The following is a 72,089-nucleotide window of genomic DNA, read 5'->3' as shown; positions in this document are numbered from 1 at the left end:
CTAGTTTATATATAAAGCAGCAAACAGAGGTGTTGTAGTACCCAAGGATTTCCAATGGAGGTCAGTATTGCCCGCTATGGAGCACAGCAGCTCCTGAAAAATGCTTCAATGCACAAGTCTCATCAGGATCCATAATCAGCTGCTTTTTTTTCTATCTTGGACGTCATGTGTGACTAAGGCTGTGTGCCCACGTAGCGTTTTTCAAGCGTTTATGCTGCGGAATTTCCGCAGCATAAACGCTTGTTAAACGCTAGGTAATCCGCACCCCATGGTCCCCAAGGGGATTCCGCATGTTCTATGCACATGCTGCGGATTTTTCCGCAGCGTTTATGCTACGTACAAAAATCCGCAGCATGTCATTTAATTTTGCGGAAGTGCAGCGGAACTCCCGCCATTGACTTGCATTGAGACGCATAGAAACCGCGACTGTACATTTTTACAAGCGGCTTCTATGCGTCTCTATGTGCGGATGGTACCCAGTTCTGGAGGAGAGGAGACTCTCATCCAGACCTGGGTACCATTATACCTGTAAAAAAAGAATAAAATAACAAAGTTTATACTCACCTGTCCGGCGTCTTCTCTTTGAATGCCGGCATCGCTTGAGGACCTGCGGTGACGTCACAGTCACGTGACCGCAGGCCCTTCACCGCTCTGTCTCGCGATATGCCGGCAGCCGGGAACCAGCCAGGAAGCAGCGCTGCAGCCACGCCGGGGCCTCGGGGGTGAGTATAGCTTTATTTGTTTTAATTTTTACGGTCACACTATATAAATCCATGCTGTTTGCATGGATTTATATAGTGTGACCTAGTTGTCAAGCACTTTCCAAGTGATGCTATCGCCTGGAAAGTGCTTGTCAATCTGCATGTGGAAACGCATGTGAACCCGCATGTGGATCCGCATGTATTCTGCAGGAAAAACGCATGCACAATCTGCATGTACAATCTGCATGCGTTTTTTTCTGCCAGGGAGATGCAGAAATGCTGCAGAAATTTTCTGCTTCATTTCTGCATCGTGGGCACATAGCCTAACTGTAAAACTGATGCAAACTGCTGGCAATTCTGATTTTAGTCCGATTTGTAAACATCTTAGACCAGTTAGAGAACAAAAAAAATTCTAAAAATGTGTGGTCCTAGGAAGAAGTAAGAGGAGAGATGGACCCCAATATGTCTGCAGGATCAGACTGCACAAGGTTTGTTTGTTTAACCCTCTATAGGGTTATTCCCAGCATTAAAATGTATCAGCTATCATTAAAAGTTAAATTGCTGATCATTAGGAGTCCTACCATTATGTTTTTTTTTCTGTGGGATAACCCCCTAAATGACTGGAGCGCCTGATATTTAGTTCATTAAAGGGTTATTTCCAATATTAATCCTAAGGATAGGTGATACCTTGTGAATGCATAGGAGTCAGACCACTGGGACCCCCGCTCACCTTTGAACTTACACCAACTTTACAATATCCTTTTTAAGATGTGGAGCCCAAAACTGGATCCCATATTTGTGATGTGACCTTATAAGTGAAGTGATTTATAGAAGGGTAACAATACATTGGGCTCAAGGGATTTTCTCTCTCCTTTTATAACCCCTAAAATCTTGTTTGATTTGCGGCTGGTGCCTGACATTGAGTACTGCTGCTCAGTAGTGATGAGCGAACGTGCTCGCCACTGCTCCGTACTCGCCCGAGCATCACTGTGCTCGACAAACTCGGCGCTCTGCAAGTATTTCCGGGTTGCTTGGACGGGAACTCGGGTCCCCTCCCTGCATGTTTGGCGTTCTTTAGAGAGCCAATGAACATGCAGGGATTGTCTGCCACGCACTGGAATACCGTATCCATGTTGGTTGAGGGCATTACAGTGACTGGCTGGCAGCACAGCGTCATCAGGTGTATATAAGACCGGGCGCCGCCATGCTCGTCACAGTCTACCCCGGAATCAGGCAGTGTAGGGGAGGTGCTGCTGGGTCAGGGAGAGATTTGCTTGTTTATAGTTAGTATAGGTATTCCACAACATATATATATATATATATATATATATATATATCCAACTGAACTAACAGTCCTTTTGAGGACTAATCCACCTGTATATATTCAGTTTTGATAGCAGGAGTTAGGCAGGCAGGGCATGTGGCAGACTGCAGTGCATGATACAGCACAAGAGGGTCCATTGAACGTCCTGTCAGTTTAGGTATTCCACAACATATATACAGTACAGACCAAAAGTTTGGACACACCTTCTCATTTAAAGATTTTTCTGTATCTTCATGACTATGAAAATTGTACATTCACACTGAAGGCATCAAAACTATGAATTAACACATGTGGAATTATATACTTAACAAAAAAGTGTGAAACAACTGAAAATATGTCTTATATTCTAGGTTCTTCAAAGTAGCCTCCTTTTGCTTTGATGACTGCTTTGCACACTCTTAGCATTATCTTGATGAGCTTCAAGAGGGAGTCACCAGAAATGGTCTTCCAACAATCTTGAAGGAGTTCCCAGAGATGCTTAGCACTTGTTGGCCCTTTTGCCTTCACTCTTCGGTCCAGCTCACCCCAAACCATCTTGATTGGCTTCAGGTCTGGTGACTGTGGAGGCCAGGTCATCCGGCGTAGCACCCCATCACTCTCCTGCTTGGTCAAATAACCCTTACACAGCCTGGAGGTGTGTTTGGGGTCATTGTCCTGTTGAAAAATAAATGATGGTCCAACTAAACGCAAACCTGATGGAATATCAAGGCGCTGCAAGATGCTGTGGTAGCCATGCTGGTTCAATTTTAAATAAATCCCCAACAGAATCACCAGCAAAGCACCCCCACACCATCACACCTCCTCCCCAATGCTTCACGGTGGGAACCAGGCATGTAGAGTCCATCCGTTCACCTTTTCTGCGTCGCACAAAGACACAGTGGTTGGAACCAAAGATCTCAAATTTGGACTCATCAGACCAAAGCACAGATTTCCACTGGTCTAATGTCCATTCCTTGTGTTCTTTAGCCCAAACAAGTCTCTTCTGCTTGTTGCCTGTACTTAGCAGTGGTTTCCTAGCAGCTATTTTACCATGAAGGCCTGCTGCACAAAGTCTCCTCTTAACAGTTGTTGTAGAGATGTGTCTGCTGCTAGAACTCTGTGTGGTATTGACCTGGTCTCTAATCTGAGCTGCTGTTAACCTGCGATTTCTGAGGCTGGTGACTCGGATAAACTTATCCTCAGAAGCAGTGGTGACTCTTGGTCTTCCTTTCCTGGGTCGGTCCTCATGTGAGCCAGTTTCTTTGTAGCGCTTGATGGTTTTTGCAACTGCACTTGGGGACACTTTCAAAGTTTGCCCAATTTTTCAGACTGACTGACCTTCATTTCTTAAAGTAATGATGGCGACTCGTTTTTCTTTACTTAGCTGCTTTTTTCTTGCCATAATACAAATTCTAACAGTCTATTCAGTAGGACGATCAGCTGTGTATCCACCAGACTAATGCACAACACAACTGATGGTCCCAACCCCATTTATAAGGCAAGAAATCCCACTTATTAAACCTGACAGGGCACACCTGTAAAGTGAAAACCATTTCCGGTGACTACCTCTTGAAGCTCATCAAGAGAATTCCAAGAGTGTGCAAAGCAGTCATCAAAGCAAAAGGTGGCTACTTTGAAGAACCTAGAATATAAGACATATTTTCAGTTGTTTCACACTTTTTTGTTAAGTATATAATTCCACATGTGTTAATTCATAGTTTTGATGCCTTCAGTGTGAATGTACAATTTTCATAGTGATGAAAATACAGAAAAATCTTTAAATGAGAAGGTGTGTCCAAACTTTTGGTCTGAACTAACAGTCCTTCTGAGGGCTAATCCAGCTGCATATAATCAGTGCTAGGCAGGCAGGCAGTGTATGTGGCAGACTGCAGTGCATAGAGCGCAAGAGGGTCCATTTGATGTCCTGTCTGCTGCTGCTGTAATAATTACAGATATTTGTAGACATATCCCCAGATATCAGGGCCAGGGCAATTTTTTTTTATCTTAATCCTGGTTATTTACTTAAAAAGCAATCCAGAGTACACTATTTTTCTGCTCCATTTGCTTGTTAGCACTGTAGAGTAAAGCCAGATCTGTTCCATATTTGAGCGATAAAAATCCAGAAATTTGAACTGAACATGGAAAATATTGGCCTCCTTTTCCATTCTGTTGCAGTGTGTCGGTCAAGCTATTCACACTAGGTGTCTGTGAAGAATAGTATTAGTAAATTACAGGCCTGCTTTTTAAAACCGTGGTTCTCTGTCAGACATATCACCTATAAGAGTGTTCCAAAATCAGCCATTTCTTCCATTTCCATTCTGTTGCAGTGTGTCGGTCAAGCTATTCACACTAGGTGTCTGTGAAGAATAGTATTAGTAAATTACAGGCCGGCTATTTAAAACCATGGTTTTTCTGTCAGACATATCACCTACAACACTGTTCCAAAAGCAGCCATTTCTTCTATTTCCATTCTGTTGCAGTGTGTCTGTCAAGCTATTCACACTAGGTCTCTGTGTAGAATAATATTAGTAAATTACAGGCCTGCTATTTAAAACTGTGGTTCTCTGGCAGACATATCACCTGTAACAGTGTTCCAAAATCAGCCATTTCTTCCATTTTCATTTCGTTGCAGTGTGTTGATCAAGCTATTCACACTAGGTGTCTGTGAAGAATAGTATTAGTAAATTACAGGCCTGCTATTTAAAATCGTGGTTCTCTGTCAGACGTATCACATATAACTCAGTTCCAAAATCAGCCATTTTTTCGTGAACGTGGAAAATATTGTCCTCCATTTAAAATGGGCTAGGTGCGTGGCAAGGGACGGGGAAGTGGACATGATGGTGATGGTGCATGCAGAGGTCGAGGCTGAGGACGTGGCCATGGGCAAGCTGAAATTGTGCCACAACAAACACCCACATCTTGACGCTCGACCTTCCTGTCCCAATTACTAGGGGACCACAGTACACCACTATTGAACCCAGAGCAGTGTCAAAAAGTTGTTGGTTGGATAGCAGATAATGCTTCCAGTCACTTTGCCACCACCACCACCACCCTGCCTTCCACACGGTCAAGTCTCAGCAGCCGTGAGTCTGGACCGCATATTCCTCACCCTGATCCTCCTTCCTCCCACCATGCCAAGTGCCCAGAGACAACTGATCCCATACTTGGACACTCAGAAGAGCTGTTCACTTTTTTATTTGTAGATTCGGGCCTCTCGCCTGGCCAGCTTCAAGCGAGTCAAGAGGAGAACGTGTGTGGCGATGCCCAAATATTGGAGCAGACACGGTCACACGAAGGCAACGGTGAGAAAGTGCAATTATTGTCGCAAGAGGTGGATGATGATGATGAGACACAATTGCCAGAAAGTCAGGAGAAGGACCATGGTGCGGAAGTGGAAGACGAGGTGGTGGATGATAAAGTAACTGACCCAACCTGGCAGTCGGACATACAGAGCGAGGACAGCAGCACACAGGGGGAGGGAGGTGTATCACCACAACAGGCAGGAAGAAGCAGTGTGGTGGCCGCAGACACAAGGCGGGAAAGCGTTCCTCGTAACGCCAAAACGACGGAAGTTGCCAGTACAACTGTTAGGTCTTCCTGAGTGTGGTTATTTTTTAAAGACTCTGCAGATAACCCCAAAAAGGCCATTTGCACCACCTGCCAGGCCAGCATCAGCAGGGGTAGCAAAATTAGCAGCCTGACCACCACCAGCATGATCAGGCACATGGCAGCAAAGCACCCGACTAAGTGGGCCGAACCCCAGGGTCCAGCAACAGTGATTGCGGGTGACACCACTGCTTCTTCCGCTGTTGTGCGTGCACGCCAATCCCTTGTACATGGCGCATGCTAATATGCCTCCCTCCCTGCACCTGTCGTTGAACACTCTCAACTAGCACCATCAGCAAGCACGTCCACGTCCTTGTCCCAGCGCTGCGTTCAGTTGTCCCTACCCCAGTCCTTGGAGCGCAAGCGCAAATATGCAGCCAACGCTCCACAAGCCACACTACTAAATTCACACATTTCGCGAATGCTTGGGCTCGAAATGTTGCCTTTTAGGCTCATGGAGACGGAAGCTTTCCTGAATCTAATGGCTGCGGCCGTTCCTCGGTACTTTGTTCACAGCCGCCACTATTTCTCCCGGTGTGTCGTCCCCGCATTACACGAGCATGTGTCCCACAACATTAGCAGTGCCCTCAACAATGCAGTTACTGGGAAAGTCCACCTAACCACGGACACGTGGACAAGTGCTTGTGGGCAGGGACGGTACATCTCCCGGACAGCACACTGAGTTAATATAGTGGAAGCCAGGACCCAGTTGGACTTTGGGACGGAACACGTCCACACGATGCTGAGGATTGCGGGCCCTGGGTCAATCAGGGTTGCCCTCAAATTCTACAGCTCCTGCACCTCCTCCTCCTCCTCCTCTTCAGTCTCCATCTCCAAAATTGCCACATCAGTCGCAAGCTGGAAGCACTGCAGCACGGCCTCGGCCAAGTGGCAACAGGCTGAGCTGAAGCTAATATGCTTAGGTGACAAACCGCACAATGCTGAAGAGTTGTGGACAGCAGGCAGATCTGTGACTGACACCGCTGACCCTACAGCCAGGCATGGTCGTATGTGACAATGGCCGGAACCTGGTGGTGGTTCTGAGGTGAGGTGAGCTCACACACGTACCATGCCTGGCCCATGTGCTTAACCTCGTGGTTCAGCGGTTTCTCAAAACCTACCCGGATCTGTCGGATCTGCTTGTCAAAGTACGCCGCCTGTGTGCCCATTTGGAAAGTCAGCTACTGCTTTTGCCGCCCTTGCAGTGCTTCAGCAGCGTTTGCAGCTTCCAGCTCACCAACTGATCTGCGATGTCCCCACGTGTTGGAACTCTACATTGCAGATGTTGGGAAGGATTTGTGAGCAGAAGAGGGCAGTTGTTGACTACCAGCATCAACAAGGCCATCGGTATTCAGTTCAGACGCCACACAAGACCTCAGGAGTGGACATGACTATCAGACATATGTGCCATCCACCAAAACTTTGAGGACTCCATCAAGATGGTGAGCGGTGATGACGCCATTATTAGCATCACCATCACCAGCAAGGAACCATACAGGTTGATTCCACACAGCCAAGCCTCATCTCATCCCAACGTGGATTAGGTGACAAAGAGGAGGAGGAAGAAAAGGAGCTAGTTTCCTGCACTATAGACGGTACTACCTGCACAACTGTCATACCGTCTGTTCAGCGTGGATGGCTTGAGGACAGGGAGGAGGAGGATGTGGATGGAGAGCATGGTCAGTCATCCTCTTGGTGAGGACATGGAAGTCTTGCCTCTTTGCAGTCTGGCCCACATGGCTGAGTTTATGATACGCTGCCTTTCCCGTGACCCTCGCTTTCTCCAAATTTTGGGTGACAGTCATTATTGATTGGTGACACTTCTAGACCCATGCTACAAGGAGAACTTTCTGTCTCTTATTCCTGCGCAGGACAGGTCTACTAAAATGAGGCAGTTCAAGAAGGCCCTTGTTGCGCAATTTTTTTTAAAAATCCCATCTGAAAATCCTGGCGGAAGAGGTCACAGTTCATTGGACAACTAAGGACTACAGGCGAGAGAGACACAAATGCTATCCAGCAGAGGCAGGGGAACACTGTCAAAGTTCTGGGACAGTTTTCTCAGACCCTCCCATCGCACAAGCCCTGATGCGCGGGGTACTCTTACAAGGAGGGAAAAGTTTCAGAAGATGCTGATGGAGTACCTCCTGTCAACTGAAAATGCTGACAGGCTGACTCTTATAAAAATGAACAAGGGCTGGATTGGGCCAGACTTCTCAACACCACTGAATGATAGCAGAGTAATATAAACTCAAATACATTGTCTTATTTTTGGGAGGTCGAACTCTATTACCATACATCTCTGTCTTCACACCCAAACATGAGTACACGCTTCCTGATTTTGTTTATTTGCTTTTGTCCTCCTCCTTCTCCGCATCCTCCACCACCATATGCACCATATCAACATATTGACGTCTCTTGCAAGGGACATTGGAGTTCCTCCAAATTTTTGGCAGCCATTGCATTCACTGCATAGGCAAACGGTATAGGAGACCTACTTCCTAATAATGGGAACGTTTTTTTCAGGAGGCCCTCTGACCTCTACGTGTCTTGCAGAGGGCATTGGAGTTCCTCCAAATTTTTGGCAGCCGTTGCATTCACTGCATAGACCATAGGCAAACAGTATGGGAGACACACTTCCAAATAATAGGTACATTGTTTTCAGGAGGCCCTCTGGCCTCCACGTCTCTTGCAAGGGGCATTGGAGTTCCTCCAAATTTTTGGCAGCCGTTGCATTCACTGCATATGCAAACAGTATGGTAGACCCACTTCCTAATAATGGGAACTTTTTTTCAGGAGGCTCTCTGAACTCTTCGTGTCTTGCAGGGGGCATTGGAGTTCCTCCAAATTTTTTGCAGCCATTGGAACATGTCGTACCTTGTTACTGTGGCCCTGCTCTATGTGTCTTTAATTTGTTAGTAGGTGTTTTCCTAAATTTTGGCGGCTGTTGGACTCACTGCATACCCTATAACTGTACAGCAGACTCTCTCCTTTCTAATGGGAACATGTTGTTACTGTGGCCCACCTCTATGTGTCTTTAAATTGATAGTGGGGTTTTCCACAAATTTTGGCAGCCCTTGGAGTCACAGAATGGGCATTACCACAATAGGAAACCCACTTCCTTATAATTGGAACATTGTTTTCAGGAGCCCTCCGACCTCTACGTCTCTTGCAGGGGGCAGTGTAGTGATTCCAAATTTTTGACAGTCATTGCATAGGCTAACAGTATGGGAGACTCGCTCCTTTCTAATGGGAATATGTTGTTACTGAGGCCCACCTCTTTGTGTCTTTAAATTGTTAGTGGGGTTTTTCCTAAATTTTGGCAGGCGTTGGACTCACTGCATACCCTATAAATGAATACCAGACCCTCTCCTTTCTAATGGGAACATGTCATTATTTGTGGCCCAGTTCTATGTGTCTTTAATTTGTTAGTAGGTGTTTCCCTAAATTTTGGCAGCCGTTGGACTCACTGCATACCCTATAACTGTACAGCAGACTCTCTCCTTTCTAATGGGAACATGTCATTACTGTGGCCAAGCTCTATGTGTCTTTAAATTGTTAGTGGGGTTTTTCCCAAATTTTGGCAGCGCTTGCAGTTACAGAATGGGCATTACCACAATAGGAGACCCACTTCTTTATAATGGGTACTTTTTTTTTTACTAAGACCCTCCTCTATGTCTCTTCAAAGGGGTATTGGGTTGCGTCCAAATTTTTGGCAGCCCTTGCAGTCACTGCATACGCAATAACAGTATAGGAGACCCACTCGTTAATAATGGGAACTTCCCCTTTCCCTAGTGGCTGGGCTTCCTTTACCTTTCCCCCCTGTATTGCACTCACACCTGGCATGACAGCCATAATGCCACATGTTAGAACATCCTTGTCTTCTCAATTAGCAAAATTGTTAGGATTTGAACCTGTGACCCATTGCTTGTTAGTCTGTTCCTTTGCTGTGGAGCTATTTGGAACTTGTGTAACTCCTGCCTGAAACCATATGAACTTCGTCTGGGATAGAGATCATCACCTGCCCTGCTGATTGTTCCTGCCCTGATTGAGATTGATTGGACCTGCTATATATACCTGGCCCTGTGCAGCTTCCAGTTGCTGAGTATATTGTGGTGCTCAGTCTGAGTGAAGCATTATCTGAGCTCCTGATTTGGAAGGTGTTCTGCTGGCGCCTTCCAGCTTCTTGTGAAAACTCTGCTGTTCCTACCTCGAACTTCGATTGCCTAAACGAACCTGGTGCTTGTGTGTGATCCCGGCCGGCCGTTGCTCAGGCGGGCACCTGCAGTTGCCGACATAGTGAACTACCACCGCCATATACTGCATCTCCAGAAGTCTTCCCACGGTCAAGTCACCTGTACACATCTGCTCCGGCCACTGACCTCCAGTCCAGTATCGCCAGTAACGTGACAGAATACTCAGCCTCCCACAAATGGAGGCCGCTGGGGCAGAAACTATGGAGACACGTGTTAGAAAACTGCAGGGTGCAATATCCTGTCTGCCCGCCGAACAGATGAATGGAAAATCACGGGTGGACGCATTTATTGTACAAAATGATCATAATGTCCAGAATCACCAACAAGCTATCCAAGATCTGCAGAATGCGGTACAAGTGTTGATTGCTCGAATTACACAACTAGAAGGACAAGCTTCCATCTCGGCGTCTGCCATGGCCCCCAAGCTACCACCTTCTCGTTTTGGCGGTGATCGAGATAAATTTTGTGGATTTTTGAATCAATGCTACCTGTTCTTCGATACACATGCTAATCAGTTCCCGACCAATAGGTCAAAGGTGTTATGCATCATTATGCTGTTAACCCACAAACCGATCGCTTGTGCTAATCCTCTGATTGAGACTCGGGACACACGAATGGAATAATGCAGCAAAGGTAACTTTCTTTAAAAGAGGACTTTCTAGTGCAGTAAAGGAAGAACTTGCCCGTGGAGAGACTCCTTCGGATCTGGATGATTTCATCAAGCATTGCATCCGGGTTGACACCCGTCTGTCTGAACGACGACAAGAGAAGTGGACCTCCATGAATCGTTCAACTAACTCTTATAACTCCTCCCTGCCATCGGTCACTAAAGAAGTGCCTAGCCGGAATTCCCTGAGATACAGAACTAGAGCCAATGCAAGTGGATGCGATCCAGAGACGAGCGAGTGCAGAACGAAGAGAACAGAGATTTAAAGAGAATCTATGTTTGTACTGCGGGGAAGCAGGACATTTACTTATTAACTGTCCAAGTCGTCCCACAAACCGTTCAAGGAAAATGGTGGCGGCCATAATGGATCCTGATTCTTCCGACGAGGAGTCTTTCATCTCTGAGACTGATTAGGCTAAAGATGAGACCCAGTCCATATCATCCATAGCTCCACATACCAGGAAGGAGAGCCGAGAATCCCATTATTTTGTAACTATCAAACTGAAGGTTAACTCCCAGTGGATCACTGCATCAGCCATGATCGACTCTGGGGCCAGTGGGACTTTCATGGATTCTGCATTTGCTCAAAAACATGGCATAGATGTGCAGAAAAGACGTTCACCTATTGTGATGGAGACGGTAGATGGATCTCCACTGAATTCGGGGCCAGTGGATCATGAGACAGGACTTTTGGAGATCTATATTGAGCCGCAGCATCGCGAGATGTTGACATTCCTAATTATTTCTTCTCCACATTTTCCCATCATTTTAGGTCTGCCCTGTTTGCAGAGGCAAAACCCTATCATCGACTGGGAGATGAAAAAGATCAGTTTCCCCGAAAAGGAAGTTCAGGCGGAGGTTCCAAGTGAGTCCACATTAGAAGCAGCGCAGAATCTAGAGTTGCCTCAGCTACCAGTGGTGTATGAAGATTTCTTAGATGTCTGTGACAAGAGGGGAGCAGATACACTTCCTCCGCATCGACTGCCCAATAGAGCCACTCCTGGGGGCGGCTATACCGTTTGGAACTATCTACTCTCTAGCGGGTCCTGAACTGAAGGCTCTCAAAGAATTTATTGATGAAAATCTAAGCAAAAAATTCATCCGTCCATCGTCCTCGCCCGCTGGAGCCCCTATATTCTTCGTTAAAAAGAAGGATGGAGCACTACGGCCAGTATTGGACTACAGGGAGCTTAATAAAGTCACGGTCAAAAATCGTTATCCCCTACCGTTGATCCCGGAACACCTAGAAAAAGTACAAAGTGCGAAGATCTTCACTAAGTTAGATATACGTGGGGCATATAATTTAGTACGTATAAAACCTGGGGATGAATGGAAGACAGCTTTTCGTACCCGATACGGACACTTTGATAGTCTAGTGATGCCCTTCGAACTTTGCAATGCTCCAGCTACTTTCCAGCACCTGGCAAATTATATTTTCCGAGACCTGGTGGACCAGTTCATGGTCGTTTTTCCAGAGGACATCCTGATCTTTTAAAACTCGGTGGAGGAACATCAGACGCACGTAAGACAAGTGCTACAACGGTTAGGGGAGAATTCGTTATATATTAAATTAGAAAAATGTGAATTCCATCGAGAAGAGATTCAGTTCTTGGGATACGTCATTTCACCTCAAGGATTACGGATGGATGTTAAGAAAACGCAAGCTATCACCGAGTGGCCTATCCCTAAAAATGTGAAAGAAGTTCAGCGTTTTGTGGGGTTCGCCAACTTTTACAGACGTTTTATCAAGAATTTTTCAGAAATCGTGGCACCCATCACACAACTAACAAAAAAAGGAGCAAAATTCATCTGGACCCCCCAAGCGCAAGAAGCATTCTCTCGTTTAAAAATGAAATTCACGACGGCTCCTATGTTACTCCATCCTGACCCTGAATTGGCTTTTATCGTCGAGGTGGATGCTTCAGACTGTGCAGTCGGTGCTATCCTCTCTCAGAGGACAGGGGAAAAGAAGTTGCTGCATCCATGCACATTTTTCTCACAACGTATGTCTTTAGCCGAAAAGAACTATGATGTGGGAAATAAAGAATTGCTCGCCATCATATCAGCATTCAAAGAGTGAAGACATCATCTCCAAGGGGCGGCACAGCAAATTTTCGTGTTGACCGATCATCGCAATCTAGAGTTTATCAGGTCTGCAAAATGCCTCTCTCCTCGGCAGACCCGTTGGAGTCTGTTATTGAATCAATTCAATTTTGTAATTTCATACCGACCAGGCTCCCGTAACAAGAAAGCAGACGCATTATCCCGAATGTTTTCAAGTGAGGGTAACCTGGTAACAACACCCAAACCCATTGTGGCAGATACTAAGATCTTGGGAGTAATACATGATGGAGATTTGCTGGAAGATTTGAAAGCAGCATGCGAAACAGACTCGTTTCTATCACGTCCATTAGGGGACGTGCATCTGTTTTTTAAAAATCAAGTATGGACCGATGGTCGACGACTATATGTGCCAGAAGCAGCTCGGTTAAAAGTTCTACAACTAGTGCACGATTCTAAAGTTGCAGGGCACAAAAGCGTACAGAAAACGCAGGAGTTTTTGTCACGTTTCTTTTGGTGGCCGAACTTTCAAGAAGACTTGAAGAAGTACGTTAATTCTTGTGACTTCTGTGCCAGATATAAGACTCCACGTGCATCCCCTATGGGACTATTGCAGCCTCTCGCCATCCAAACACGACCATGGGGATCGATTTCAATGGACTTTATAGTAGACCTACCAGGTTCCAAGGGAAAAACATCCATTCTGGTAGTAGTGGATCGACTAACGAAAGCAGCGCATTTCATCCCGTGTTCAGGTCTGCCTTCAGCAAAAGATACAGCTGATCTGATAATCTGCAATGTTTTTCGCCTCCACGGAGTGCCGGATGAAGTCGTCTCAGATCGAGGGGTGCAATTTACATCTAAATTTTGGCGCAGTCTATGCTCAGCGCTAGACATCAAGGTACGATTGTCAACCGCTTACCATCCGCAGTCTAACGGTCAGACAGAACGTACGAATCAGACGCTGGAGCAGTATCTTCGTTGTTATATTTGCCATCTGCAAGACGACTGGGTAGATCTGCTGCCATTTGCAGAATTTTCATATAATAATTCACAGAATGCCTCTATGAAACAGATGGCATTTTTTGCAGATCTTGGATATCACCCAAACATCCTTCCCAAGAATCCTGTGGCACCATTAATACCAGCAGTCGCAGAAAGAATCTCTCTTCTACAGCAAAATCTGAATGTTCTGAAAGACACATTAAAGGAAGCTCAGGAGAAATATAAAAAACCTGCCGACAAGTATCGTAGACCCACTCCCACGTTTAGGATTGGAGATCGAGTGTGGTTATCCACTAAGAATTTGAAATTGAAGATTCCTTCTCCTAAATTAGGACAAAAGTTTGTCGGACCATACAAAATCAGTAAGATTGTGAGTCCATTGGCCGTACGTCTACAGCTACCAAAATCAATGAGGATTCATCCCGTGTTTCACGTGTCTATGTTGAAAGCTGACACAGCCAATCCATTTCCAGAACGATCCCCTCCGCCTCCTGATGCAATTGAAGTGGACGGACAGGAGCAGTTTGTGGTAGAAAAGATCTTGGATTCCCGTATACACAGAAATTGTTTACAATATTTAATCAAATGGCAGGGCTACGACACGGAAGAAAATTCATGGGAACCAGTACGCAACGTCAATGCTCCCCGTTTGATTAGACAATTTCATCAGCGGTATCCTGCAAAGCCTGGGCAACGTGCGTCCAGAGGCCGCCGTTAAGAAGGGAGTATTGTTAGGGCTTGAACCTGTGACCCATTGCTTGTTAGTCTGTTCCTTTGCTGTGGAGCTATTTGGAACTTGTGTAACTCCTGCCTGAAACCATATGAACTTCGTCTGGGATAGAGATCATCACCTGCCCTGCTGATTGTTCCTGCCCTGATTGAGATTGATTGGACCTGCTATATATACCTGGCCCTGTGCAGCTTCCAGTTGCTGAGTATATTGTGGTGCTCAGTCTAACTGAGTGAAGCATTATCTGAGCTCCTGATTTGGAAGGTGTTCTGCTGGTGCCTTCCAGCTTCTTGTGAAAACTCTGCTGTTCCTACCTCGAACTTCGATTGCCTAAACGAACCTGGTGCTTGTGTGTGATCCCGGCCGGCCCTTGCTCGGGCGGGCCCCTGCATTTGCCGACATAGTGAACTACCACCGCCATATACTTCATCTTCAGAAGTCTTCCCACGGTCAGGTCACCTGTACACATCTGCTCCGGCCACTGACCTCCAGTCCAGTATCGCCAGTAACGTGACAAAAATGTTACTGTACCCAAAATATATACATAAAGGTGTCACCATTACAAGTGAATTTATTGATGAACATATAATAAGTGCCAACCATGCAATAATAAATAGTTATAAGATAAGAGGACTAAGTCCATATAAGAAGCCTAAACAGAAAAAAAGTGAAACACGTGAAAATGGTCGACACTTGTATGTTCATCAATAAATTCACTAGTAATGGTTCTTATACCTTAATATTACTATGTGTAAAATTTTCCACCATGTCACAAAATGCATGCATACAGTTTATAGATCTTCTTCTGTATCTTTTACCTTTGTTACCCGCATGTTATTTTCATTTTGTTGCGCTGACTTTGCGAATACGTTATGGTTTCCCCAGACTAATAAACGCATTATGCTCAAATGTGGCCCACCATGGGCGGCTGACATATTGTTTTGTTTAATGATTTCCATGGTAAGATACACACACCTATGTTATTTTGCTATTCTACCTTTTGCGCAAGCGCTCTGTATTCGTCGTTTCTCTCCTGCGCAGGCGCATTAAAATATCAAGCCTCATTTTCGATCCACTGCATGACGCATGCACGGTCTTTCGCCGCAATCCCTGGAGCAGCCGCCGGTCAGGTAAACACCTGTTCATTATCCTAAGTAATATGTTGTGTACATTATATTATATATATATATATATATATATATATATATATATATATATATATATATATATATATATATATAATATAGAGAGAGATATATATATAGAGAGATATATAGATATACAGTTCAGACCAAAAGTTTGGACACACCTTCTCATTTAAAGATTTTTCTGTATTTTCATAACTATGAAAATTGTACATTCACACTGAAGGCATCAACACTATGAATTAACACATGTGGAATTATATACTTAAAAAAGTGTGAAGCAACTGAAAATATGTCTTATATTCTAGGTTCTTCAAAGTAGCCACCTTTTGCTTTGATGACTGCTTTGCACACTCTTGGCATTCTCTTGATGAGCTTTAAGAGGTAGTCACCGGAAATGGTCTTCCAACAATCTTGAAGAAGTTCCCAGAGATGCTTAGCACTTGTTGGCCCTTTTGCCTTCACTCTGCTGTCCAGCTCACCCCAAACCATCTCAATTGGGTTCAGGTCTGGTGACTGTGGAGGCCAGGTCATCTGGCGTAGCACCCCATCACTCTCCATCTTGGTCAAATAACCCTTACATAACCTGGAGGTGTGTTTGGGGTCATTGTCCTGTTGAAAAATAATTGATGGTCCAACTAAACGCAAACCGTATGGAATAGCATGCCGCTGCAAGATGCTGTGGTAGCCATGCTGGTTCAGTATGCCTTTAATTTTGTATAAATCCCCAACAGTGTCACCAGCAAAGCACCCCCACACCATCACACCTCCTCCTCCATGGTTCATGGTGGGAACCCCGAATGTAGAGTCCATCCATTCACCTTTTCTGCTTCGCACAAAGACACGGTGGTTGAAACCAAAGATATCAAATTTGGATTCATCAGACCAAAGCACAGATTTCCACTGGTCTAATGTCCATTCCTTGTGTTCTTTAGCCCAAACAAGTCTCTTCTGCTTGTTGCCTGTCCTTAGCAGTGGTTTCCTAGCAGCTATTTTACCATGAAGGCCTGCTGCACAAAGTCTCCTCTTAACAGTTGTTGTAGAGATGTGTCTGCTGCTAGAACTCCGTGTGGCATTGACCTGGTCTCTAATCTGAGCTGCTGTTAACCTGCGATTTCTGAGGCTGGTGACTCGGATAAACTTATCCTCAGAAGCAGAGGTGACTCTTGGTCTTCCTTTCCTGGGGCGGTCCTCATGTGAACCAGTTTCTGTGTAGCGCTTGATGGTTTTTGCAACTGCACTTGGGGACACTTTCAAAGTTTTCCCAGATTTTCGCACTGACTGACCTTCATTTCTTAAAGTAATGATGGCCACTCGTTTTTCTTTACTTAGAATTTGTATTATGGCAAGAAAAAAGCAGCTAACAGTCTATTCAGTAGGATTATCAGCTGTGTATCCACCAGACTTATGCACAACACAACTGATGGTCCCAACCCCATTTATAAGGAAAGAATTTCCACTTATTAAACCTGACAGGGCACACCTGTGAAGTGAAAACCATTTCCGGTGACTACCTCTTGAAGCTCATCAAGAGAATGCCAAGAGTGTGCAAAGCAGTCATCAAAGCAAAAGGTGGCTACTTTGAAGAACCTAGAATATAAGACATATTTTCAGTTGTTTCACACTTTTTTGATAAGTATATAATTCCACATGTGTTAATTCATAGTTTTGATGCCTTCAGTGTGAATGTACAATTTTCATAGTCATGAAAATACAGAAAAATCTTTAAATGAGAAGGTGTGTCCAAACTTTTGGTCTGTACTGTATATATAGATATATATAGATATACACATATACATACACAGGTCAAAAAAATAAAGGGAACACTCAAATAACACATCCTAGATCTGAATGAATGAAATATTCTCATTGAATACTTTGTTCTGTACAAAGTTGAATGTGCTGACAACAAAATCACACAAAAATCATCAATGGAAATCAAATTTATTAACCAATGGAGGCCTGGATTTGGAGTCACCCCCAAAATTAAGTGGAAAAACACACTACAGGCTGATCCAACTTTGATGTAATGTCCTTAAAACAAGTCAAAATGAGGCTCAGTATTGTGTGTGGCCTCCACGTGCCTGTATGACCTCCCTACAACGCCTGGGCATGCTCCTGATGAGGTTGCGGATGGTCTCCTGTGGGATCTCCTCCCAGACCTGGACTAAAGCATCCGCCAACTCCTGGACAGTCTGTGGTGCAACGTGACGTTGGTGGATGGAGCGAGACATGATGTCCCAGATGTGCTCAATCGCATTCAGGTCGGGGGAACGGGCGGGCCAGTCCATAACTTCAATGCCTTCATCTTGCAGGAACTGCTGACACACTCCAGCCACATGAGGTCTGACATTGTCCTGCATTAGGAGGAACCCAGGGCCAATCGCACCAGCATATGGTCTCACAAGGGGTCTGAGGATCTCATCTCGGTAGTCAGGCTACCTCTGGCGAGCATATGGAGGGCTGTGCGGCCCTCCAAAGAAATGCCACCCCACACCATTACCGACCCACTGCCAAACTGGTCATGCTGAAGGATGTTGCAGGCAGCAGGTCGCTCTCCACGGCGTCTCCAGACTCTGTCACGTCTGTCACATGTGCTCAGTGTGAACCTGCTTTCATCTGTGAAGAGCACAGGGTGCCAGTGGCGACTTTGCCAATCATGGTGTTCTGTGGCAAATGCCAAGCATCCAGCACTGTGTTGGGCTGTGAGCACAACCCCCATCTGTGGACGTCGGGCCCTTATACCACCCTCATGGAGTCGGTTTCTAACCGTTTGTGCCTACATGCACATTTGTGGCCTGCTGGAGGTCATTTTGCAGGGCTCTGGCAGTGCTCCTCCTTGCACAAAGACGGAGGTAACGGTCCTGCTGCTGGGTTGTTGCCCTCCTACGGCCCCCTCCATGTCTCCTGGTGTACTGGCCTGTCTCCTGGTAGCGCCTCCAGCCTCTGGACACTACGCTGACAGACACAACAAACCTTCTTGCCACAGCTCGCATTGATGTGCCATCCTGGATGAGCTGCACTACCTAAGCAACTTCTGTGGGTTGTAGAGTCCGTCTCATGCTACCACGAGTGTGAAAGCACAACCAACATTCAAAAGTGACCAAAACATCAGCCAGAAAGCATTGGTACTGAGATGTGGTCTGTGGTCCCCACCGGCAGAACCACTCCTTTATTGAGTGTCTTGATAATTGCCAATAATTTCCATCTATTGTCTATTCCATTTGCACAACAGCATGCGAAATTGATTGTCACAGTGCTGCTTCCTAAGTGGACAGTTTGATTTCACAGAAGTTTGATTTACTTGGAGTCATATTCTGTTGTTTAAGTGTACCCTTTATTTTTTTGAGCAGTGTATATATATCGATATAGTGCAGCCACATTACAGGCCCCTTGTGCCCATATGTATTTGTCATATGGGCACAAGTGAAGTGACATATTTGGTATCAGTCACACAATTGCCCTAGAGATTCCAGTAGAAGTTGCAAGAGGCAGTAAAATGACACATTCACATCCACAGGACACTGGACATTACTGTCACCACCCAAAGCCAAATAATCACTAGCAAAGCCTGGAGCAGCTTAAAGCTTTTTATTAAAAGGAACATCATATCTGATTTATAAGAAAATAGATATTTAAGAAACATGAAAAATACTAAAAACTTATGCATTACAATATATACACAACATAAAAACATAAAGCAGATCACAACGAGCCATTTCATATTGGTAAATAAATTATTTTATTTTTTAAATTAAATGAAAAAAATAGTCATCTGGTTCAAAAAATAGCCCAATCTAGAAGATATCAGGAATAGAGCATTGCCTAAAAAGTATACAAATAGGAGAGTCAAAGGTCATGAATTTACTCTCATAGAGAGGAAATCTATAGAGTTTTCCTAAGAAGAATCCAAGAAGTGTAGAACAGGCCAGCTGGTACACTACCCAATGATTACACGGTGCATCACCCCGAATGTACTGTGGAGGTAGGCGCCCGGTGGATCCGGTGTATGGTGACATATGTAGTGTGGAGGTAGACGCCTGGTGCATCCGGTGTATGGTGACATACAGTATAGACCAAAAGTTTGGACACGCCTTCTCATTTAAAGATTTTTCTGTATTTTCATGACTTTGAAAATTGTATATTCACACTGAAGGCATCAAAACTATGAATTAACACATGTGGAATTATATACTTAACAAAAAAGTGTGAAACAACTGAAAATATGTCTTATATTCTAGGTTCTTCAAAGTAGCCACCTTTTGCTTTGATGACTGCTTTTCACACTCTTGGCATTCTCTTGATGTGCTTCAAGAGGTAGTCACCGGAAATGGTTTTCACTTCACAGGTGTGCCCTGTCAGGTTTAATAAGTGGGATTTCATGCCTTATAAATGGGGTTGGGACCATCAGTTGTGTTGTGCAGAAGTCTGGTGGATACACAGCTGATAGTCCTACTGAATAGACTGTTAGAATTTGTATTATGGCAAGAAAAAAGTAGCTAAGTAAAGAAAAACGAGTGGCCATCATTACTTTAAGAAATGAAGGTCAGTCAGTCCGAAAAATTGGGCAAACTTTGAAAAAGTGTCCCCAAGTGCAGTTGCAAGAACCATCAAGCGCTACAAAGAAACTGGCTCACATGAGGACCGCCCCAGGAAAGGAAGACCAAGAGTCACCTCTGCTTCTGAGGATAAGTTTATCCGAGGCACCAGCCTCAGAAATCGCAGGTTAACAGCAGCTCAGATTAGAGACCAGGTCAATGCCACACAGAGTTCTAGCAGCAGACACATCTCTTCAACAACTGTTAAGAGGAGACTTTGTGCAGCAGGCCTTCATGGTAAAATAACTGCTAGGAAACCACTGCTAAGGACAGGCAACAAGCAGAAGAGACTTGTTTGGGCTAAAGAACACAAGGAATGGACATTAGACCAGTGGAAATCTGTGCTTTGGTCTGATGAGTCCAAATTTGAGATCTTTGGTTCCAACCACCGTGTCTTTGTGCGATGCAGAAAAGGTGAACGGATGGACTCTACATGCCTGGTTCCCACCGTGAAGCATAGAGGAGTAGGTGTGATGGTGTGGGGGTGCTTTGCTGGTGACACTGTTGGGGATGTATTCAAAATTGAAGGCATACTGAACAAGCATGGCTACCGCAGCATCTTGCAGCGGCATGCTATTCCATCAGGTTTGCGTTTAGTTGGACCATTATTTATTTTTCAACAGGACAATGACCCCAAACACACCTCCAGGCTGTGTAAGTGCTATTTGACCAAGAAGGAGAGTGATGGGGTGTCCGCCAGATGACCTGGCCTCCACAGTCACCAGACCTGAACCCAATCGAGATGGTTTGGAGTGAAGGCAAAAGGGCCAACAAGTGCTAAGCATCTCTGGGAACTCCTTCAAGATTGTTGGAAGACCATTTCCGTTGACTACCTCTTGAAGCTCATCAAGAGAATGCCAAGAGTGTGCAAAGCAGTCATCAAAGCAAAAGGTGGCTACTTTGAAGAACCTAGAATATAAGACATATTTTCAGTTGTTTCACACTTTTTTGTTAAGTATATAATTCCACATGTGTTAATTCATAGTTTTGATGCCTTCAGTGTGAATGTACAATTTTCATAGTCATGAAAATACAGAAAAATCTTTAAATGAGGTGTGTCCAAACTTTTGGTCTGTACTGTATGTAGTGTGGAGGTAGGCGCAGGGTGGATCCGATGTATGGGACATAAAAAGAGCAGGAACCTCAACAAAGCCTATGACCTCTCAACTGAAAAAAACAACTCACTGTTTTTCACATATGAAGAAAAATTGTGTGAAACTGGACTAATGTATTATATTCCTATAAATACCTGTTCATTACGGACTTAAATGTCAAGTGGGCGGTCCTATTCAATGATTGACAGTCATTGAAGTTAATAATGGTCAATGAGTGACTATTCGCGTAAAAAAATATTTTTGGGGGGGCATTATGTTAATCTCCTAAGACAATATAAAAACATGCATATTCTAAATATATACCTTCCCTGTATGACTGAGCATACAGATCTAGCCCTCAACCACTAAGTAGCACCGCCCACTGGACTCCTAAGCATAGAATAAGCAGGGAATTATTTGAATAAAATTGTACTGAATTGAAGAGAAACTGCAGTCTCCATGCAGAGCTGCGGGAACCTACAGTCACCATGTAGAGCTGCACTAATGATCCTCTGCAGGATAAAAATGATGACAAAACTAATAAAAAAAATCTATAAATACCCTGTTTTTTATTATGCTCCATGATACATCTTCCCAGCTCTTAGATTAGTTGTCTCCTAACTTTGTGCTGCCTAGTGAAGCCTTTAAAGCGTTTATCCAGGAATATTTTTTTTTTCACTAAGGGCCTAAAAACTAACAGGCAGGCAGTTGCTAACTACCTGTCTGTTCTACCTGGTGCCAGCAGAGAGTGGTCATTGACCGCTCCAGCAGGAGATTGAGCAGCTCTTCTGGGTTCCATTGGGGCGTGACTGCTGACGTCATGCTGATTGACAGCCGACTCCCCACATTTAGGCACCAGGAAGCTGACTGTCGGTCAGCATGATGTCGGCAGTCACGCCTCAGAGGAATCGGGCAGAGGAAAAGAAGCCGCTGCACTGTCGACATGACATCAGCGGAAGCTGGAGAATTGCCAACAGAAGCAGACTGTAACCACTCGGTGGCGGCAGAGATTGGCGCCGAGTACAACAGACAGGTAGGTAGCAACCACCTGCCTATTAGTTCTTAGGCCCGTAGTAAAAAAGAAAAAACTAAATAGTCCCAGATAACCCTTTTTAATTATAGTGAAAGAACATAAGAGGATGAAATCTGAACCATAGGAAATATGACGAGAGCTGCGGACACTATATCGTAACAATGAATGAAAGCATTAATAACGTAAAGCTAAAAATACATGTATACAATGTGATAGACAACCTCCACTCAACACCAGCCTCCATGTATGGAACAAAACGTATTAGGAGACCTTTTCAAATTAATTTCAACAAATAAAATTGTATTTCTTATATTTAATCCTGTTACGATAGATACTCAGTGCTATGGATATAGGCAGTGCTAACCCAGCAGAGGCCGCCGGGTCTGGTGCCAATGGTCTCTTCTTTACGTAAGAGCACAGTAGTGCTATAAATTACAACAGAGGGACCCCGGTAGAGGACAAAAATGTCCTTTTGGCGAATGATTGATAAGTGTATGAATAGGCATGCCATTTAGAGACACAGAAAACAAACATGATGGCCTCCATGTATTTTTTTATAATAAAGGTAAAGGGGCAGATGGATTGCCCGTGGAAGAATTTTGTTTAAGGATCCTGAAAATGAAGCTCTTAAGATGATATAAAAAATGTATCTACTTTTCTGGAAACATATTTCATGGCTTGAATAGAACTGAATTCTGAAGATAAGGTGGCACTTGGCCTCCATAAAGTTTTTCAGACAACTATTATACACTTCTAGAAACAAAAACTATTTGCACCCCAATCTTCACAAAAATCTAACCCTCCTACCTGACATTTTTCCTTAAGCTACGGTCACACATTCAGTATTTGGTCAGTATTTCACATCAGTATTTGGAAGCCAAAACTAGAAATGGGTGATAAATGCAGAAGTGGTGACGTGTTTCTATTATACTTTTCCTCTGATTGTTCCACTCCTGATTTTGGCTTACAAATACTGATGTAATATACTGAACGTGTGAACGTGGCCTTAGGGTATAAGTGGGTCATCCGAGAAAATTGAAGTCCCTTGTAAGTTTTAAAGAGAGGCTCCACTGCAGACTGTGTTTCCCCCCCCCCCCCCCCCCCACCGAGACACAAGGGTCTGGTGTCAAAGAATATGGGGCCCACCCATCATGTAAAAACATTTTTTACTCTCAGCCCACATGGCAGAACCAGTCTATTGTAGATCCATCACCTGAACAGGAATACAGCAAGTTGATAAAGTGGCGTTAATGCTTATGATCAAGTCATAAAACCATAAAGCGGCAAGCAAAAAAGAAGACAGTCCCTATTCTCCACATATCTGTACAGCACAAAGGTAAGATAAAAAGCTGTCTGGCCATTTAACCTAAATTTCATATATAATGCCTTTGTCCTATACAGACGTGCGGGAGGAAGGGATAAGATGCCTCCAATTCAGGAAAAAATGTCTAAGACCCTGTTATCTGCTGACCAAGAAGAAGAGGCCAGTGCTTCTGGAAAAGATGTCAGCAGGAGAAACAAACTGGACGGGTGGGCTTGTTCTGTGCACACCCGACATTTTCTGTTTCTTTTTTTCAAAACACTTGTTTATCCAGTTTAATTTTTAAGCTGGCTTAAAAATGATGGTCATCAACAGCACATCGTCCTGTGTAAATAGGGAATGTGCTGCCTATGACATATTGTGTGGGGGCAGAACAATTGCACTAAAGATCATGCTCTGCACATACGGTAAAGTGCTTGTCAACCTGCTTAAAAAGACTACAGATCAGCTTGTATGTAGCCAATCATCAGTAGATTAATGGCCTGGATTGAAAAAGCCATGACCAGCATTGATGTATTACACTCGCTTTTAAATCGCCATTAGTGATGAGCATGCTCGGGTGTTTTCCGAGTATATTCGGATGCTTGGGTGTTATGTTTGAGTCACTGTGTGTGCTTGATTTGCAACTGTTTGACAGTTTTAATACATGTGAGGAATGCCTGCTTGTTAGGCATTCCTCACATGTATTAAAGCTGTCTAACAGTCGCAAATCATGAGCACGGAGTGACTCAAACATAACATTCGAGCACCCGAAGATACTCGGAAAACACCCGAGCATGCTCGTACATCTCGAGTAACGAGCATGCTCGCTTATCACTAATAGCCATCATATTCCACAGCAATTTATAGACATTATCAACACTGTCCCCATTGGTGCTCACAATGTAACTTCCCTATCAGTATGTCTTTAGAGTGTGGAAGAACAAACTAACTCCTTGCAGATGTTGTCTGTAGTGGGATTTGAACCCAGGACTCCAGTGCTAACCACTGAGCCACCTATGTAATATATACAGTGCTGGCCAAAAGTATTGGCACCCCTGCAATTCTGTCAGATAATACTCAGTTTCTTCCTGAAAATGATTGCAATCACAAATTCTTTGGTATTATTATCTTCATTTAATTTGCTTGCAAGGAAAAAACACAAGAGAATGAAGCAAAAATCAAATCATTGATCATTTCACACAAAACTCCAAAAAAGGGCCGGACAAAAGTATTGGCACCCTCAGCCTAATACTTGGTTGCACAACCTTTAGCCAAAATAACTGCGAACAAAAGCTTCCAGTAACCATCAATGAGTTTCTTACAATGCTCTGCTGGAATTGTAGACCATTCTTCTTTGGCAAACTGCTCCAGGTCCCTGATATTTGAAGGGTGCCTTCTCCAAACTGCCATTTTGAGATCTCTCCACAGGTGTTCTATGGGATTCAGGTCTGGTCTCATTGCTGGCCACCTTAGAAGTCTCCAGTGCTTTCTCTCAAACCATTTTATAGTGCTTTTGGAAGTGTGTTTTGCGTCATTGACCTGCTGGAAGACCCATGACCTCTGAGGGAGACCCAGCTTTCTCACACTGGGCCCTACATTATGCTGCAAAATTTGTTGGTAGTCTTCAGACTTCATAATGCCATGCACACAGTCAAGCAGTCCAGTGCCAGAGGCAGCAAAGCAACCCCAAAACATCACGGAACCTCCGCCATGTTTGACTGTAGGGACCGTGTTCTTTTCTTTGAATGCCTCTTTTTTTTTCCTGTACACTCTATGTTGATGCTTTTTGCCAAAAAGCTCTACTTTTGTCTCATCTGACCAGAGAACATTCTTCCAAAACGTTTTAGGCTTTCTCAGGTAAGTTTTGGCAAACTCCAGCCTGGCTTTTTTATGTCTCGGGGTAAGAAGTGGGGTCTTCCTGGGTATCCTACCATACAGTCCCTTTTCATTCAGACGCCGATGGATAGTACGGGTTGACACGGTTGTACCCTCGGACTGCAGGGCAGCTTGAACTTGTTTGGATGTTAGTCAAGGTTCTTTATCCACCATCCGCACAATCTTGCGTTGAAATCTCTCGTCAATTTTTCTTTTCCGTTCACATCTAGGGAGGTTAGCCACAGTGCCATGGGCTTTAAACTTCTTGATGACACTGCGCACGGAAGACACAGGAACATTCAGGTCTTTGGAGATGGACTTGTAGCCTTGAGATTGCTCATGCTTCCTCACAATTTGGTTTCTCAAGTCCTCAGACAGTTCTTTGGTCTTCTTTCTTTTCTCCATGCTCAATGTGGTACACACAAGGACACAGGACAGAGGTTGAGTCAACTTTAATCCATGTTAACTGGATGCAAGTGTGATTTAGTTATTGCCAACACATGTTAGGTGCCACAGGTAAGTTACAGGTGCTGTTAATTACACGAATTAGAGAAGCATCACATGATTTTTCAAAGGGTGCCAATACTTTTGTACACCCCCTTTTTTTAGGTTTGGTGTGGAATTATATCCAATTTGGCTTTAGGACAATTCTTTTTGTGTTTTTTTCATTGAAGACAAATTAAATGAAGATAATAATACCAAAGAATTTGTGATTGCAATCATTTTCAGGAAGAAACTGAGTATTATCTGACAGAATTGCAGGGGTGCCAATACTTTTGGCCAGCACTGTAGCTCCCAATGTATACCTGTAGGTTCCTTTCTGACACCTACTCACATTTCTGAACTCTTTGGAACATTGTGACATAAAGTACTGCGGGGGGGGATGTGGTTTTCATACTGTGATAATCAGGGAGTTTTAAGGGTTACACATAAACATTCACTCATCTCTATCTCTTCTCACAAATTGCTTTAGTGACCTTGAATCTCAGCCTATTGTATTATCTGGATATAATTTTGACTTCCAATGTGCTATGGTTAAAAATCTCAAGGTCGGTATCTTAAGGACGTTGGTTCCCAGTCTACTATCTGTGAGAACCGTGTGGATTTTTAGCCATGTTGGGTCTTTTTTTCTTTTGTTTAATAAATGTCGAGGCCAAGTTCCGATTATCATGGAAGCCAATTAAATATATTACAGAGGCAATGATGTGTGCCTACGTAACCTGTTCTTCTATGTTATTATTGGAGACTAATATCTGAGCACGGTTGGGCGACAATGTAATATAATGTGGCTTCTATCAGGACCAATAACTCGGGGCCGTTCTCGCTCAGACTTTGTCACTCTGTGTCTCCGACTCCCGGCCGGTGATTTACGGAACCTCGATACCTTTTCTTGTATGAATTACAAGTGGTTCCATCATCTGAGAGTTCCCACGTTGAAAAAAACTCTCCATTGGGTTAATAAAATCTTATGGTTCATTGATTATTGTCTATGCCAGGAGTTCTTTCGAGCGTACAAACTAAACAAAGGTCATACACCTTATGGACACCCTGTGTACCCTACACAACTAACAGCCTTGGTCAACTTTGTCGTTCAGAAATAAACATAGTTTGCCCCTTTGATACTTGTGAAGGAAACCAAGCCGATTAATGATTCATTACTAGATATATATATAAACCTACCCCATTGAGTAAAAACATCGCACTAGGCCCCCTGTATGTATGTGACATCGCGTGTGTGTGCGGCATGTGTTTTATGTACAACTAGGCTTGTGACCCCACCAATGAGTGGGGGTCCTACACATGTCCTATGTATGTGTAGGATGTGTCCACTGTGTGAATAATTTGCTGTGCATTTTGTATGTGTGTGGCAAGTATTTGCCATGTGTCTCATGTGTGCTTGTGTCCAGTGTGTGGTTGGGGTGTGTACTGTATAATTAGAGATATATATATATATATATATATATATATATATATATATATATATATATATATATATATATATATATATATAATTAGAGGTAATTATAACCAAAATCTCTAAAAACGGTCTGTGAACACTCTATAGGCGTTCAGCAACAAAGCGCTCGTGTCCAGCCTCACGGAGAAAGAAGACATGGAACAACCTCCTTAGGGGTTACAATGACCCTATATATTTGTTTTTTTTAGATTATTTTAATGTTTCTGCTTTGTATGACCATTTAGCGATCAATTTGGGCCACCGGAATAAATTCCACAATTGGGCCCTATTCGCCCCAGTGTGATCCTGACCTAAAGTAATCGCTTTAAAAAAAATTCTAAAATCCCTCAATGGAAATGTCTGATGGACACAACTTAAAAAATATTTGTAGAAATCTGACAATTATGTGAGATAAGCAGCGCCGCAGATTGGCTGCTCGTCTCTTGCTGCAGAGTATGTGAGTCACAGATTGCATCTGTAGGACATTCATTCTCCTGTGTCATCCTCTGGCTGACTTAATGCTCCTCCTTAAAAAAAAGAAGTTCTTCAGCATCTGCGGTGTGGAATACACACTTAGATATCTCAGATGCTGCAGAACATCAGATTCCACGCATGAAATGGTGCAAACCTCTTCCAAAGGGATCGAGATCAACAGATAACAAGAATCTTCCCCGTGCTCTTCAGAAAGAGGTTCTGCAGCAGCTGTGGTGTGCATGATATGGAATAATAATCCCTTTCCGGTAAATTGTATTGATATTAGAAGTTATATTGTGACTTGTATAAATGAACTTGTCCACATGACTTGTATTATCATCATAATTTACAGAGAGAGGTGCTGACAGATGGTAAATGGCACTGCCGGAGAATTCAGAGGATTTTATTCATGATCGGTGTATGGTGGATTTTTACCAGAATATTCACATTTTCCTTGTTTGGGACCCCCCGCCCTATAGAAATAATAACATATGTCTGTGCCGGCATGTTACTGTGCAGAATGATCACAGCCGTCTATGGTCGGCCTGACTGCAAATACCAGAAAGTGAACATGTTATTATGGATATACATATATCTCAGATAAAAGTCAGTGGCATTTACATAATGGCAGGTTATATAACTGTATATTTACACAAACAGCCCAGGATTATGTACTAAAAATGCCCGCCGAGCTACATCTGCACAATTTGGTTTTATCCCAAATGAAAAATGATTTATTTTAGAGTCTAATTTTTATAGTGGTATATTAATATCTTATACAACCTATACATTTAGAGGAACTTTCCAAATCTACATTCGTCTAAGCAATCAGCCTAATGTAGACTCTTTTGCGTATACATTAGTCAATCCACGGGCCCTCATTTAGCAGAGGTCAAAAAAGTGTCCTTTTGGCCTCTGTTTGGCCGCCATGCATCTAAATATTTTTAAAAGGGTTGTACGGTCCAAATCGATAAGTCTGCAGTCAGTCTGTGTGGCTGCAGACTTATGAATGCTCCCCGCGCATGCACTATGTGCTGCGGGGATTCGCCGGTTTCTGAGCCGTGACCGGCGGGAACGCATGCATTGTACATACTCCCGGCCAGAGCCCGACTAGTCGGTACGGCATCGCTTCATACGCTTGTATTAAGCGAGGCCGCTCCCACTGGACGGCCGCACCCACTGGTTGGCCATGTCACTAGACAGGACTCAGCCTCGCTCAATACAAGTCCACGCCCACTGGATGGGTTTTGTCTGGGAGTATGTATACCACATATGTACTCGCCGGTCCTGGCTCAGAAACCGGCGAATCCTTGCAGCTCACAGTGCGTGCACTGGGGGGATTCATAACTCTGCAGTCACACAAAGTGACTGCAGACTTAACAGTTTAGACCGGACAACCCCTTTAAGACTAGGTTCAAAAACATATAGAGATCTCCTCTGAGAACCGCGTCGGAATTTCTAGAAGTTCCAGAAGAACAAGATTCCAACAGAATCCTCAACGGAGTCACTCTGGGCACCATCTTGCCTCCGTTCATCTTTTTTTTTTTTTATTAGAAAAATGTTGTTTGTTAATGTCTAAAAAAAAGACAAACACTGCCCGGAAGGAGACCAGATAGTCCAGAATGACTCCATTGGCATCATTCAAGTGAGTGGCTCCATCGGGGTTTTCATCAGAATCCTCTTTTTTTGGGGAGATTCCGACTGAAACAGCAACGTAGTGCTCAGAGGAAAGCCCTAACGCTTTAGGAAAGAACATTAAACTGTGGTTGACTATACAGAGAACCACCGCAAGAAAAATGTAAACTATATATATATATGTAAAAATAAAGGTGTCCTACAGTGCACAGATGCCATGATATCCAAAGAGTGATGGAGCTAGGAGCACTTAGTCTACTTCACTCTTCTTCTTTGAGGTGTTGTACCACTTGAGGATGGCAGTGCCAGCGGTGCTGGCGACAACACAGAGAGCCCCGCCGATTGTTAGCCAAGTCGGCGTTTGGTGAAAGAAAATAGCCTGAAAAATAAAAGCAAAGACCACATCCATGCACCTCATGACCGATACTGGCCCGGCCTTCTCAATCTGTAAAGCCTTTACCAAAAATGCCTGACCTCCCAGGCCCAGGACGCCTATAAATACCAGAAGCCATCTGTCTGCTCCGCAGTAAGGTAGCCGCCAGACGCCAAGAGCAGACACGGCAATGACAGACTCGATGAGGCCAATGATGGCGTAGTACCAGATGGACAGAAAGTAATGCACAGACTTGCCCATTTTTCTCAGCACCACGATAGTCAACGAAGCACCAATGGCACCGGCCACTGCAGCAATAGTTCCCTTCATGTGGCTGGAGTAGTCACCCTCAAAGTCGTCACTGTTCGACCCAAACAAAAAAGGAGGCCGGGCTATGAGAATAACTCCTACTAGGGTGAAGAGCATGAACAGGATGTCCCAGATTGAACACTTCTCCTTGAGGAAAATGCAAGCAAAGATGGAAGTAAAGGCCGGGCTGCTGAACATGATAACGGTGGCGTCGGCCAAGGGCATGGACTGAACAGCGTAATACAGCAGTATCATGGCAGAGGAGCCAAGAAGTCCTCTGAGGAAAAGGAAAATCCTTTGATCCTTGGGTCCTAAGAATCCAAGCCTATAAGGAATAAAGACAAAATATTATCCACAGAAACTTAGAATTTGACCGATACGTCATCATGGGCAGAGATCTAAGTAATAACAGCACCGAGGCTCTATTATGTAGGTGATATATAGCCCTAAGGTCCCATAATACTACATTAAAGGTGATGAAAATGACAGATTTGAACCAAAACAATTATTTGTCAGGCAAAAAACTTGCAAATGAACAATGGTTTTAGCCAACCGATCACTAACGGTCTTCATTTTAAAATGAAGTCGGCCATTTTTTATTTTTCCATCTAAACGTCAGCCAAAAATCTTTTGTTCAAAAAAATATATATATTATATTGAGAAAGTTTTCATCTTTTGTTAAAAGAACATTCCCAGAATGACTATTTGTTCATCGCCTGGTGTCACTGACAAGTATGGACAATATGGACTAAAATGTGTCTGGATGTGTCGATATAAAGATCTTTCAATAAATGATCGCTCAACCAGCAACGCACTATAGTCTAATGTGTATGAGGCCTCTTAGTATTCGGATTGTCTGCTGGGGAAACCTATTCATCATCATCATTATAAGGCTATGTGCACACTGGGGTTGTGCAATGGATATCACTTGGGCCCACTGCAACCCACTGACCTTTAATGGGGTCATTTGAGATCTGGCTTGGTCTCTGTAGCTGACAGCCTTCTCCCCCCAATTTCCCAAAACATATGCATGCTCACCTAGGCTGAGAATGCATATGTGTTCAGTGGCTAATGTCACATGGAAGCCATAGAATAAGATATTGTAATTAAACATGTCCCATCCTTCTCCATCTTATCTGTCAGGTAAATGTCAGAAGGTCCTCCTACACATTATATGGCCACCATGGTTCCACCATTTATCTTTGGAAGCAACTGGATAAGATTGGATTTCACTCTCTCTCTCTGATTTCGTGGAGGGTCTGACAGTCAACAAAGACACATCCAATCTCTCTTATTTCGTGGAGGGTCTGACAGTCAGTCAACAAAGACATGGCATGCTCAGAAGCTGGCCATACACATGACAGAGCTGTTCGTCCAACATCCATCTCTCCCGATTTCTCCATATACACTAAGGCTTGGATCAGCTGAGAGTTCATGTGTTTCCAATGGAGAGAAAGAAGAAAGTCGCTGCCAAACTCCTCTGGCGATGTTTGTTTGCTTCCCTGCAAACAAAAGGGGCTCGATCCTTGAATTGCGTGAATTGATTAAGGGTCATGCACCAGCACAACCGCCCTAGCGTTCATTCATGTATCATCTCCCCAAGTTATTAAATTGATATGCATACAGGATTTTAACTTTTGCAAGTTGTCAGCCAGAGGGTATGAAAATTAGACAAGCTGATATTTTTCATTACTAAAAGGGGTTTTCAACTTTCAACAAACTTTTGTCCATATCCTTGTAAAAATAACCAACCCGAGTCTGGGGCTGTGTCTCTCCTATCTCGATGGTTTGGCTGCAGTGGTAATGACGTTAAGCAGCCAATCACCAGGGTCAGCGGCACAGTATAAGCCAATGAGCTCAGTAATTCTCTGCAGTGCTGTCAACATGACATCACAACAACTTGACCAAAGGAGGGAAGTAAAGCTCAGATTGGTGGTTTTACACGTAAAAGTTTGTTGAATGGGGACAACCCCCTTTAAAGTGATTATGGTGTTTAGAGTGTTCGCTTGTATTTTTTTTCCTTTCTCTTAATATTTAGCATTTCTTCTTTTTCTGTTTATTGATTTATAACTAAGTTTCAGGTATAGTGGTGTGAAAAAGTGTTTGCCCCCTTCCTGATTTCTTATTCTTTTGTATGTTTGTCACACTTAAATGTTTCAGATCACAAAACAAATTTAAATATATTAGACAAAGATAACACAAGTAAACACAAAATGCTGTTTTTAAATTAAGGTCTTTATTATTAAGGGAAAAAGAAATTCAAACCTACAGGGTGAAAAAGCGATTGCACCCCTCCTTAAAACATAAATTAACTGTGGTTTATCACATCTTTGGGAAGCTGAGCTCAATTTCCCTAGCAACACACAGGCCTGATTACTGCCACACCTGTTCTCAATCAATAAATCACCTAAATAGGACCTGCCTGACAAAGTGAAGTACACCAAAAAATCCTCAAAAGCTATACACCATGCTGCGATCCAAAGAAATTCAGGAACAAATGAGAAACAGAGTAATGGAGATCAATCAGTCTGGAAAAGGTTATAAAGCCATTTCCAAAGCTTTGGGACTCCAGTGAACCACAGTGGGAGTCATTATCCACAAATGGTGAAAACATGTAACAGTGGTGAACCTGAAGTGTTCGAGAAGTGGCCAGCTGGCCAAAATTACCTATGGGGCGCAGCGACGACTCATCCAAGAGGTCACAAAAGAACCCACAACAACATCCAAAGAACTGCAGGCCTCACTTGCCTCAGTTAAGGTCAGTGTTCATGACTCCACCATAAGAAAAAGACTGGACAAAAATGGCATGCATGGCAGAGTTCCAAGACAAAAACTACTGCTGAGCAAAAGAACATAAAGGCTCGTCTCAGTTTTGACAGAAAACATCTTAATGATCGCCAAGACTTTAGGGAGAATACTCTGTGGACTGACGAGACAAAAGTTGAACTTTTTGGAAGGTGCATGTCCCATTACATCTGGCGTAGAAGTAACACAGCATTTCAGAAAAGGATCATCATACGAACAGTAAAATATGGTGGTGGTAGTGTGATGGTCTGAGGTTGTTTTGCTGTTTCAGACTTGCTGTGGTAAATGGAACTATGAATTCTGGTTTCTACCAAAACATCCTAAAGGAGAATGTCCAGCCATCTGTTCGTGACCTTAAGCTGAAGAAAACTTGGGTTATGCAGCAGGACAACGAACTAAAACACACCAGCAAGTCCACCTCTGAATGTCTTAAGAAAAACAAAATTAAGACTTTGGAGTGGCCTAGTTAAAGTCCTGACCTTAATCAGAATGAGATGCTGTGGCATGACCTTAAAAAGACGGTTCATGCTCAGAAACCCTCCAATGTGGCAGAATTACAACACTTTTGCAAAGATGAATGGGCCAAAATTCCTCCAGAGCATTGCAGAAGACTCAATGCCAGTTATTGCAAACGTTTGATCGCAGTTGTTGCTGCTAAGGGCCCAACCAGTTATTTGGTTTAGGGAGCAATCACTTTTTCACACAGGACCCTGTAGGTTTGGATTTTCTTTTCCCTTAATAATAAAGACCTTCATTTAAAAACTGCATTTTGTGTTTACTTGTCTGATCTTTGTCTAATATTTAAATTTGTTTTGTGATCTGAAACATTTATGTGTGAAAAACATGCAAAAGAATAAGAAATCAGACAGGGGGCAAACAGTTTTTCATATCACTGTATAGTAGACTGATCTATATCGATGCATGTTTTTGGTTGGATGTTCATTGCTTGTTCATTCTACTTTAACATTTTCTGTCAGTTAGTAACTTTGCTAAAACTTAGAGCTAGAAACGCGTCAGTGGTTACACAATATGGGCTTTTAACCTTGTGACAATAAAGGTGTTGGTTTTTGGACAATTTTAGTGTTGTATCTTCTCAGTAAACTTTGGAATATTTCCCCAGCCAACCTACGTCCTGCTGTATCGGGTCGAACGGCTTTCACCACATGTGTTTGAGTAATTCTTGGAGCATCTTTTCTTTGATCTCTGTATTGTGTCTTCCTTACCTGTTGGGTTTATGGCTCTACACCATCTATGAGCGGATGCGCTGATTCGACAGTATGAGGACATGCAGGGAAACACCTACAATTTGCAACACCCAATTTACACTTCCAGGATGAATAACAGAAGGGGGGCACAAAATTGAGTAATCATAAAAGATGCTCACGAACGGTTATATCATATGGAATACAAGTACGGTACTTACTAAAACAAATGTCAGGATTGGTAACAAGTCAATTGTAATTTATTCCCTTACATGTCATGTAAGAAAGCCTACAGAACGCAAAGAACCTGCCCTCTAAATATTTTTTATATTTAGTTTCATGACTTACTTGAAATAAATTAAACCCGGAAGCACAAGGAACATCTGGAACACACAGCGAATCGCGCTGATTTGCACAGAGTGCATATCGTCAACTAACTTAACCAACAAGGCGCTAGATGAGAAGAGAAAAGCAGACACAACTGTGTACAAGATGCCAAGACCTGGACATGTGCATTTCTTTTTCCCTGCAAAGAAAGATAAAAATAAAGTATGAGAAGAGGGATAATGGAAAAACTTCTTTAATATTCTTAACTTAATTCTCCAAAATCACACCCAGCATTCTTCCTGTCCCAAAAAAATATTTTTCTAACATTCTTACCTTACAGAACCAGCACCATTTTTGGTCAAGTGACGGCCCAGATTAATGAAGCACTCCCTTCTTTTATTTCCATAACTGCACCCACACCACTTAACTATCACACTCTGTACTACCTTTACATATAGTTCACTTCCACACAGTTTAATCTCCAGTTTTCTTTCATTCAGACACCATCTTGATTCCCATATCTTATCATACATTTTATTCCTCTATGCTTTGTTATAATTAGATTATAAGTAGTATAAAGTTTGGGAAAACTAGCTGTCACCTCCTTCATTATAACTGTATGACAGGAGCTGCCTAATCATCATCAATAATGGTGATATGAGTTTGTCTAACCCTATGGAGAAATTGTGTGCTCTTTCATCATACAGAAACTTCTGGTGACTGAGATTCACAGAACATGAAAGCATGACATTCCCATAGGGTTACCATGAGATAGCATAAACCAACTCAACCGAAAATATCCATGATATTTCCGATAGAAAGGGAAAACAACATCAGATAATACTAGGAAAATTATAGATATTGGGAAACTAGTGACAGAATGAATTAAAAAAAAAAAAAAAAAAAAAACACTGGAGTGTCCATTCTAGCGCCCCATGGAAAGTCGCTGTTCTCTTTCCAAACCCTGGTAAATAGGAAGTCATAGCTGACATCATTTGCATGTCTAGTCTGATGTGCTTTCTGAGTCATGTTTTCCCGTGAATCTGCAGTTGAATAGTAGGGGTGGGTGAGTCAGCACTAGAAATAATGAAACTTGGAGGCCGATGTTGGTCACATCGGAATAAAAAAGGAGAATGCGCAAGGAAACAAAAAGACAGCAAGGTGACATATGGGACGAACGATAGGACCAGGAAGATCTTTAAAAAAAAAAAAAAAATTACGACAGTGGAAAACCCCTTTAATATAATTTACTTATGTGATAAAAACACACAAACACAAAATATCATGTATACAAGAGATACATACAATTTTAACTCTTAATGAACCAAGAGAGTTTGACAAGTGGTGTGCGCCCTGCCACAAATCTTACTCCAGTTACAGACTAATGTATTATTTCTGAAGTAAGGAACAGTACATCTCGCCATGAATTAGTCGAGTGATGGCATCACGCTCCTGCAGTGCCCCTGTCCTGACCCAGGTCTGTCCATTTTGTCAGGGATGGGAGTAACTAGCAGCCAAATATTGCTAATTTTTTACTCAACTCTGCATTGCATAAAAAACTCTGGAGTAAAAGCTTTGATGAATCTGAGCCATAGACTTGTACCTATAAAAGAAAATAAAAAAAACACAAAAAAACACACACCTTTAGTGTTCTAATCATTGCTTTCAATGATTGCATTTTTGGATTTTGCCTATGCATTTCGAAGTAACATACTTCTTCAGGGCAAAAAAACATATAACAAATGACAGGTTACAGCCATATATATACTGTCATATTTAAAAAAAAATGTGGCGCCAAAAGAAAGTCACATCATATGAAAGAGTTAATCTTGGGCATTTCAGTATTACAAAAAAAGATTAAAGAAGAAGTATGGTATGTCCTGAAGAAGTATGGTACTTCGAAAGGCGTATACAAAATAAAAAAAACACATTATCCTAGTGTGTACCTGGATTCATTACCGTCCACCAGAAGAGCGGATTTTTCTACTTTTTCTATTCCACAAAACTCAACTTAGTCCCTAGACCCATGGACCTGTTGCAGCTGGGATTACATGCTCATCCAAATGTTGTGTGATCACAACATAATCAGGTTAGAATAAAATGTATTTGTTTTATCCATTTTAACAGGATAAGACCCTACTGCGATTTTCTCTCTTCCTTAGTATTAAATTAGGGGGCTTGGTGCACCCTTGGTGTGGCCAAGATGCTTGGTGCACCGTTTCACTGGTTTTGCACCTTTCTGCCTCCCTCACTGGTGATTCACAGCACTGGATTGCTTGGCGTGAGCACTGTCTGCACAATCACCAGTGAAGGAAGTAGCAACCTGCAAAACCAGTGGGTGGAACGGTGCATTGACCCTCTCGGCCACACCAAGGGTGTACCGAGCACCCTATTTAGCATATTCGATTACACTTCAGTTTCTAAAGGTGCAATTTTTATAGATGTTATATCCCCTTACAAAGTTTTTAGTATATACTGTTAGTTTGTGCTAATATGCAATGAGAGCGCTTCATCCTAAAATCAAACATTAATAAGTAATTGCCACACATCAAAAAAACAATATCTATTTGTGATCTCAAGTGGGCACTCACCCACCCATCACAAGAGAGCCATCAATTGGGTCTGTTATGATGTCTGACCTTTCCTCTGCATACTGACCTTTTTTCGTTTGGTATTTTTGGCTGTATCTGGAACAGACCAACAAGGCAGGCGATAATAAAGCCCTAATAGAGCTGTTTACAGTAGAAACTTGCAGCGCTCCAAGAAAGAAGAAAACCATTCTACACTGAATATACACAATAGAGTTAAAACGGAGGATCATTTTGGAATGTAGTAAAATAAGCAAATACATAACAATGTATGGTAGGTAACCTGGGGGTAAGCAATTAGTTTTCAGGAAACATAACTTTAAATACCATTGATGCAAGAACCTTTAGAATGGCATTTAAAGTGGACCTGTCACCAGGTGAAAAGTGACATTTTTTGCTCTCATTTTATTCCAACTGCTCCTCTGAGAATTCTGCTTTTTTTTTTTTTTTTTTTTTTTAAATCCGCCAAACGGCTCCAGAGTTATTAGCTTTCTTATTTGGTGTGACTTTTTATGGAGTTTACTAAGTGGGCGTGACTCATAGGGTAATAATGAGGAGCAGCTTAAGACACGCCCCAGAGGAGCCTGTGAGCCACGCCCCCTTTATAAAAAGAGATTAGCATTCTGGGGCCCACATCTACTAAATATTTATGGCATATCGTATGGATATATGATACATGTGTGACATGGGAATACCCCTTTAGGTGGTTAATAAGACGACCTATCCTACCTGCACTGTTTGGGTAATTGCAAACAGTGTGGATCTGGTGCATTGCTTTAATACATGAAGATTTTGTTGCAAAATGTATCCTATGCAAAGCAATGATTTTAAAGCTCAGCACCGCGGGTCAATTAATGCATGGAAAATGTATACGACGTGAAGACGGGCTTTTCAAATCAGTGTAGAAAATCACCCTTAGGTTCTACATGGAAATTGAAGACACAGCACTTATTTGAAAGTACAGCTGACTTCATTGGTTTGTGTCATGCCTTCTCCCATTGTCTACACATGACATAAGGGGCTTTCCTATCTTAGCCCTTTATGCATATAGACAGGATTACAGAGGAAACACCATGCACTTCAATGCTAAGGACATAACAGGCCACACCTAGCCAGAAAAAAGGCGCACCAGGAGGAATATGGAACGGTTTTCCAAAAATATCAACTCAAATTCATTATAACATCTCTTTAGCAGTCAAATATTAAATTTAAAAGGGTTGTACCATAGATGAGCATGGCACTCCAAGGTGTGTCAAGTGCTCGGATAGGGTCCCACCCCGTAACACTAGTAGAAAAGGATCCGGAACTCCCATTCTATAGGATATCTTGTTTTACTGTATACAATCCAGAAATATTCAAAAAGTGACGTTTCAATTGGTATGAAGGTCCATTTTCTGCATTTCCTCCTATTGGTTTTTCTCCTTATGCTTTATGCCCATCCCTCCGATATCTACTAGTCACCTTCGTCCCTTAGTCTCTTTCCTCGTTTGTCAGTTCATTTTTCCCTCCTTCCCATGTCCTTTCTCTTGCCCCAGGTACGACTGTTCTATCGTTTACGTTCCTAGGGAACGTTGTTACCTCACGTCCCCTCTGTGAAACGTCCTTTCCGGTTAATACGCCAACCACCCGCGTAACTTCCGGCTCAGTGACCAGAAGTGTCGTTCCGATGACCCTATTTATACTGACTGTGTTGGATACTTGTTAGCGCCATTTCTAACATAAGGAGGGTGATCACAAGGGGCTTTTCAATCTACCTTATTTCCACACTTTGCCTACTACTCAGGACCATTGGACATACGTTATACCCATGTACCTGAATTTTCATTTGCCACTCAGGCCAGATAGATTATATACTTCTCTTTATACTTCATTTTGCGCATTTCTGGTTTGTATATAATAAAACAAGCTATCCTTTAGAATTGGAGTTGCAGATTCTTTTCTACTATCCTTAGGATAGGTCATCAATGTCTGATCGGTGGGGGTGTGACACTTGGAGGCCCCCGCCGATCAGCTGTTCCCTGTTTTGTCGGCGCCAGGAACTGCTCAATTAGAGATTAGAGATCTACACAGCTCCATCAACTGTATAGTGGTCATGGCTGGGTACTGCACATTTGCCCCCTATTGATTTAAATAGGGGCGGATCTGCAGTACCCAGCTGCGGCCACTACAAAGTTGACGGATCTGTGCTGTGCAGATCCATAATTGAGCAATTCCGGTCACCGGGAACAGCTAATCGGTGGGATTTCCAGGTGTCACACCCCCACCGATCAGACATTGATGACCTATCCAGAGGATAAAAGTTAAAGTAGTGGACAATCTCTTTCATCATTATATTGCCGAATTAGTGCTAGAGCCACAGTAATCATAAGGCTAGGTTCATATGTTGTAGCTAAAGTTTGGCAACGATGTTGCCAAAACTGTGTGGAAATGCAAATCGGAATTTTAATAAAGCATTAAGCATAACACAGCGAACTCAGCTGTATCCACAGCCCCAACTAGTTGTGGCCAGAAGATAGAGACAGATATTTCCATGTTGGCCAAAAATGCCTCAAAATGGAATTCCCCTTTAATTTTCTTTGCAGATGTCAGACGTCACAAGGCCACATTGCAGCCTCAAAGTTTGATCCCGGCCTAAACTATAGTGTCTGTCACATGGAATACTTCCCCTGAAATTGGCCATGGTATATTATTTTTATTTAATGATTTTTGGTTACCCCCATTATCCAGGACAGCTCAGGTCCAGATTCGCTCTGTTGGGAGTTCCTTGGAGATTCTAGCTAAATATAAAAGAAACTGCAGTGTTGCGTTAACGCACCGTGCTAGCGTACCGCACGTTCTACCATTCATTAGTTACAACTTGTCAGAAATGCATCAGCAGTCGATTTTGCTGAGACATAGTATGCAGAAAAAAAATAAATAAATCAGTCACTCGGGCAGAATAAATTTATCATTAACAGGCGCTCTTTATATAGTTACAACCTAAAGTCCATCGTCTCCTCATTTCTTGCTGACTGTAGTTTTCTTTAATACGAATAGACAAAAAAAAAATACTTGCCCCCAATAGCAGAGAATTACCCCATACCTCCAGAACACGGTCATGTTACACATACTGCATTAATACAGCATATAGTGCAGGCAGGGGTGGAAAAATCGCAGGGTCCTGTGAGAAACGGGGGTCCAAAGAGGAAGCCCACCTGTGTTCATGTACTGTAGGTTTCCATATATGCAGGCACAATGCAGATACAGTCCTGCTGCATTTTCTCATATTCCCAGGTAGATTCTCCTCCAAGGACACTGGGGCGCTCAGTTGATCGCTTCATATATATTAAATTTATTCTCTTGATTTTTATTACAGATCATGTTTGCCAGAACTGAAACTGAAAACTGGTATGCAAGGCAGAAACTGTAACAGTGAGCGACCGGCTGCACCGACTCCCTCATACATGGCTCATGTTTAAGTCATAAATTTACACAGGAAACATTTTTCTCAGCTAAAAGTCTAGACCAGGGGTCTCAAACTCAGCTGGTGATATGATCCGCACACGGAAAAACATTTCATTTGGGGGGCCGCATTATTTGCATGACAAAGTGACATTTTTAGTGATACCATTTTATTTTCTATACACCTTTTGAACTGGTCCCCCATGTTGCAGACATGGTCTCCCCTCCAGGTCCCCCATGTTGCAGACATGGTCTCCCCTCCAGGTCCCCCATGTTGCAGACATGGTCTCCCCTCCAGGTCCCCCATGTTGCAGACATGGTCTCCCCTCCAGGTCCCCCATGTTGCAGACATGGTCTCCCCTCCAGGTCCCCCATGTTGCAGACATGGTCTCCCCTCCAGGTCCCCCATGTGGCAGACATGGTCTCCCCTCCAGGTCCCCCATGTTGCAGACATGGTCTCCCCTCCAGGTCCCCCATGTGGCAGACATGGTCTCCCCTCCAGGTCCCCCATGTTGAAGACATGGTCCCCCATCCAGGTCACCCCACATACTGCGCACAGGGTCCCCATCCCCCCCATACTGCGCTCAGGGTCCCCGTCCCCCCCATACTGCGCTCAGGGTCCCCGTCCCACATACAGCGCTCAGAGTCCCCTTCCCCCCATACTGCGCACAGTGCCCCACCCCCACCCCATACTGAGCACAGGGTCCCCTGTGCTGTATTTCACATGACAGAAAAAAAAAAGAAGATTCTCACCGGTCCTCTGTTCCCTCGGCCTCCTTTCTGCACCTGTGGCCCGCAGGCACAGACCCCGTAACGATCGCAGCTCTATCCAGCAGCAGCCGACCTCAGCGCATGGCAGTGACGTCATACGCCGCTGCGCTGGGACGCAGATATCAGCTGCTGGCCTCTGATTGGCCGGCGGCTGACACTGGTATTGCTGTGCAGAGAGCCGGTCTCTGCGCGCCAATACACTGCACTACAGCGCTGATGTCCGCAGCTGCTGGAGAGAGCCGCGATCTTTAAAGGGGTCTGTGCCTGCGGGCCGCAAGAAGCAGCCGGAGGGGCCGCATGCGTGTGCTTGAGACCCCTGGTCTAGACCCTTAGATCAGGAATAGGACAATTCGTAACTTTCCCAAATTCTTATGAAAACATTATTGCCCGCAAACTGCATTAAACTACTGTACTCAATTCATTACATATTTTAGGAGTCGGTACATTTTATACCGACTCCACAGCCCTGGGAGCATCACTGTGCTCGACAAGCTCGCCAAGTATTTCCGTTGTTGCTCGGGTCCCCTCCCTGCATGTTTGGTGCTCTTTAGAGAGCCAATGAACATGCAGGGATTGCCTGCCATGCACTGTAATGCCGTAGCCATGCTGGTTGTGGTATTACAGTGATTGGCTGTCTGCACAGCGTCATCAGGTCTATATCAGACCTGGCGCCGCCATGCTCATCACAGTCACTCCGGAATCAGGCAGTGTAGGGAGAGGTGCTGCTAAGCTAGGGAGAGATTTGGTTGTTTATTAGGTAGTATAAGTATTCCACAAAATATATATATATCCAACTGAACTAACAGTCCTTCTGAGGACTAATCCAGCTGCATATAGTCAGTGCTAGGCAAGCAGGCAGTGTATGTGGCAGACTGCAGTGTATGATACAGCACAAGAGAGTCCATTGATTGTCCTGTTAGTATAGGTATTCCACAACATATACATATATGCAGCACAAGAGAGTCCATTGAAAGTCCTGCCTGCAGCTGCTGTAATAATTACAGATATTTGTAGACATAGTCCCAGATATCAGGGGCCAGGGCAAAATTTTTTTTTTTGCTTAAAAAGCAATCCAGAGTACACCATTTTTCGGCTCCATTTGCTTGTTCTCACTGCAGAATAAAGCCAGATCTGTTCCATATTTCAGCAATAAAAAAATCCAGAAATTTGAACTGAATGTGGAAAATATTGGCCTCCTTTTCCATTCTGTTGCAGTGTTCCGGAGAAGAATAGGATTAGTAAGTTACAGGCCTGCTATTTAAAACCGTGGTTCTCTGTCAGACATATCACCTATAAGACTGTTCCAAAAGCAGACATTTCTTCCATTTGCATTCCGTTGCAGTGTGTCGGTCAAGCTATTCACACTAGGTCTCTGTGTAGAATAATATTAGTAAATTACAGGCCTGCTATTTAAATTTGTGGTTCTCTGTCAGACGTATCACATATAACTGCGTTCCAAAATCAGCTATTTCTCGTGAATATGGAAAATATTGTCCTCAATTTAAAATGGACAAGTTGCGTGGCAAGGGGCGGGGAAGTGGATGTGATGGTGCATGCAGAGGCCGAGGACGTGGCCAAGCTGAAATTGTGCCACAACAAACACCCACATCTTGTCGCTCGACCTTCCTGTCCCAATTACTAGGCGACCGCAGAACACTACTATTGAACACAGAGCAGTGTCAAAAGGTTGTTGGTTGGATAGCAGATAATACTTCCAGTCACTATGCCACCACCACCACCCTGTCTTCAACATGGTCAAGTCTCAGTAGCCGTGAGTCTGGACCGCATATTCCTCACACCATGCAGAGTGCCCAGAGACAACCGATCGCACATTTGGACACTCAGAACAGCTTCAAGCAAGTAAAGAGGGGAAAGCGTGTAGCGATGCCCAAATATTGGAGCAACCATGGTCACATGAAGGATACGGTAGGAAAGAGAAATTACTGTCGCAAGAGGTGGATGATGATGATGATGATGATGAGACACAATTGCCAGAAAGTCAGGAGGAGGACCAGGGTGCGGCAGTGGAAGACGAGGTGGTGGATGATATAGTAACTGACCCAACTTGGCAGGGGGACATACAGAGGGGGGACAGCAGAAGACAGGGGGAGGGAGGCATAGCACCACAACAGGCAGGAAGAAGCAGTGTGGTGGCCGCAGACACAAGGTGGGAAAGCGTTCCTTGTAACGCCAACACGATGGAAGTTGCCAGTACAACTGTTAGGTCTTCCCGAGTGTGGTTATTTTTTAAAGACTCTGAAGATAACCCCAAAAAGGCCATTTGTACCACCTGCCAGGCCAGCATCAGCAGGGGTGGCAAAACTAGCAGACTGACCACCACTAACATGATCAGGCACATGGCAGCAAAGCACCTGACTAAGTGGGACGAACCCCAGGGTCCAGCAACAGTGTCTGCAGGTGACACCACTTCCGCTGTTGTGCGTGCACACCAATCTCCTGTCCATGGTGCATGCGAAGATGCCTCCCACCCTGCACCTGTCGTTGTACACTCTTAGCAGCATCAGGAAGCACGTCCTTGTCCCAGTGCAGCGTTCAGTTGTCCCTACCCCAGTCCTTGGACCGCAAGCACAAATATGCAGCCAACGTTCCACAGGCCACACTACTAAATTCACACATTTCGCGAATGCTTGCGCTTGAAATGTTGCCTTTTAGGCTTGTGGAGATGGAAGCTTTCCGCAACCTGTTTGCGGCGGAAGTCCCTCGTACTCGGTCCCCAGCTGCCACTATATCTCCTGGTGTGCCGTCCCAGCATTACACGAGCAGGTGTCACACAACATTAGACGTGCTCTCAACAATGCAGTTGCTGAGAAAGTCCACCTAACCACAGACACGTGGACAAGTGCTTGTGAGAATGGACGGTACATCTTGTTGACGGCACACTGGGTTAATATAGCGGAAGCCGGAACCCAGTCGGACCTTGGGACGTCCTCCCGACGCCAAAGATTGACGGGGCCTGGGTCAATCAGGGTTGTCCCCCACATTCTACAGCTCCTGCACTTCCTCCTCCTCTTCAGCTTCCATCTCCGAAATGACCACACCAGTCGCAAGCTGGAAGCACTGCAGCACTGCCTTAGCCAAGTGACAACAGGCTGTGCTGAAGCTAATATGCTTAGGTGACAAACCGCACAACGCTGAAGAGTTATGGACAGCTCTCAAAGAGCAGGCAGATCTGTGGCTGACACCGCTGACCCTACTGCCAGGCATGGTCATGTGTGACAATGGCCGAAACCTGATGGCGGCTCTGAGGTGAGGCGAGCTCACACACGTACCATGCCCAGACTATGTGCTTAACCTCATGGTTCAGCGGTTTCTCAAATCTTACCCGGAGCTGTCGGATCTGCTTGTCAAAGTACGCCGCCTGTGTGCCCATTTTAGAAAGTCAGCTACAGCTTCCGCCATGTTTCAGCAGCGTTCGCAGCTTCCAGCGACTGATCTGTGATGCCCCCACGCGTTGGAACTCTATATTGCAGATGTTGGGAAGGATTTGTGAGCAGAAGAGGACAGCTGTTCACTACTAGCATCAACAAGGACATCGGTATTCAGGTCAGACTCCACACATAAGACCTCAGGAGTGGACATGGATGTCAGACATATGTACCATCCTCCAAAACATTGAGGACTCCACCAAGATGGTTAGCAGCAATGACGCCATAATTAGCGTCACCATCCCGCTTCTCTGTCTTCTGAAACGCTCTCTGTTCACAATTAAAGAGGATGCATTGCAGGCGGAGCACGATGAGATGGAGCAAGGAACCATACAGGGTGATTCCACACAGCCTAGCCTCCTCTCATCCCAACATGGATTGGGTGACAATGAGGAAGAGGAGGAAGAACAGGAGCTAGTTTCCTGCGCTATAGACAGTTCTACTTGCACAACTGTCAAACCATCTGTTCAGCGTGGCTGGCCTGAGGACAGGGAGAAGGGGGGAGAGGAAGAGGATGAGGAGGAAAGCATGGTCAGTCGTCCTCTTGATGAGGACACGGAAGTCTTGCCTCTTTGCATTCTGGCACACATGGCTGAGTTTATGTTATGCTGCCTTTCCCGTGACCCTTGCGTTGTCCAAATTTTGGGAGGCAGTCATTACTGGTTGGTGACACTTCTAGACCCATGCTACAAGGAAAACTTTCAGTCTCTTATTCCCACACTGGACAGGCCTAATAAAATGGGACAGTACCAGAATGCCCTTGTTGTGGAATTCTTAAAAAAATTCCAATCTGAAAACGCTGGCAGCAGAGGTCACAGTTCGTTGGACAACCAAGGAGTACAGACGAGAGAGACCCAAATGAAATCCAGCAGAGGCAGGGGAACACTAGTCAAAGTTCTGGGACAGTTTTCTCAGACCTTCCCATCGCACAGGCCGAGGCGCGGGGTACTCTGCCAAGGAGGGAAAAGTTTCGGAAGATGGTGAGGGAGTACCTTGCCAACCGTACCAACGTCCTTCGTGATTCCGCTGTGCCTTATAATTATTGGGTATCCAAGCTGGATACGTGGCATGAACTGGCTCTCTACGCCTTGGAGGTCCTGGCGGGATTTTAGTGCCGCTGGTGGAATTAGAACCGATATAAGCTGACAGGCTGACTCTTATAAATATGAGCAAGAGCTGGATTGAGCCAGACTTCTCTACACCACCAAATGATAGCAGCATAACAAACTCAAATACAGTGTATTTTTTTGGGGAGGTCTAACTCTATTCCCATGCACTTCTGTTTTCACACCCAGACATGGGTATATGCTTCCTGATTTTGTCTATTTGCTCTTGTCTTCCTCCTTCTCCGCATACTCCACCACTATATCACCACCAATATGTATCATATCAACATATCTACATCTCTTGCAAGGGATATTGGAGCGCCTCCAAATTTTTGGCAGCTGTTGCTTTACTGCATAGGCAAACAGTATGGGAGACCCACTTCCTAATAATGGGAACGTTTTTTTCAGGAGGCCCTCCGACCTCTACGTCTCTTGCAAGGGGAATTAGAGTTCCTCCAAATTTTTGACAGCCATTGCAGTCACTGCATAGGCAAACAGTATGGGAGACCCTCTTCTTTCTACTGGGAATATGTCGCTACTGAGGCCCACCTCTGTGTCTTTAAATTGTTAGTAGGGTTTTTCCTAAATTTTGGCAGCCGTTGGACTCACTGCATACCCTAAAACTGAATAGCAGACGCTCTCCTTTCTAATGGTAACATGTTGTTACTGTGGCCCAACTCTATGTGTCTTTAAATTGTTAGTGGGGTTTTTCCCAAATTTTGGCAGCCCTTGCAGTCACAGCATGGGCATTACCACTATAGGAGACCCGCTCCTTTATAATGGGAACATTTTTTTTTTACTGATACCCTCCTCTATGTCTCTTCAAAGGGGTATTGGGTTGCATCCAAATTTTTGGCAGCCCTTGCAGTCACTGCATATGCAATAACAGTATAGGATACCCACTCGTTAATAATGGGAACAACAAAGCATAGCCGGCTGATGGCTCTCCAACAATAGCTAGGGCAGACTGCTGGCCCTTTAAGAATAGTAAGGGCTGCCTGAAGGCCCTATAAAAATAGGCTTTGTGACTTTCATATTCCCTCCATCATAAATGAAACAGGATGTGTCTGATGATGTGTCACACACCCAATGGCCAGATAACGTTGTAAAATGTTAAAATGACATTTCCCAGTGAATGCATTTGTCAAAGTTGAAAGCAATGCAAAAGGGAAAAAACACATCAAAAACGCTACGTGTGAACATAGCCCAAGGTGTGGAGGAGCATTTTTGTTTTTGTATATTTATTTTGCCTTATATACAAGTCATTACCCTGGAAAGGATGTTCCTTAACATATTTCCCAGGAAAATCCATTTTGGTTTCATTTTTGTATGTTATATTGTGAGTCCGTAAAAGTGGCGCAATACCTCTGACAACGTTGTTGACAGCAGTGACCTGAGAGTCAGAAATGCTTCCAGGGGTCTTCCACATGCTGTTTCCATGTCATTGAGCACTGTTCCCATCGATTTGGGCAATTTTTAGGCCCTCTGCAGACCGCCAGGGGGAGCCGCCTGAAAAATGCTCGAGTTTCCCATAGACTTACATAGAGCTCGTTGCTTGGGTCGAGCACCCGAGTATTCCAATTTGCTTGACTTGAGCACCCGAGCATTTTAGTGCTTGCTCATCACTAATAGCAGTACATTATGGGTGTTAAAAAAACTAAAAGGCAATTATTTATTTTTTTACAGAAACTCACTAAAAAATAACATTGCAAAAAAAAAATGACAAATGCATTTTTGCTACACCCTAAATCAGGGATCCCCAACCTGTAGCCCAGAAGTGACCTGTGGCTCGCAGGCCCCTGACCTGTGGCTCGCAGGCCCCTGACCTGTGGCTCGCAGGCCCCTGACCTGTGGCTCGCAGGCCCCTGACCTGTGGCTCGCAGGCCCCTGACCTGTGGCTCGCAGGCCCCTGACCTGTGGCTCGCAGGCCCCTGACCTGTGGCTCACGTCTATCTTCCATCCTGGTACATTAGCACCCACCAGATCTAGCAAACAGATATGAAGAGCAAGTCTCCAGATGGGCAATAGGTTGACTCAGTGGTTAGAACTGTTGCTTTGTAGTGCTGGGGTCCTGGGTTCAAATCCCACCAAGGACAACATCTGCAAGGAGTTTGTATGTTCTCCCCGTGTTTGCGTGGGTTTCCTCCGGGTTCTCCGGTTTCCTCCCACATTCCAAAGACATACTGATAGGGAAACTAGATTATGAGCCCCAATGGGGACAGAGATGATGATGTCTGTAAAGCGCTGTGGCATTAAAGGTGCTATATAAGTGAGCATAATAATAACATACACTGGCGATAGGAGGTGGAGAGATAAATATGGTAAGCTGGGGATAGCATGGTAGCGCCGGTTACAGAGCTGGACACTGGGCAGTGTAGTAGGAGGGCTTGATTTGAGAATACCGATTGGGAGTAAGGTGGGAACATCTGGATGTAAGTATGATGCCTATAAGGCACAAGGTCTCGGGTGTGATTTCTGAGCTAAAGCTTTGGCTATCAGTATCCCAGTAATGGGGGTCTCTGTGTGCAACTACTGAGGGAGGAGAGGGGAGCTGGATTTCACTACCTAGAGGGCTCTGGATGTGACTCGCGATCATCTGTCAGAGCTGAATGTGTCTCTTAGGCCACGGCCTCACTGTCAGTATTTGGTCAGTATTCGGTCAGTATTTATTCTCAGGAGTGGGAGCTAAAACCAGGTGAGGAACAATCAGAGAAAAGGTATAAAAGAAACAAGTCACCAATTCTGCATTTATCACCCATTCCTGGTTTTGGCTCCCACTCCTGAGAAAAAATACTGACCGAATACTGACCAAATACTGATAGTCGGGCCGTGGCCTTAGGGTAGGAAAGGTTAAGGTACAATACAGCAAACATATTATGTAATTTAAAAGTACAAATAAAAATAGAGATAGGCGAGTAGGGGCTCTGGTAAGTGCATCCAATAGACCTGCTGCAGGTGGTAGCAGCGACCATAAGGTACCACATTTAAATAAAAATAGAGCAATACATTTTTTTCTGCATTTAACTCACAATAAAATTTGATATAAATATAACACTGAACATGTAAGTGATTAACTGGAGCCTAAAAAAAAAATACAACTCATGGAGCAAAAATAAGACCTCGCATACAGAGGTCTACATAAACATAAAGTTGTGTGTAAACAGTATGTGTGCGTGTGCTATGTATATGCCTGTGTAATGTGTGCGTAATATGTGTGTACTTTATATATGTGTATATGTGTGCTTAAAGAGGACCTGTCACCAGGTCAAAAGTAACTCCTTTATTCTCCTATTTTATTCCGTCTGCTCCCCTGACTATTCTGTCATTTTTTTATGTTGTTTTTTTTTTTTTTTTTTGCATACTTCCGGCCCCATTCCGACTAGACATGGTCGGCGTCACTCAATACACTTGCATTGATGGGGCCACACAAGTCTAGTCGGCACGTGACCGCATGTATGCAAATCACATACTTGCAGTAACGCGACCACCCACACGATGAGAGGATTCACAAGTCTGCAGTCACATCAAGTGACTGCAGACTTGTACCCTGAGGCCGGACAACCTCTTTAATGTTAACATGCTTGCGTATATGATGCACATGTGGATACACAGATGGGGCATAATAGAGAGGGGTGCCCAGATATGCCCTGCACAGGGGTCCTTCGCACTTAGGGTCTACCTCCGAGCACAGGGAAACAATATATGAGGTCATGTCCTTAGCGATGTAACTGCAGGCCCACAACAGTAATACTGACACTACTGGTACGACAGGCGGCACGGACCATATCTCTACCATTTGGCAGAACTTGTGGGTATTAATCAGTGACTTTAATCAGTTCTGCATTTCTCTGCAATATGTCCTTGACTGCACCTTTATTTATTAAGGCTAAGGTGTAAATACAGATTAGGTGTCGGCATAAGATTAAGCCTTCCAGCAAGGCTTTACATCTCTACATTTCCTTTCCACTTTCTCCCTGCAGCTCCCTGCTTTATCTTATTTAAGCTTAGTTCAAAATGGAAGTATTTTCCATCTGTGTACATGACGGACTGGAGGATACAGACGGCACTCGGACCAATACAAGTCAATGGCACAGTTCAGACAGTCCTTGTAATAAAAAAATCACAGCACGCACTAGTCAAGTCTGATTGCAGAAAAGACTAACCCAACGAACGTAAAGGGGTATTCCAATAAAAAAGAAGTTATCACCTTTTTATAGGATAAGTGATAACTTTTAGATTGGTGGGGTTCTGACTGCTGAGATCTCCGCCGATAGCCAGAATGGGGCCCTTTTATCTCCATTACAATGAAGCAGCAGTAGACATGCTCAATCATCGCGTCATTCATTCCCTCGGCAGTTCCATAGAGAATGAGTGAAGTGACGGTTGCTCCATTATAAAGGGGATAAAAAGTGTCCCGCTCAGTGGGGATCCTAGCGGTCAGGCCGATATAAGAGTTATCCCCATCTTGTGCATTGGTAATAATATCTTCCAATCGGAATACCCCATTAATTTGGCCACTATCGACTCTTTTTATTATTATTTTGTGTTTACTGTCTTGGGTTATCCAGGACTATATTATTTTTTATATCATGGGGTTAAGCACTAACCGGCAGGCAGCTGCTAACTTAACTGCCTGTTCAGCCCTGCACCGATCTCTGCCGGCAGAGTAGTCACAGACCGCTCCTGCCAGCGATTCTGCGGCTTGCGCCGATTTCACATCAATCTTTTCTGTTGACGGGGTGTGACTGCTGACGTCATGCTGATTTTCAGACAGCTCCCCGCTGCCTAACTGCAGGAAGCCGGCTGTCAATCAGCATGATGTCGGCAGTCACGCCCTGTCGACAGAGCAGCCTGGAAGCAGAAGAGCGGCTCTGTTGACGTGCAGTAGCTGAATTGTCGGCAGGAGCAGTCAATGACCGTTCGGAGAGGAATAGAATAGGCAAGTAGTAAGTTAGCAACTACCTACCTGTTAGTCTGACTTTTGATGGAATCTCATTCACTTTACTTGAACTGTTGAACAACAGAAAAAATTACAGCATTTACAAAACTTGAGAATGTGGCCTCTCAGTTCCAGCAAAGTTGTACCTTAAAAAAAAATATATATATATATATTTTTTTTGTTTAGGCGCATAGATTTATCAAAATTTAAAAATAAGTCATACTCACTTTCTAGAGCCCCCGACGGATCCAGCACAGCCTGGTAAATAGATCTACAGAAGCTCCAGAAGCGATGTCAGCCCTGTTCGGAAACCACAGAAGAAGCGTCATCAGAGAAACATCTGATGATGTGTTCTTCTAATCACCTGACCGCTGCAGCCAATTACAGGCTGTGACTTCTGAACGGGGTCCGATGCTTCCAGAGCGGACTGTGCTGAATCTGCTGGGGCACTGCAAGGTGAGAATGCCAACGTTTATAATTTTTAATCAACCCATGACTTAAAAAACAATAATTTTACTGTTAGACAACCCCATTTAAATCCACGGAATGTCAATGTATCAGTTATATCTTCAGTGAAATTCCTAATCTGATCGACCTCACAGGTCAATTTCTGGACAGATTTCGTCCAGATTTTTCCCGCTGCAAAAATATTCCTTAATTTTAAAAAATATGGAAATATAATTTAAAAATAACAATATGCTGCTTAACATACTGTATCAACACAATAGCAATATTATTTACGGTATTTATTAGCATTGGGTGAATCAACAGAGATACTGTGTCAGCTTTGTAACGCTATTTTATTCTTAAAGAGAAATGAATTGACATGTTTTTGCTATTTAATCGGAGAGCAGTATAATGTAGGGGATGAGAGCCTGATTCCAGGGATGTGTCACTTGCTCGGCAGCTTGCTGCAGTTTCAATACAATTAGTGTTTTATCAGCAGGAGATTAACACTAGAGGACTAGGTGTCGCATGCCTGGCAGTTCAGTTAATCTATGTAACCCCGCCCCCACCACTGATTGGCAGCCTTCTACCTATGCACAGTGTACACAGGAAGCAGCCAATCAGTGATGAGGGCGGGGTTACACAAGTTCAGCAATCTGATCACCGCTACATCTACAACAAAGAAAACAAGGATTCTATGAAAACTGCAGCAAGCAACCCAGTAAGTGATACATCGCTGGAATCAGGTTCTCTGCCCCTACGTCATGCTGCTCTCAGATTATTTAGCAAAAACCTGCTGACAGATTCCCTTTAAAGTTCTTGTCTAATATTAAAAATCCCTTTTTGTCTGAAAACTTTCCCAAAAAAGATGAAATATGGTTTCCAAATGATCAGCTGTAATCTACAGAAAATGTTGTGGTATTACCAAAGGTATTTTCCAGTGATGCAGAGGGGGTTGGAGACTCTTATACATCTTCCTAGAATACTGTAAAACAGGCGGTAGAGGTGGTAGCCGTACTGTATATTGGGGACACCCAGACTTCATGTAGGATCGCAGATATATATACTCCTTATACAAGCACATACAGTATACAGCCGAGAGCTCGTCAAGGAATTCTGCAATCTCATTCAATCTCTGTGTGATCAGGACGTCTGCATTTGTTGTATCACCACCAAACAATGAGCGTCAATCACCTGATATATTACCAGTAAAGCTGAACTTAGACAGTACAGTTAACCCACAGAAAGCAAACACAGGCAGGAAGTGTATCTCACCGGCCCATCCCCCATCAGTAGGTCTACATCACAAGAATCCACCTGTCACCTCTTTCACAAATGACTTATCTACACTTCTATATGACACTAAGAATTGCAAAAGTAGGCAATAGACCAGGGATGTCAAACTCAAATCCATAGAGGGCCAAAATGAAAAACTTGGATATAGTCGTGGGCCGACCAGTATACAGTATAATAGGCCCCTCACAGTCCTCCATACAGAATAATGGCCCCACACAGTTCTCCATACAGTATAATAGGCCCCACACAGTCCTCCATACAGTATAATAGGCCCCACACAGTCCTCCATACAGTATAATAGGCCCCACACAGTCCTCCATACAGAATAATGGCCCCACACAGTCCTCCATACAGAATAATGGGTCCCACATAGCGCTCCATACAGTATAATGGGCCCCACACAGCGCTCCATAAAGTATAATGGGCCCCACACAGCGCTCCATACAGTATAATGGGCCCCACACAGCGCTCCATACAGTATAATGGGCCCCACACAGCGCTCCATACAGTATAATGGGCCCCACATAGTCCTCCATACAGTATAATGGGCCTCACATAGCCCTCCATACAGTATAATGGGTCCCACATAGCCCTCCATACAGTATAATGGGTCCAATATAGCCCTCCATACAGTACAATGGGCCCCACATAGTCCTCCATACAGAATAATGGACCCCACATAGCCCTCCATACAGTATAATGGCCCCATATAGTCCTCCATACAGTATAATGGCCCCACATAGTCCTGCATACAGTATAATGGCCCCACATAGCCCTCCATACAGTATAATGGGTCCCATATAGCCCTCCATACAGTATAATGGGTCCCATAAAGCCCTCCATACAGTATAATGGCCCCACATAGTCCTCCATACAGTATAATGGCCCCACATAGTCCTCCATACAGTATAATGGCCCCACATAGTCCTCCATACAGTATAATGGCCCCACATAGTCCTCCATACAGTATAATGGGCCCCACATAGTCCTCCATACAGTATAATGGGCCCCACATAGTCCTGCATACAGAATAATGGGCCTCACATAGTCCTCCATGCAGTATAATGGCCCCACATAGTCCTCCATACAGTATAATGACCCCACATAGTCCTGCATACAGAATAATGGCCCCACATAGTCCTCCATACAGTATAATGGCCCCACATAGTCCTCCATACAGTATAATGGCCCCACAGTCCTCCATACAGAATAATAGCCCGACACAGTCCTCCATACAGAATAAAGGCCCCACACAGTCCTCCATACAGAATAATGGCCCCACACAGTCCTCCATACAAAATAATGGGTCCCACATAGCGCTCCATACAGTATAATGGGCCCCACATAGCGCTCCATACAGTATAATGGCCCCACATAGCCCTCCATACAGGATAATGGGCCCCACATAGCCCTCCATACAGGATAATGGGCCCCACATAGCCCTCCATACAGGATAATGGGCCCCACATAGCCCTCCATACAGGATAATGGGCCCCACAGAGCCCTCCATACAGGATAATGGGCCCCACATAGCCCTCCATACAGGATAATGGGCCCCACATAGCCCTCCATACAGGATAATGGCCCCACATAGTCCTCCATACAGTATAATGGGCCCCACATAGCCCTACATACAGTATAATGGGCCCCACATAGCCCTACATACAGTGTAATGGGTCCCATATAGCCCTCCATACAGTATAATGGGTCCCATATAGCCCTCCATACAGTATAATGGGTCCCATATAGCCCTCCATACAGTATAATGGCCCCACATAGTCCTCCATACAGTATAATGGCCCCACATAGTCCTCCATACAGTATAATGGGCCCCACATAGTCCTCCATACAGTATAATGGGTCCCACATAGCCCTCCATACAGTATAATGGGTCCAATATAGCCCTCCATACAGTACAATGGGCCCCACATAGTCCTCCATACAGAATAATGGACCCCACATAGCCCTCCATACAGTATAATGGCCCCACATAGTCCTCCATACAGTATAATGGCCCCACATAGTCCTCCATACAGTATAATGGCCCCACATAGTCCTCCATACAGTATAATGGCCCCACATAGTCCTCCATACAGTATAATGGGCCCCACATAGTCCTCCATACAGTATAATGGGCCCCACATAGTCCTCCATACAGTATAATGGGCCCCACATAGTCCTCCATGCAGTATAATGGCCCCACATAGTCCTGCATACAGAATAACGGCCCCACATAGTCCTCCATACAGTATAATGGCCCCACATAGTCCTCCATACAGTATAATGGCCCCACATAGTCCTCCATACAGAATAATGGCCCGACACAGTCCTCCATACAGAATAAAGGCCCGACACAGTCCTCCATACAGAATAATGGCCCCACACAGTCCTCCATACAAAATAATGGGTCCCACATAGCCCTCCATACAGTATAATGGGCCCCACATAGCGCTCTATACAGGATAATGGGCCCCACATAGCGCTCTATACAGGATAATGGGCCCCACATAGCCCTCCATACAGTATAATGGGTCCCATATAGCCCTCCATACAGTATAATGGGTCCCATATAGCCCTCCATACAGTATAATGGGTCCCATATAGCCCTCCATACAGTATAATGGGTCCCATATAGCCCTCCATACAGTATAATGGCCCCACATAGTCCTCCATACAGTATAATGGGCCCCACATAGTCCTCCATACAGTATAATGGGCCCCACATAGTCCTCCATACAGTATAATGGGCCCCACATAGTCCTCCATACAGTATAATGGGCCCCACATAGTCCTCCATACAGTATAATGGGCCCCACATAGTCCTCCATACAGTATAATGGCCCCACATAGTCCTCCATACAGTATAATGGGCCCCACATAGTCCTCCATACAGTATAATGGGCCCCACATAGTCCTCCATACAGTATAATGGGCCCCACATAGTCCTCCATACAGAATAATGGGCCTCACATAGTCCTCCATACAGTATAATGGGCCCCACATAGTCCTGCATACAGAATAATGGCCTCACATAGTCCTCAATACAGTATAATGGCCCCACATAGTCCTCCATACAGAATAATGGGCCTCACATAGTCCTCCATACAGTATAATGGGCCCCACATAGTCCTCCATAGAGAATAATGGGCACCACATACTGTAGTTCTCCATACAGTATAATGGCCCCACATAGCCCTCCATACAGTATAATGGCCCCACATAGCCCTCCATACAGTATAATGGGCCCAGAGATTGACATATATGCAATAGACGACTGTGACCTCTCTGAGGGCTCAACAGATGTCTTTGCAGACGCTTACTCCTCACACTGAGCCCTGCAAATGCCAAAATCGGTAGCAAGAATTGACACCAGCCGCTTGGTTTCCAGGAACGACGGCCGCTCATATACAGTGCAGGAGACTTTCAGTTTGGAAGAGTCAAACAGAAAACCCACTGTGCGGATTTGAGCGCTCGTCTCCCATTTCAGCTATAATAAACTGATGAAAAGGACTGAAAGATAAAATAGTAAGTGATCCAGGAATGGAATCAGGGTCTCTGCCACGTTCAAATAAAACAGCAAAAAACATAAAAGCCAGTTTCTCCGGCTGTAGTTTGATAAAAAAAAGAAAAGAAAACGGCTTTACTCACCCTCCCTGGGTCCTGTGCTGAGTCTCTGTTGCTGCTCACATTGTGTATTACTGTCTGCAGCGCTGGCGTAAAGTCAACAGCACTTCAGCCAATAACTCGGCTCAGAAGCTTTGAGCGGCTTGTGCCGTCAACTCAGGTGGAGCCACTGGCACCAGTTATTGTCTGCAGCGCTGTCAGCCTGACTTTAGCCCTTCAGACAATGAGGGCACTTTAACATTTCGTTCTGGCACCCGACGGGGCCATAGACTATAATGGTGTCAACAGAGTGAACATGCGCTCTGCCGTGCATTAGTTTTGGGTGTAAAAGCCTACTGGAGGCGGACATTTAGACGTAGTAGATTGCATCTGTGTGTCGGTCTCCAGTAGGCATACACGCCCAAAAATAATGCACGTCATAGAGATTGTTCACTCTGATGACACCATTACGCTATGGCCCCGTCGCTGCATACGCCCGAATCCTGTTTTGTAGGGGATTCGGATGTATACCCCAACGGGCCCAACTAACAAGCGGGAAAAAAAAGCAATGTGAAATGACCCTAACAAACACCGGGAGCAGAAACAGACTTACCGGTAACACTGGACCTGGGGAGGGTAGGGAAAGCACAGATTGTTCCAAAATCGGAAAAAACAAACTCAAGGATTTATAGAAATCTCCTGCCCCATGTGCTTCTCTTTTCCTCATTGTAAACTGACCTGCGGTGCGAGTTTCCTACCTACAACATGTTAATTTCTCCTGCGGGTACGATGAGTTTCATGTGCAGGCTTTCATTAGATGTGGAAAATCTGCAGGTAAAAATCGGCACATGACTATCAATAAAGTTTTGTCAAAATCAAATGCCTGGAAGTATCAAAAACAAAGCAGCTTTATTTAAAACATGGCACACCAACAAAAAAAAAAAAAACACACAATAAAAATGCATGTAAAAAAAGCAATGAAAACCGCAAGTAACCTCATTTACCTAATAGGTGTAGAAAATCTCCAACCGCAAAAACTCACCAAAAATCTCATAGTGGGAACGTAGCCTAAAGGGGGTTCTGAGGTGAGTAAACTGGGGTTGTCTATTAGTGGACAACTCCTTTAAATGGAGTCTATCAGCATAAAATCACTGTTCGAACCAAGCGCCGATGCTCAGCTCGCCCTTGGGCACATCAGCAAGTTATTAGCAGTACAGACTGTCGGGGGGATTGTGATGGTGGTTCCCCCACTCTGGGCAAAATGAGATTATATATTTTTCCCTGGAGTTTCAATTTAAAGGACTTGGATTAGAGATTACATTTAATCCCGGGGGCGGCAGGTTGCTGTGGTTACTGTTTGCTGTTCACCTCCTTTAGGAGAAATGGCCTTTTAATATATGTGTGGACTTTGGTCCAGGCTCAGATTTACAACCCTTTACTAGGAAGCAGGTGATATCGGATATCGCACCGGCTCTGCGTTCATTGTGATCGGTCCAGGATTACATACCCATGTTATTAAAGAACTAATTCAAAATACTCGTAGTAGCTTGTAGGAGTCAATTTATTAAAAATCCTTTCTATTCTCAAGAACAGAGGGATTTTTAATGGTATAGTGTACAACTGATTGCCTAGGTTAGTGGCCACCTAGCCATCTCAGAGTGGTCGGTTACCCAGACAACGAGTATGCACCAATAGCAGGCTCTATGGGGCCTCTCCTGTGCTTCTCAAGCAATGCCACCTCTGTGAGCCGAATGGGAGAGCGCTCAGTCTGGACTAGTGGAATAGAAATGTGGCCGGTCCGAACTGTCAATCTACCGCCCCTGACAAGTACGATGTCGGGAGGCAGAGGAGCGGTGCCCTCATGAAAACAGAAGATTGGAGCGCGCCTTGAGGCTGGGGCTACACGGCGACTTACCAAAATTCCATACGTGTCGCTGCTACACTGCAGCCCCATACAAGTGAATGGGGTCACGTTGCAACTCTGAGGGTACTGTGACTGGGTCAAGCAAGTTGCATAAAATCTGATGCAGTCGGACTTCTTGCAACTTTATTGTCACAGTCGCTCTACACTCCTGGTTCACTTGTATGGGGCTGCGATATAACAGCGACACCTACTAAACTTTGGTTGCGCAACATACGTCGCGGCCAAATTTGCGGTGGCACAGGAAAGCTTTCCTGCAAAGTTGACTAGTTCAGTGCATGAAGGGGCTGGCTGACGGCTTAATTCTATACAAGCCTTCTTTCCTGTCTATGTACCGGCTAGGAGGGGGCTGGCTTAGCCATTGAAATGAACAGTCAGTGAAACCGCTGACCCAGGAAACACAGAGTAAGGGCTCATTCAAAGGTCCAATTTCTCCACTTACGAGAAAAACGGACCAATTATTCTGATCAGACTGTGGTTCGAGTGTCTGTTTTTCTTGAATGTGGAGTAATAAAAAAATAAGTTTCTCCACCTTCTTCTTCCTGACCGTCCATGAAAATAGGATCGCACATGGGTGTCATCTGACCGTCGGATTAAAATCAGATAGGTCTCTGCTATTGTCCGTGGACCACTCTGTCAGGAGGAAAAATAAATAAAAAAAAATCGGACATGTGTTGAGCCCCATAGATGTGATCCACCAAAACCACAGATAGCACTCGTACATAAAAATCAGAAGTGTGAATGAGACCATAAAGGGGTATTCCAATCTCGAAGATCCCATCCCAATATGTAGAAGGTGTAATAATAATAATATTAGCAAAGTCCTCCAATTAAAAATGTAGTATAGTTCTTCTGATTCACTATGTCGCATTCCTCATGTGCAGGGCACTGCAGTACTTAGCTATTTATGGTTACAACCACTCATATAGTGACTGTTAGTGGTCCTAACCATGGATACCTAAACTACTGCAATGCTCTGCACATGTGGTAAGCGACACAGCAAATCAGAAGAACTATACTACATTTCTAATTGGAGATATGTGTTAATATTAATATTAGACCTACTACATTTTAGGATAGGATCTTGGAGATGATAATACCCCTTTAAGGACAGGGTTGGAAGTTAACCCAGCTACCCGATCACCTCCCTTGATGTCATTGAACTGTGTTAGTAAATAATGTAACTTATTCTTTAAAGTTTATGTAATTTTTTTGTCCTAGACAACCCCTTTAAATGGGACCAGTGACAGGAAGTGCAGAAAAATACTTTGTAGCTCCTTGATCACTATTAGTTCATGCTCCCGAGCATTGACCTGTGTATTAATCATTGACGTCAGCCTTGTACTGACTTGTACGGGGCTTTATATCCCGGGACGCTGCAGTAGGGGACATAATAAGCCATGATGGTGAAAGTCCTAGGCTGACAGGGAAAGATCCCATCTATTACAAGTCAATTACACTGAACATTTGTGCAAGCACAGGAACCACGTGCCCCCTCCACATGGATCACTGCCCAATTGCATAAGAATAGTTTTATGCATCGTCATCCTGAGATTTATGTTTTCACTTGTGTCTGGCTTTAGTCCTGGAGACTTTCAGGACCGGCACATACAATATTGGGACTGAATATGTATGTACACATTTACTATAGTGATACATATGTTAGAGGGGTTGGCCGAAACTAAAAGATTTTTTTAGGCATGGATGCTTTAGTAATAAAAAAAAATGTGGGCATACTCAAAGAAGCACTCCTCCTCCCATCAAAGTTTTTATCCTCTTAATATATTACAATCATCATATTATATAGCACTGTATACTTACAATTGCTCATTTTGCCTTTCTATCCAGATAATTCTTCTCTTTTCTCTGCTCTATGTAGAAACAGGAAGTCTCTTGTCCCTGCATTTATCATTCCCCTCTTCATTTCCTGACCCAACCGCTCGCTCCTCCCCCTGCCAGGGACTTTTGCAGTGACTTATGACTCATGCAGGGAAAATTTACCTCCTGTTTCTACATAGAGCATTGAAGGATTCAGCTAGTCACATGATGTTATAGATCTACTGGAAAAGAGAAGAATTATCTGGGTAGAAAGGAAAAATGAGCAATTGTGAGTACACAGTGCTATATAATATGATGACTGCAATATATTAAGAGGATAAAAATGTAGACGGTAGTGTTTCTTCAACTACTAGCAGCCCCCGTGGATCCAGCGCAGAGCTGGAGTTCTAGGACCGCTGAAATCGTTGATTGGCTGCAGTGGTCAGGGGACTAGAAGTCATCAGAGAAACAGAGAATGACGCACTATTATGGTCACCTGATTGCCACAGCCAAAAGAAGCGGGGATTGCTTCCAGACCGGACGCAGACCTTCACTAAATCCGTAGAGTCACTTTAAAAATCCAGAAGAAAGCGAGATTCCAGCAAAAGGATCCATTAAAAACACCTTTATTTCAACATGTGGGAGAAACCCTTCCACCACCATAGAAGAAAGCCATACGCGTTTCAGACACGGTCCTGTACCATATAATCAGTGACTTAGGACTGTGTCTGAAACGCGTATGCTTTCTTCTATGGTGGTGGAAGGGTTTCTCCCACATGTTGAAATAAAAGTGTTTTTAATGGATCCTTTTGCTGGAATCTCGCTTTCTTCTGGATCTTACAGTACAAGTCTCTGTGCAGTTGGTACCTTTATCCTGCAGGTGAGCTGAGCTTCTGTTTCTATTCAGTCACTTTAATAATCACCTGTTCGCTCTGCTGAAACATCCATTTAGAAAATATACGTATGTATCGGGATCTTTTCTTAGAACTACGTGATGCCCATCCTCTGTTATTCCTCCTGGAAATTCATGAATAAACTGAAAACTCGGCTTTACAGTTCCCCATATCAGCAAGGCGTTTCATTCCAGACAATAGTTAGCACATATTGAACAGCGTTAGGCTATGTTCACACATTGCGTTTTTGCTGCATTTCTATGCAAATTAAAAACTTTGTTTTACAGTACCAGCAAAAGCTGAGATTTCAGAAATCTCATGCACACACTGTTTTTTCCTGACTGAACTGGTAAACTGCAGTATGTCGCTTCTTTCAATGTCACTTCTTTCAGCATTTTTTCACCTATAGAAAGCAATGAGTAAGTAACTGATCAACTCAAGGGCCGAGCAAAGTGTGAAAGTAAATTGTCCTACAAACTCAATGCACTGACAATGTCTTAAGTAAACTATTCCCGACCAATTCACCTTCCCCCGCTGTTACATTTGTAATTGTGTATTTTTTCATGAACTAGTATGAACTTTTTTGATCAGAATAGTCAGCATTTTTAAGACATAAAAATCTTTTTCCACTAAAAAATTTGAGCAGTTGGCGGCCACTTTACTAAATTTACTTGTAATGTGAAGAGACCGAGACACAAGACATGTGAAAAGTTACAGAGGCCTCATCCAGAACAGAGAGCAGAGTATTCCAACTACAGCAGACAAAAGAATATACCCCCGCGCACTCTACGGCACAGCTATATGCCCCCGCGCACTCTACGGCACAGCTATATGCCCCCGCGCACTCTACGGCACAGCTATATGCCCCCGCGCACTCTACGGCACAGCTATATGCCCCGGCGCACAGCTATATGCCCCCGCGCACAGCTATATGCCCCCGCGCACAGCTATATGCCCCCGCGCACTCTACGGCACAGCTATATGCCCCCGCGCACTCTACGGCACAGCTATATGCCCCCGAGCACTCTACGGCACAGCTATATGCCCCCGAGCACTCTACGGCACAGCTATATGCCCCCGAGCACTCTACGGCACAGCTATATGCCCCCGAGCACTCTACGGCACAGCTATATGCCCCCGAGCACTCTACGGCACAGCTATATGCCCCCGAGCACTCTACGGCACAGCTATATGCCCCCGAGCACTCTACGGCACAGCTATATGCCCCCAAGCACTCTACGGCACAGCTATATGCCCCCAAGCACTCTACGGCACAGCTATATGCCCCCGAGCACTCTACGGCACAGCTATATGCCCCCGAGCACTCTACGGCACAGCTATATGCCCCCGAGCACTCTACGGCACAGCTATATGCCCCCGCGCACTCTACGGCACAGCTATATGCCCCCGCGCACTCTACGGCACAGCTATATACCCCTGCCCTCATTATACACACACACACATTATATATATATATATATATATATATATATATATATATATTTTGCACACACACACACAATATAACTATATATACATACATACATACATGTACACACACTATATAACTACATTGTGGGCCATTTATATGGATACACCTAAATTAAATGGGAATGGTTGGTGATATCAACTTCCTGTTTGTGGCACATTAGTATATGGGAGGGGGAAAACTTTTCCAGATGGGTGGTGACCATGGTGCCATTTTGAAGTCGGCCATTTTGGATCCAACTTTATTTTTTTCAAAGGGAAGAGGGTCATGTGACACATCAAACTTATTGAGAATTTCATAAGAAAAACAATGGTGTGCTTGGTTTTAATGTAACTTTATTCTTTCATGAGTTTTTTTACCAGTTTATGACCACTTATAAAATGTGTTCAAAGTGCTGCCCATTGTGTTGGATTGTCAATGCAACCCTCTTCTCCCACTCTTGACACACGGATAGCAACACCGCAGAAGAAATGCTAGCACAGGCTTCCAGTATCCGTTGTTTCAGATGCTGCACATCTCGTATCTTCACAGCATAGACAATTGCCTTCAGATGACCCCAAAGATAAAAGTCTAAGGTTATGTGCCCACGTAGCAGATTTGATGCAGAGCGTTTTTGCCTCTCTCAGACAGAAAAAAACGCATGCAGAGAAGCGTTTTTTCAGCGTTTTCGCATGTGTTTTTTCAAGCAATTTTCCAAGCAATTTTGAGCATCACTTGGAAAAGTACTTGACAAGTTGGTCACACAATATAAATCCATGCAACCGGCATGGATTTATATAGTGTGACCAAGTAATAGTTATAAAAAAGAATAAGAATGGTAAAAAATAAAAAAAAGATTATACTCACCTTCCGATGTCTTCCCAGTGTTTTGTCCATGCAGTCCGGTCTCTTGCAATGCTCGCAGTGGTGTGAAGGACCTGCGGTGACGTCATTGAGTCATGTGATGAGTCACATGACTCAGTGATGTCATGGCAGGTCCTTCACAACAGCGCGAGCATTGCAAGAGACCGGACTGCATGGACAAAACACTGGGAAGACATCGGAAGGTGAGTATAATCTTTATTTTTTATTTTAAATTCTTTTTTTTACAGATTCTATGGTACCCAGGTCTGGATGAGAGTCTCCTGTCCTCCACACCGGGGTACCATCCGCACATTAGAATGCACCAATTACGCAAGTACAGATGCAGTCTTGCGGAATTGGCGCGTTCTAATGCAAGTCAATGGCGGCGATTATGCTGCGTCTCCACAAAATTAATGGACATGCTGCGGATTTTTGAGCGCAGCATAAACGCTGCGGAAAAATCCACAGCATGGGCATTGAAAGTGCGGAATTGCATTGGAGACCATGGGGGAAGGTTTACCATGCGTTTACACTGCGGAAATTCCGCAGCATCAACGCTTGAAAAACGCATCGTGGGCACACAGCCTAAGGGGGTCAGATAAAGACCTATATAGGACGAAACGTTGGGTACATTGTTGATAAATGACTAGTATGTCTTGGCCAAAGAAAGGGATTGTATTCTGAGTAAATCAATTTTGCTGCATCTCTGGAATTGTATGAATCATCTTTTTGCATTTTCATTGGTGTGCCGACGTTCTCTCCATATATTAAGATATCTCTCTACCTCTGAGCACCCAACTTCAGTGAGCGACCCCTCATTTGTCTCTACATCTATATAATTATACACACACACTATATATATACATATATATATATATACACACACACCCCCCCCCCACCGATGACACACTATATAACTATACACACACTATGTATATACATCTATGGCGCTTCTCACCCGTCTTCTCGTCCGTCCCTATCAGGCAGACACAGGACTTGTGGGGGCAGCAGGAGCGCTCGTCCTCAGGGTCCCTGGGACAGTCAGAGGACAGGGGTCGGTCCCCGGGATCGGCAGCGTCGCCCTCCGCACAGGATGCACCGCGCTGCTGCTGGTCACTGTCCCACCTGGGATCCCGCAGGCTGCCATTGTTATCCGGGGGAGGATTTGGGCCCAGTACTTCTAGGTTTATGATCTCCGGCTCCTCTTCTGTAACTTCCCGGTCCTCGCTGCCCATGGCGGACCCCGTTATCCTATCAGGCCGGTAGTGTGTGTGCGCCGAGGGCGATCATCCCGGTGTCTGTGCCTCAGAGACGGCCACAGGGGGCAGCAGAGAGCAGGAGCCGGCGAGTGTCAGCGCTGAGGGGGCGGGGCGAGAGACAGAGCGTTCTACAGGAAGGACACAGAGCGGCGGTGCCCGGTGCCCTGGGGACAATGGGGCCGGGAGGTGGTCACCTGGGGGAGCTCTGCGGTCTACTGTTACTCCTATTATGCTGCACTGTTTCTGTGCTATGGTTTCTCCAGGTCAGTCTGATTACATGGATACTACAATTGCTCCGTTTTTTCTTCTTTTTTTTTTTTTTATTTCACCGCTTTAAAAAAAAATCTGAACTTTAATAAAGTATACATGCTTCTTTTTTGTTCATAGTTTTTTTTTACTAACATTTTTGCTGTTTTTATATATATATATATTTATATTTATCTCCCCCACCACTCACCTTGGGGGTTATTGCCGCTGCAAAGCAACTAACCACTGAGTCACCGTGCTCATAGGGAAGCGGTTCCAGAACAGACCCCTGCACCATTTCAAACTTTTTACATGCCACAGTCATCTAAATAAACAGCAGCGATTGGTGCTCGCTCCGGTCACAGCTTTTAGAGATGGGCACCAGCTGTACAGCAAAGGAGGCTTTACCAGTCTGAGACATAGTCATTATATGTCTCCAGGGTCGGACTGGGGTGTCTGGGGCCCGCAGGGGGAATTGACTCTAGGGGCCCACCCTACAGCTATATGCAAATACCTGTTAGCCGTTATCCCCATTATAGTAGAGCCCCCTATGTCTCTTGGCTTGGTCCCCCATCCTTTGGCCTAGCTGGTCCCCTTGACCTAGCTGGCCCCCCTGTCCCTTGACCTGGCTGGCCCCCAATGTACCGGCTGGCACCCTGTCCCTTGACCTGGATGGCCCCCCCGTCTCTTGGCCTGGATGGCCCCCCTGTACCTTGACCTGACTGGCCCCCTATGTCCCTTGGATTAGTCCCCCCCATCCCTTCGCCTACCTGGCCCTTGACCTGGCTGGCCCCCCTGGCCCTTAACCTGGATGTCCCCCCCCCTCTCTTGGCCTGGCTGCCCCCCCCCATCTCTTGGCCTGGCTGGCCCCCTGTACCTTGACCTGGCTGGCCCCCTATGTCCCTTGGCTTAGTCCCCCCCATCCCTTCGCCTAGCTGGCCCCCCTGTCCCTTGACCAGGCTGGCCCCCCTGTCCCTTGACATGGATGTCTCCCCCATCTCTTGGCCTGGCTGGTCCCAATGTCCCTTGACCTGGCTGGCCCCCTATGTCCCTTGCCTTAGTGCCCCCATCTCTTGGCATAGCTGCCCCCCCTGTCCCTTCATCTAGCTGCCCCCCTGTCCCTTGACCTGGTTGACCCCCTATGTACCTTGGCTTGGTCCCCCCCATCCCTTGGTCTAGCTGCCCCCCTGTCCCTTCACCTAGCTGGCCCCCCTGTCCCTTGACCTGGCTTGCCCCCCATCTCTTGGCCTGGCTGGCTCACCTGTGTCCCGGCTGGCCCCCCCTGCCTCTTGGCCTGGCTGGCCCCCCTTTCCCTTGTACTGGCTGCCCCTTTTTCCCTTGGCCTGGCTGGCCCCTCTGTCTCTTGGCTTGGCCCCCACATCATGTTGCATCCACCGGAGAAAAAAAAAGAGTTGTGTAGAACATACAGCAATTGTGGCATCCAGATCATTTTGACCAGGTTAGCACAGCCCACAACCGACAACGGTAACTTAGACCAGGCGCCTAGTTTACCTCTTAATTTAATTAAGACTGGATCAAGATTCAACTTCTCATAATCATTTATTTTTGCCGATATATTGATGCCTAAATATTTAAACTCCAATACCACTTGTAAACCCGAATTAATGTAGTGGGAAGCATTCTCATCTGTATCATCCAATGGAAGTATGACTGATTTGCTCCAGTTTATCTTCAGACCAGAGTATTTTCCAAATGTTTCTATCGTTTCCATTGCTATAGGAAGGGACTCAGAAGTTTTAGCCAGAAATAATAAAGTGTCGTCAGCGTATAAAGCGACCTTCTCTTCACTATTCCCTCTACGAAACCCAACTATTCCTGGATGCTCCCTGATAACCAATGCCAGGGGTTCAATGGCCAGTGCAAAGAACAGGGGGGACAATGGGCGTCCCTGCCGCGTACCTCTACTCAGCCCAAAAGCCGCGGAGAGGTGTCCATTTACCCGTATTATAGCCACTGGCCTGCCATACAGCAATTTAGCCCATGAAATAAAACTAGGTCATATACCAAACTTTTTCCAACACCGCCCATAAATATTCCCACTCAACAGAATCTAACGCCTTAGCGGCGTCCAGAGAACATACAGCTCTATCCCCATCACCATCCACCAGCAATTGAAGATTAAGAAACACTCGGAACTCGGCCCGAGCATACTCGGACAAAACATACTCAGACAGAACATACTCGCTCAACCCTAGATATGACCCCAACAGTCAATCTGGAAACTCCGATGGTATATATCTTTAATTATCCAGGTTCAAAGTTACTGATTTTGACGGATCCTCTGCTCATTCAGATCAATCCAGCGGAGTGCGTCTTTCGGATGTTCAAAAAAGAAAGTCTCTCCCAGAGCCGCTGTGGCGCCCCTGAGGGTTCAGTCGCCACAGAGGTACTGCACCTCAGACCGAGGTGTGGTATCTCCTCTCCGAGGTAAGGAAGGAGCACCTCTCAGGACTCAGCCATCCATTCAATACTACACCTCTCCCACCTGAGGGGGGCTTAAAGGCACCATAGTGCTGCCCCAGCCGGGATAAGAGGAGATGGGGGGAACTAAAAGATAGGGGGAACCATGTAGTGGGTGAGGGTGGAGGACGCACTTTAGGTTACACCACCAAATTCATATTTAATAAACGGCCATCTTGGGCTTATGGTCTTTGATTGTGATCTTCATCACTGAACGTGGCTTTCTGTGTGAACCTGCAGCTGATTGAGGATACACGGTCCTCGTGCTCTGGCCTTGAGGCGAGGAGCGGGCTAGAGTTAACGGCTGTCTCTACCCGGTCAAGGTCCCTACCTAAGAAGGCCTGGAGGGGAGCAGAGGAGACAAGCTCCACAGGCAAAAGGATCCCAGGGGGATGCAGACGGAGCGGCATACGCCACCTGTCCTCACTATTCTGGCCTAGCCAGAGGGACTCCTGCTGCAAAAGGGGTACCGGCCCCCGATATCTGACTCTGTCACTTCAAGTCTTAGTCAGAGAAGCCCGGAGGCTCAGTGGATCCCACCGGGTAACGGACGGAGCGGAGTCGCCACCCGTACCTTTGTTCTGTGCATAGACCAGAGGGAGGCCCGGCCTTAGTACACGTACCACCTACGGACAGGAGAGGACCTAGTGAGAAAGTCTAGGAACACTCTGGTGCAGGGGGTCCTGATTGTTGCACCCGAACTACCCCGAGTGTGCTGAACCCCTTCCTGGTGGCCGCAGCCCGCCGTGAGGAGCAAGGAAAAGCCTTGCAGCTGACACCTAACAACGTGAGTAAAGCTTGGAAGACTGCATCCATTGCCTCCAGTCCCTTATTTCAGCGCGACACCACACCGCACCACCCACTACGACCCCCCTGATCCGTCTTCTCTGCCCTGAGGCCCCTGCTCCACCTGTGGGGAGTAGTACCATCTTCTGCTGCCACTACATCCCGCCTCAGAGGACTGCCGCAGCGCTGGTGGCGAATCACCAGACTCCACAGGTGGCATAGTCAATACATCCACTCGATTACCACCGTCCCTCCTAGCCCTTATTTTGATGTGACGACCCTGGGCACGGAACTGGTCCAGGCCACGACTGCAACCCCCAACATCTGACCCGGCTCCGAGTACCCTCATCTCTCAGGGTGGGCTAGCCAGTAGCGAAGTAGGCGTCACACCGCCACTCTAAGTTTCGCAGGGTAAATCATGGAGTATGAGGTTTGCAGACTACGCAGCCTTCGTTTTACATCAAGAAAGTGCGCCCTACGTTTTGAAACTTCAATAAAGTAATCTGGAAAAAAGGAAATTCTTTGGTCGTTAATAGAAATGCCCCCTCTATCATGGGCAGCCTTAAGGATGGCATCTCTGTCTTCGTAGTACAGCAGCTTTATTAATACTGGACGTGGAGGGGCCCTGGTGGCAATGGCCGGATTGGCACCCTGTGCGCCCTTTCCACAGCAAAGAGGGCAGACAGGCAATCAGTCACAAACAAGAAACGTAACCAGCACTCATTCGGATTATTGCTCTCAGTTTTTTCAGGGACACCAACCACTCTTATATTATTTTGCCTGAGTCTGTTCTCCAAATCATCTGTTTTGGCTAATAGGGCCATAATCTGTTGGTCATGTCTATGCCTGTCCCGGATAATCTGAGGCTGTTTCCCCTCAGATCACTGATTCTGTCCTCTGCTGCTGTAGTGCGGTCATTAACCTTTTGTAGCCCTTGCCTCATATAAGAAAGTTCCTCTTTAATCTCTCCCATCTGACAGTTAAGTGAGGCTAAAGCAGATCCATACTGTGTTACAGCCATAAACACATCCTTTATCGTGGGCTCATTATGCTGAGCTGTATTATGGTGGGAAGCAGTGATTTCTTGCTGGGAATGCGGGGCACAGGAACTTTCAGAGTCATTTTCATCAGTGTTATTGAATTCCTCTGAGAGCGCAGAGAAACGATTAGACACCTCAATGATTTGTATATGTGCCTCATTGGCAGTGCTGGCTCCTGTGTCTGGAACTCTAGCAAAGTCAGCCAGCCTTAGTGCTGTGCCTGCAGCCACTGACTTCCCTCTTCTGGTACCTGTTGCAGAGGAGCCTGCGCCATCTTGGATGCCTCCACTCCCTCCTGCTGCTGCTCCCCGTCATCTTGCTGCTGCTCCTACGACGAGGATCGCTACTCTATTGCACGCCGGTAAGTGCTAGGACGTGTATAGAAGGGGTAATACCGCTTTTTATGAAGTTAGGGGCCCAGTGGATGCACCGGCAGGCTGCTTATCCCAGGAGCTCTTCTAACACACTTCCACTCACATGTCCGGCCAGGCCACGTCCCCGTGCGATGGGCACTCCCACGTCAGTTGCAGGCCTCTGCTAGGACGGCGGCCTCGTTAACTATTGGGCATGGCAATACGTTTAAACTGAATGTGTGTCCTAGGATGCACATTCAGTTGAAACCAGTGGGCCCCATCTATGTCCTGCTCAGGGGCCCACCACGGAACCAGGGCCCACCAGGGAATGCACCGGTGTTCTGCCTGGCCAGTCCGACCCTGCATGTCTCACACTGATAATGTCTCCTTTCATTTAATATAAGCTCTGGAGGCAGATTCTCCGGGAGATCTTTGTCCGGCCCATAAATCTTAACAGCTCATTTACATACTAAGAAAAACGTGGATTCCTCTGGAATAAAACATCGGATCATAGATATCAAGGTATCATTTTATCCAGCTTCCTATAACCTTCGTGCTCATATAGACGGCTTAGGAGAGTTGATCCTACTGACCGATTCCCTTTAATGTTGTGCTGTCACAGATCGCCGTGTAATCTTCTTGCTACTACCTAGCTGGTCGGTGAGATCAGTGCCGTCACTTTTACTTTTCATACATTTGTATGTATTTGGAGAAGTTGAAGACACTGTTATTACATCACTGTTACATCAGTCAGACCAGGCAGCTTGCTAATAGATGATTACCTCCAAGACACTCTGGGGCTTCCTCTGTTTCCTCCTTAAATCATTGCCGGGTTTTCACAATCTTAGAGGATGAACCGGTTAGGTTTGTCATTCAGTATTTCAGGTGAAGCGAGCTCACCCAGGCACGGGGTGGGTCTGCGTACTTCTGCAGATCTCTGTTATATTCATGATGGTTGGGGAGCGACGGCCTCTTTATTTGCATGCAGGCCTCCATGTACAGGAAATGGTTACCAGAATAATTAATAATAAATCATTAAATAAAAACAAAATAACCGAATCTGCTCACTCAATTCAAGACATGGAAATGGTTAATCCTTTTGTTTTTCCGAGCAGAAGATGACGCTGCCATGTTGTTGCCAGGTGACTTTCTACCTTCTTTACACACCACAATCTGCTCATTGCACCTCCAGTTTCTGTACTAATCCCCCGAGCGTACAGATAACAAAACATTATATAAGTCAGTGCTCCCTATCCTGCGACTCTTCAGGTATTGCAATATACCAGATCCCAGTGCGTCCTGATGGCCGTATTTATGCTGCAGCGAGCAGACTCTGATATACAGTGTGGAATCAAAACCTTTTTAGAACAGGAAATGGCATGAGTCACTTTTTAAAGGGAACCTGTCATGTGCAAAAAAATGTGATTTACCTGCAGATATTGGGTTAATCTGCAGGAAAATAGTGTTAAATTGCTGTCTGGCCACCTTATTGACACCACGGCCACCAGGAGGAATCAGCCTATATCTTCCTGGGAGCCACTTTGAGTCATGGGGACGTGCACAATTTTAATGTGTGCCAATATGGCATAAGGAGACTCATAGGTCATACAGTGCTCCTCTAGGAGTATATCCAAATAGCTTCTTCAGACAGTAAGAAGACAGGAACTCTAGTGGTAGCAATCCTAAAAGTCAATATTGACCCTTTAACAAGCCTTGCCACATGACTTAGACCTACAAGTCTCCATACGCCATCTTGGCACTGTCCACAAGAAGACACCCCCTTTAGAGGCCATGCCAGAAGCCTCTCAGCCAAATTAGATCTTCTGTTTTGCCCTGATGAGGGGCTAACATAGAGGAACACGAGTCAGCAAACGGAGTGTTTGTGTTTTTGCTTTATATCCTAAGTCATGTTGCAAGGCTCATTAAAGGGTCGATATTGATTTTTAGAATTGCTTAGTCTAACAGGTGGCGTTAGAGTCCTAGACCTATTCCTCTCTGAAAAGGATATTTGCTTAATTAAATGATTAATAAATGAAATGATATTTGGATGCAGTTAGAAATTAATATAATTTCCACAATGATATGGGAGCCTGGTTGAATATTACTTAGCTTCCGGACCTACTATTACATCAGGCTGGCTGCCAATATCAGGGGTGCACATATGTGTCACGGGTGTGTTGCCACGAAGATCGTCACGAGTACACAGCCTGACTTCTCGCAGCTGACTTGTTGGTGCTTTGTGTTTTTTCGGCAGTGTAGGAGTTAATTCTCTCTCTCTCTGGGCTAGCTGAGGTCCAGCCTCGCCCAGCTGCAATCAATGCTTCTTTAGTGAGACTCCTTTATATTCCTGCAGGTCTGTTTGGGAGGTGTCGGTGAGAGCTTTTCATTCTGACTTACAGAGCGGATCGTGGTGTTTGGAGTTGCTGAGATAAGTGCATTTGGAAGTGTTTTTTCCCTTTCCTCGCTTTATCATTTATCTCCTTTCCCGTTGGTGTTCCCTCTGTTGTAGTTGTGTAGAAGTTGTATGCAAGGTGGTTTTGGTTTTTCCCTTGTACTGTCTCGTTCGTCTAAATACTGTGTGTGGGCATATTATTTCTGGTTCCCTATTGTTGTGATCGGGGTCCTTCTCAGGACTAGATTACTTAGGTGCAGGGATCCTCAGGAGGTAGGGGTTACGCTGGCGGCCTGGACCTCTGTACCTTTAACAGTACCTCCAGGTTGAGGGGTTAGTCAGGGTCCCAGCTTAGGGTCAGCTTAGGCCCCCTACCTCCAGTATTCTGTGACAGTGTGACATTTTCACCGACCATCTTAGTTTTCTCCAGCTACCATGGATCCAGTAGCCGGTCTAGCTCGGCAGTTGCAGAGTT

The 72,089-nt window shown here is 44.8% G+C and overlaps 1 protein-coding gene across 2 annotated transcripts; it reads right to left on the bottom strand.

Moving 5' to 3' along the window:
- Positions 1-24,622: 24,622 nt before the first annotated feature.
- SLC35G1 (solute carrier family 35 member G1) lies at positions 24,623-64,420 on the bottom strand. Of its 2 annotated transcripts, XM_073685266.1 has the most exons (4): positions 64,183-64,420; positions 64,016-64,089; positions 34,478-34,655; positions 24,623-30,447 (listed from the first exon to the last, which is right to left on the bottom strand). In XM_073685266.1, the coding sequence occupies exons 1-4, from the start codon at positions 64,290-64,292 to the stop codon at positions 29,691-29,693; spliced, it is 1,119 nt and encodes a 372-aa protein (XP_073541367.1). In that variant the 5' UTR covers positions 64,293-64,420; the 3' UTR covers positions 24,623-29,690. The 2 variants fall into 2 exon arrangements, with proteins under 2 accessions (XP_073541367.1, XP_073541366.1); XM_073685265.1 differs by having other exon boundaries at positions 64,016-64,416.
- Between the last annotated feature and the right edge of the window lie 7,669 nt (positions 64,421-72,089).

The sequence above is a fragment of the Phyllobates terribilis genome, unplaced genomic scaffold (assembly GCF_046119375.1).
Source record: "Phyllobates terribilis strain yellow unplaced genomic scaffold, ASM4611937v1 Scaffold_5__5_contigs__length_657084704, whole genome shotgun sequence".
Taxonomy (NCBI): Eukaryota; Metazoa; Chordata; class Amphibia; order Anura; family Dendrobatidae; genus Phyllobates; species Phyllobates terribilis.
Note: the sequence above shows the minus strand (reverse complement) of the source record. Positions and strands in the feature narration are given on the sequence as shown.

Bases quoted from the DNA above. Each gene is read 5' to 3' on its own strand.
- SLC35G1 (XM_073685265.1), bottom strand. From the start codon at position 64,292: ATGGGCAGCGAGGACCGGGAAGTTACAGAAGAGGAGCCGGAGATCATA. The intron at 34,656-64,015 runs GTGAGAAGCGCC...CTTTCTTTGCAG, and splicing joins AGGGACGGACGAGAAGACGG to GGAAAAAGAAATGCACATGT. The intron at 30,448-34,477 runs GTAAGTCATGAA...TATTCCTTATAG, and splicing joins CCGGGTTTAATTTATTTCAA to GCTTGGATTCTTAGGACCCA.